The sequence below is a fragment of the Lactuca sativa genome, chromosome 5 (assembly GCF_002870075.4).
Source record: "Lactuca sativa cultivar Salinas chromosome 5, Lsat_Salinas_v11, whole genome shotgun sequence".
Classification (NCBI taxonomy): Eukaryota; Viridiplantae; Streptophyta; class Magnoliopsida; order Asterales; family Asteraceae; genus Lactuca; species Lactuca sativa.
The window spans coordinates 41,250,361-41,322,449 of record NC_056627.2 but is presented as its reverse complement, the minus strand read 5'-3'; the positions used below and the strand labels follow the sequence as shown (position 1 = coordinate 41,322,449).

The following is a 72,089-nucleotide window of genomic DNA, read 5'->3' as shown; positions in this document are numbered from 1 at the left end:
TGTCAAAGGTTTTTATCTGCAGAAATATCATACTTTTCAGAAAACTCGTAACAATCCAAATCTGAACAAACACCCAGGACTCAGTCTGAAAGATGACAAAAGACCTGTCCATGCAACCTCGGACCATGCATCATTTAAGAATACATCAATCGTCCCTGGCTCCAAACTTGTTTGGATGCCTAAACTAACCGTTTAAATCTCAGGCTTTGTGTAAGGAGGAACAAGAAGAAGAATGGTTAATTGACAGTGCCTGCTCCTTGCACACGCCCGAAATGTTAGAGTACCTTCGGTATTTCATGCCTATATGCAATGGTGGAAATGTCACGTTTGGCAACAATGCAAACGGTTTCATTCGAGGTTACGGTGTTCTCACTACGGGGAACTTTTCTATTCAGAAGGTTGCTTATGTAGAAGGTCTTAAACACAATCTTATCAGTGTTGGCCAACTATGTAAAGCAGGACATCGAATTGAATTTGACAATCAATTATGTTACATAATGACGAGTGATCACAGCACCTGCTTAATCAAGTCACGCTGCGAAGGCACGATGTACCCTCTTGATGTTTCTCTCATCATTGGCAAACTGCAGCTGTGTTTTCTATCCAAAGCTGTATCCGAAGTCTGCTGGCTATGGCACCGTAAGCTCGCTCATCTCAATTTTCGCTACATCAACAACCTCGTCACAGGAGAACTTGTCTGTGGTCTCCTCATTCTCAAATTCAGCAACGAAACTCTTTGCCCAACATGCGAATGCGGTAAGCAATCCAAAGCAAGTCACCCTCTGATAATGGATTCTTCTATCTCTGAACCACTGGAGCCACTACACATCGATCTCTGCGGTCCCTCAACCGTAGCCAGTCTTCACCACAAAAAGTATATACTGGTTATTGTTGATGACTATACACGCTTCACATGGGTCTTCTTTCTCAGACTCAAATCAGAGACATCACAAGTCTTCATTAACTTCATCAAAGAAATCGAACTTCAAATCAAGCTTCCAGTCAGACGCATCCGCAGTGATAATGGAACTGAGTTCACTAATCATCTTCTGACCAGTTTCCTAGTTTCCAAAGGCATATCTCACAATTTTTCAGCACCCTATACACTGCCACAAAATGGTGTAGTAGAGAGAAGAAATCGCACACTCGTTGAAGCAGCCAGATCCATGCTTAACTTCGCCCAACTTCCTCTCTATTTCTGGGCCGAAGCAGTAGCAACCGCATGCTTTGTTCAAAACCGAAGTATTGTGTGCAACCGTCTCAATAAAACGCCATATGAAGGGCTCAACAATCGCAAACCCAATGTTCGTTTCTTTCATATTTTTGGATGTAGATGCTTCGTGATCAACAATAGAGATCAACTCAATAAGTTTGCACCGAAGTCTAACGGAGGTATCTTCCTTGGTTATTCCACTAACAAGGTTGCATATCGAGTACTCATCAGAAGAACAAGGTTGATCGTTGAAAGCTTTGATGTGAAATTTGATGACTCTCACATCCGCAGTGCACCTCCGTCTATCGAAACAACTGCAATCATGGAAAGTGACATTCCAGCCAATTCTAGACCTCTAAATCTAGTTGAAATCAACTATGATGATATGTTTGATCCCATTGAAACGGCGAAACTATCCAAAGTGTTAGTGTCATCCGCAGCTCAACAACAACATGCCGACGTATCTGGACCGTCTTTATCTGAAGTAGTATCGCTCAATACTTCCACCTCTTCGGTTGAGGGGGAAAGCTCTACTCCGGATATTGTTGCAACCGTTGAGGTTCCAGTACCTGATGCTGCTTATATTCCTGCCCGAAGTGAAGTCTCACCATCAAACGAACCTTCGGATGACTCAGATGATGAACTCATAGAGAATATTGACACTACATCCAATCCTAGAATTGTCACTCTTTCATCTGCATTCCAGGGGGAACCTTCTCAGGTTCTATAGGAACTCCCATCTGTAATCCAAGGGGAACCTCAATCTCTGCCAACTCCTCAAGAAAACTCTGCTTCAATAGATCAAGATGATTCAGCAGGTTGTTCTCAAGTCCAGGGGGAACTGCGCTCCCCAACCGCAGATTCCTTTGATATCCAAGACATTCCTTCTACCGCAGCTGCTGATCATCTAATGCCACGTCTTCATGTATGGACAAAAGACCATCACCAGATCAAATTATCGGAAACCCATCAGCAAGTATGCAGACTCGATCTTCCAAAGATTTATCTGACCACTGCCATTATGCAGCATTTATGTCTTCGGTTGAACCTCGAACGATCAAAGAAGCCTTGCTTGAACCAGACTGGATAGCTACAATGCAAGAAGAATTTGAAGAATTTGAAAGAAACAAAGTATGGCAACTTGTTCCTCTTCTACAAGATCATACTATTGTTGGTACAAGATGGGTTTTCAAGAACAAGCTAGACGAATCCGGCTTAGTCATCCGAAACAAGGCAAGACTTGTTACCAAGGGCTATAGTCAACTAAAAGGCATTGACTACGATGAAATGTATGCTCCGGTAGCACGAATGGAAGCCATCCGGATCTTTCTAGCATACGCAGCCCAAAAAAATGTCAAGGTACACCAAATGGACGTTAAGAGTGCCTTCCTCAATGGTGAACTAAAAGAAGAAGTTTACCTCCAGCAATCTCCAGGATTTGAAAATGATGAATTTCCAGACTACTGCTATAAGCTCGAAAAAGCAGTCTATGGCCTGAAACAAGCTCCAAGAGCTTGGTATGAGACACTCTCTGAATTTCTTGTCTCATCCGGTTACAAAAGAGGAGTGATTGATCCCACATTTATTCAGAAAAGCAAATGGTGACCACCTTATGATGGTACAAATATATGTGGATGATATCGTTTTTTGGTCTACTGATCAAGATATGGTAGATGAATTTGCAAAGCTAATGACCAACAAATTCAAAATGAGCATGAATAGAGAGATCAACTTCTTTCTAGGTCTTCAATTCAAACAAATTCAGCAAGGAATTTTCATTCACCAAGAGAAATACACCACATAACTTCTGAAGAAATACTCAATGGATAACTACTCTTCTGCCAAAGTCCCTATGGCCTTCGGTTATAAGATCTCTGTTGATCCCTCTGGTGAACCTGTGGATCACAAGACTTATAGAGGCATCATTGGTTCACTAATGAACCTCACCGCAAGTAGACCTGACATTGTCTTTGCAACTGGTGTATGTGCAAGATACCAGGCTGATCTAAAAGTGTCTCACATGACCGCAGCCAAACAAATTCTTCGGTATCTTAAAGGAAGAAAATCTATGGGCTTATGGTATCCTGCAGGCAACGACTTCAGTCTCCAAGCCTTCACCGATGCGGATCATGCAAGTTGTAAGCTCGATAGAAAAAGTACTTCAGGTGGATGTCAATTTCTAGGAGGAAGACTTGTAAGCTGGTCTTCAAGAAAACAAATGTGTGTATCTCTATCTATCCCAGAAGCAGAATATGTGGCCGCAGCCAGCTGCTGTTCCCAAGTTCTCTGGATGAAGACACAATTACTAGACTACGGGTACATAATGATGCGGATACCAATTTATTGTGACTCGGAAAGTGCTATAGCTATCTCTCATAATCCTATTCAGCACTCCAAGACGAAACACATTGAATTACGGTACCATTTCAACAAAGATCATATTCTGAAAGGTAATATTGAACTCATCTTTGTTCCTACTCATGAAGAGATTGCTGATGTTTTTACAAAAGCTCTTGACTCTTCAAAACTCAATACATTCTTACAAATGTTGGGAATGATGAATCCGGACCCACAATTCTTTTTGAAGTGTTAGCTACCACAAACCGTCCTTGGTCTCCATTACGGTTCTAACTGAGAATTACATATGATAGATAGTTGTGATACCGCAACCATATGTCATACGTACCTCTCATGGGTCTTAATGTTCCTTTATTTCTAATTTTCATACAAGTGTTTGTCTCACTGATTCTCTGAAATTTTTCTTTCTCATCCGTGATGGAGTTTCTCAACGACATTGATGAATTCATCCGCAACCACCACAAATAAATTCCAACCGATTCATTAACTCTTGAATCCTTGTGTGTTATGAAGGATCCTTCATTAAATAAAATACAAACATTCCCTTTAGAAATTTTCACTTTAACTTTCTTAATAAACCCCGTATCAGACCTATTTTAGGGATGATGCCAAAAAGAATGATTCCCAAATCAATCATTTTTCAACTTGTCCTTTCCTCTCCCAAACACGTCCAATCAGTTCCAACATTCTCTCTCTTCAACCCACGATTACCTGACGTATTACCATGCGTCCACTCCACCATTAAATGCAAAACCTCCTTTTAAGATTTCTCAAATCTCTTCAAAACCCGTTTCATATTCGTGTAGTTGAGATTCAATCCCAGAATCGTTGATTCCCCCCAAAACCCCATTCAACTTCTTACCCCCATTTATCTTTTACCTAGAGTTAAAATCCTTTTACCCCCCCTTTATAAACCCACCTTCTTCTCTATAATCGTTTACACTCTCTGTTAATCGATTACTCTCTCAACTCTCCAAGAACTCACAAAAGCTCTCAAGAACTTCAATCTCACAACTCTCAATGGCGAAATCTGGTGCAACCAAGAAGCAATCCAAGGCTTCAAGCTCGATGAATCAAACCGGTTCCACATCACCAACAATCGCTTCAAGCAACTTCAGAGCAGTGTTTGACGATCATCCTTCTTACAATGCTCCAACAAAACTAATGATCAAGCATCTCAAGAACCACATCCTATTTGGTCCGTTCGACGCATTCACCGATGTTGTTCCCGTTTCTACACTTTTTAAGTGTGCTCTGTCTGCATACAGACCACTGGAAAACCCCCAAGAAGTGCATTTGAAGGGCATCAACGATTCCCCGGTCATCTTGACCAAAGAAAAATTCTTAACCTCCATTAACCTGTTAATCCATCCCTCCATCAAAATCTTCACTCCATCCTTATACGATATCACTACCGCACTCTACCAAATGGGTTACCAGAAACCAATCTGAGGTATTGGTGAGTTTAAGAAGAATCAGCTGCCTGCGGTTTGGCAGTTTGTATGCCACTTTGTCATCCACTGTCTGTCTGGCAGAACCGGAGGCATCGACAACATGGGACTCAAGCTCCTTGAACTTGTATGGAGCATCTTCACCGGCCGTGATGTCAACTACGGTCAAATTCTTTGGGATGATTTCCTCCAGTACATTCCCAAAGAACAACCAAAGGAAAACCCAACTGAGCTCACTTTTGCTCGCTTTTGGTCTCTATGTATTTCTGATCTGCATGCGGATGCTGGTCTCGACATGGGAAGTGACATCAATTTCTTTGTCACTAAGGATCTCAAACGGTATACTCCTTCCTCTGATCAAACTATTTTTGGACCTATCCGCAGGCTCCCCACACACATTCTTTCACTTCTTGGTCTTGAGACTGCGGATGTCTCAGATCATATTGAGGCCACGGAGGGTATTATCCCATACCCTTCTACCCCACCTCTTCCTTCTTCAACTATTCTTCCTGAGGGTACCGCAGCCCCCTCTACCACTACACTTTCTAACCTTTCTCAACGGAGAAAATAGTAGCTTCTAAAAAGAAAGCTACAAGACCCAAAAAGAAAGCCCCAAAACAAATTGCACCCTCCAAGAAACGCAAAACCAAAACCACCACTGTATTAACCAGTGACTATGAGGAAGATAGACTACCCATATCTATCCTCAAGAAGAGAAAGACTACCGAAACCACTAGCCATATGCGTGACCAGACTGATACTGAAGCCTCTCAACAGGTTCCGGTAGTCCTTGGGATGGCCGCACATCCATTCAATGCCACTATCGAATACCACTCAACCTCATCTTGTGAGATTGTTTCATCATCATCTTCTTCTGAATGTGGAGACATCCCCCCAGTTGTATCTCAAGAAGATAGAATTGGTAATCGCCCTAAGGTCTCCAGGGCTTCCCGGCTGCACATCTTTTCTTCTGAGGAGTTAGACTCCATCCTCTTGCAACTATCCCAAACACTACAAAAACCACTCCATCCGCAGGGCATCTCTTTCGCCCATGCTAGAACTGGGCCGAGGCCAAACTTGACCACGAGTCAAGGAGACCAAGGAAGCTCAGGAAATCCTACCCTGCTTACATTTGTATCAGGTGGTTTAGGCACGGTGAACACTAATGTGCAAGGATCCGTGAACCCAAGGGACACCTTGGTGCGACAACAAGGAATTGACGATGAAGACTCAAATGAATCTTGGAGTCAGTATCAACCAACAACTGATGCTGAAATCAAGAAGTATGCTGCCTTCAAAAGGGAATTCCAACCCCACAAGGAGCAGCAGGTCAAACAAAAACAGCAGAAGGAACAAGAAATTCTGTCAGTGGCCAGGTACTGGGAAAATGCCATCAGCAACGCTCACACTGCTGCCACAATCCTAAAGGTTCAGACCTGGATGGACCAAATGGCTGAAACTGTGTTGAAAGCTCAAGCCTCAACCGCAGCCGCAGGTACATCTAATGTTCCTCCCACTTCAACTCCTGTTCAATCTACTGCAGTCAACCCATCTCAAGACGAAGAGCCAGCTATTGAACTCAGCTCGGCCCCAACCTTCGGTTTTGACGATGAAGACATCCAAGAGGTCAACAAACTGAATCCCTCAGATGACGACCTCATGATGTTCAAGGAAAAAGAAGAATCCAACGGTTCTCAGCACTCCACTTCAAAGCCCAAAGAAAAGAAGAAGAAAAAGAAGAAAGATGCGGTCACTCGCAAAGAATTCCTCAACCTTAAAGCCAAAGTTGATCAAATTTTGGCTGCGGTTAAGCCTACCCAACCTCCACCAGAAGATATCCCAAGTCCGCAATCCCTAATTGAGTGCATCGAACCACTTAAAACGCAAGAACGTATGGCCGTTGAGCGCATCTCTCTCAAAGTCGAGATGGGGATTCGATCTCTCGACACCAACCGCAGGGCCGACCATCAAGATTTCATGGCCGCAGCGGAACGCATCATCACTGAGGTAACCACAATCAAACAAGGCTTACAAACAGCCATTGCGGATCAAGCTGCCCAGTCCCAAAAGGCAATAGAGGAAACTCATACTGCCTATGAGTCCACGATTTTTGTCCTTCATGCAACAATTGCCCGCATGCAGAAATCCCTCACATCAAACTTTCATGGCCCAGAGATACTTCAGCTCACAAAGGATATTCACAAGCTGCTCTTCAACTCTGCTGTTCCAAACAACTCCCAACTGGCCGAATCGATGAAAGCACACTTTGCTGAGGTTTGTGCCAAAGTTGATGGACTGAAACAATGGCTTGAGGAAGCACCAGGGTTGCATTCCTCAAGAGGGGGAAGTGATAAAGAAGGCGATCGATCAAATACATCCATCCGTCAGAGCCCTCCAATCACCACAAACAAAATTCCCACTCTGCAGCTTTCTCCTCCACCATCTCAAAATATTTCATCTCCCCACTCATCACCCACAAACAACCTAAACCGACCTCTGACTCCTCCTCACCTAAAGAATCTTGAGGAACATATGTCCTCAAAAAGCTCTACAGATTCTCCTGCTGCTGCCCAAAGGAAACATGACTGGAAAGCAGCCAAGTTAGCCGAAATTATATGGAGAGAATGTGGTTTTGACACTATGATTGATGAATCGCTGATCAACTCATGGGTCAATCCTCTCAGCAGGCTACTTGATGAAGACTACACTCCCCACCTCACATATGCTGAACCACCATCAGATGGTTATTGGGATATTCCAATTTCTCCCAATGCCAACTACTTTCTTGTCTTTGACTCCTTCGACCGCAGTCTTCCTTATCACAAGCGTCTGCCAATGGAATTCAAAAGGCTGACTCGCTTTATGGCTCTTCAGTTGAAAACATTTGGTCTAATGATAGACCATCTGTAGTGAAGAACTACAAGATGCAGAAGTTTATGAAAGCAGACTTTGCTCAATTCACTCTGACCAGAAGAGAGCATGATTACATCCGCACCCAGGCAGACTTCCCCTGCATGAACCCTGAAGAAATATTTCTCATTGCCAGAGTTTTTCAGAACAAGGCAGAGAAACATCCTAAGATGCAGATAGCTCTCGACAAAGCCAAATCCTTCCTCAAGGAAACTATCTGTGACTTTGCGAAGATTGATGCGGACATCCACCCCACCATCCTCAAGAAATTTGACCTTCCACCACTTGAACCAGTGTCAATGCTTACAGAAGGTTTTGAAGAAAGATCTCTAGGCACAACCAACTTCCCAGAACTTGGCATCATATTCAAACGGAAGACAGAAAATGTCAAATATTTCATTCCGATGAATGCCATGTATCGCCTGCCCAAGAAGCGACTTGACATATGCAAGACCACAGTAGAAAGATCAAAGCACACTACTGCTGAAGTCAAGTTTGAGATCTACAGAAGAATCATATGGCTGGAAAATGTTAGAAATTTTTGGTGGATTTTGATCAAGTTTCTCAAAATTGATAACTAAACCAAAGTTAAAGAGGTCACTTAGGGGGAAATTGTTGAAACATAAAAGTTACCCTCTTGAACTTAACTACCGCAACGGTTCAATACTTGCAGCCAATTCAGCACCAGAGTCAATCTCTACAACTATGACCGCAACCATTCTCCATCAGCAACCATATCAGCATCCGGAGTATTCAAGTCTTTCCTATCTGCAGTCTTAGTTATTTTTACTATGTAATTCACTCTATTGTCCAGCATGCCTTGCACGGCTGCTCATAGAGTTGTTCTTTTCTAAACTCTATAAATAGAGACTCTTTCTTATGTATTATGTACTTGTGATATATCCGAGTGTGAAAACTCTTAACTTCTCAATACATAAGCTTTCTCATTCAATCATCTTTCTTATCTTCATCAGTTATCTATCTTATTACTCTTCACACTCAAACTGCTACTGGAACATAACCTCTCTTCGGAGCAAGTCTTCTTGACTTAATCACTAAACATGATCTCGCTTACTAACTTGGAGTGATTGCATTCCTTGTTATGAATCAGTTTAAGTGTATTCTTGATATAACTTTTGTCATTTATCTTTCTTTACTTTCCGCAACCAACTATCTAACTATCTAACTATCTAACTTTATTATTGTTGAGCTTTTAGATCCTTAGAGATTAACTATTGCGCAACTTACTTGTTCTAACGTTTGTTCAAGTGTGTCTCCAAGTTTTTCTCTCAACAAATATAACTATTTTATTTACGTGAATCAAAATAAAAAAAGTTACAAAAACCATAAATAACCAAAATTATTAAAAAAAACCAAAAAAAACTCAAACACCAAAATTGTAATATATTCATACATTTTACACTTTTTGGAAAATGTCAAAAAAAAGTTATAAAGTTGATAAAAATAAAACGAAACAACGAAAAAAATAAAACGGGAAATAATTAAAAAATAAAATACGATATAATTAAAAAATAATATGAAAAAAATTAAAAAAAATAATACTAAAAAATAAAAAAATATATATATGAAAAAACCAAAAAAGGATGAAAATGTAAAATGTATTAATATATTAGAGTATATTAGAATTTGGTGTTTGAGTTTTTGTTTTTTGTTTTTGTATTTTTCATTACTTGAATCAACATAAATAAAAACAATAGAAGACTAATAAATAATTAAAATTATAACAAAAATAAAAAACAAAAGGTCAAATAATGATAATGATAAATGCAAACATAAAGTTGTTAACGATATTAACTAGGGAGCATAAAAAAAACATGAATAGTAACGACATAAAATTAAAAATAATAAAAAATAAAAAACATTAACGCTTCAATTCGCAAATAAGAAAAATTAAAGGAAAAGTAATTTTGACATGGTTTATCGAATTTAAGTTTATTTACTTGATTCAAAATAAATAAAAATATAAAAAAAACCATAAATAACTAAAACTATAAAATAAAAATAGATAACAAAATGTCAAAAAGATAAAAAAAATTATCAAATTGTTGAAATTATATATATATATATATATATATATATATATATATATATATATATATATATATATATATATATATATATATATATATATATATATATATATATATATATATATATATATATATATATATAATTTCAAATTTATATAATTACACAAATGGTCCTTGAGGTTTGTAGTGAATTACAATATTGGTACAAGGGCAAAATAGTCTTTTCCATTAAAATCTAATAGCTGAAAAGTTAGATTTAACGGCAGGAGGACCTTTCATGTAATTTTACAAACCACAGGGACTAGTCGCGTGGCTTTTTGCTAAGAAGTCCTCAAAGTGCGATATTTTGTAAACCACATGGACCAATTGTGAAATTTTGTCAAAAAAATTGAACTAGAAGTGCAAAAATCAAACAAACATGTGGAACGTTTTTGTAATTTAGTCTAATAATAATTTTTTTCCTGATCTCATCCCAAAATACAAAATTTTGACTAGTGTGTTGAATTCCTAATTTTACATCCACACGTATAAAAAACTTAAAATTTAATTAGGATTACAAAATGTTTTATGTGAATAATATAATATTTTTGACAGTCTACAAAAAGTACAAAAATAAAACTATAAAAAACCACAAGATGAATTACCAACTACATCGAAGAATTAGAACCTTGGCTAAAACAAGCCCATGCGACAGTGGGGATTGGGGATGATGCAAAAATAAAGAAAAAGAAATATATAGTTCAAATATCTAATAGGGAAATTGTAACCCACAAATACATGTATTTGAGGCATTGACATACTTGTTAATGGGCACAAAGAGGGTGTTGAGAAGGATTAATTACAATAATTGTATGTTTAAATTTAAAAAAAAAACAAATAAAATGCCAAACTAACTTGATAATGTCTAAAATAAATTGGGATAATTTCATATATACCTTATATAATAATAAAGGGATGTTTGGATAGGAAAAAAAGAGATGTTTATTACTTATTCTCACAATAAGCTACTTTGAGTGTTTGGATAAAATTCAGCTTATTAAGCTAAATAAGCTAATTTTAATAAGCATCTCTCCCCATGCTTATTGCTTATTCCCACCACAAATAAGCAATAAACTAATAAGCTAATCCAAACACCTCCTAAATATCATATTTACCCTCTCTAATATTAAAATATCATATATACCTTAAATAAACATCCAAAATATTATATTTGCCCTAAACTTTTTTTAAATCATTTTTTAATCATTATATTTATAAAATGACTATTATACCCTTATTATTAATCCAAGTTTAAAATATCATCTTTACCTTTTATAAATTTCCAAAAATCATATTTACCAAAAAATAACCATTTAAAAAAAATAGTTAATATACTTTAAACAAAACAACAAAAAGAATTACAAATTCTTATACCACCTCTTTTGCTACAATAACGAGTTCTCATATCTACTCTAATACCCTTAAAGCAACAAGTGACAATGCATAACTAGTTTTTTCTTTAAGTTTTGCCACTTTCGATGAAACTTCCTAAACTGCAATAAAATATGATTTTTCAGTTAAACAATATATCCAAATATTGTTTCATTAATTCCATCACAGAGAAATACCATGTTTGCTTTGAAAATAGATACATGTATTTTGAGAAGCCAAACATAAGATACTGAGTTCAACAAAATAAAAAACCACAAGACATATTTTTTTCATATGGACGTTTCCATCCATATGTGCCTCAAACAAGTCTATCAAGCTTTCAAAAACAAAATACGTTTAACTAACAAAAACACATTTGAAAATGAACGAGTATCGTTGACATTTGTTCCTTCTTTCTGAGGTGGATGTTTCATTTGTATTCAAATTTTGAGGTGCAGGATTCTTGCATGTCTTTTCATGGTGTCCGTATTTACCACATCGCAGACACTTGTGCTTTCTTTTAGACTTATTTGATGATTTAATTCTATTTTTTTGGGCGTCCAATCGGACGCTTGATAATAGGCGGTTATATTTTATCTCCGTCTTGTTGCTTCCATTGATCCGCTCCGGGCATTGGAGCAATTTCAAAAGCATATGCTTCTTTATATTTCTCTATTGTGTAACATGAATCAACATACTTTTCCCAATTAACATCCCTTGTAAAAGCAATAAAAGCCACTGCATGCACACATGGAAGGCCTGTAACTTGCCCCACTTGACAAATACATTTTCGTTCATCTAGGTAGACATCCCAATGTTTTCCCTTGCACTTCACTTCAGCTTGATTGTCACGACTTCTACAAACTTCATATTCACCCAAGCTCTACATGCAAAAAAAAAAAGTTGTTGACATGTTATAGATATGTAATTGAACTATAATTTAACATACTTACCTTAGAAATGTCGTTGAGGTTAAATGACACTTAAAACCAATCATATAAAACAGGTTATTAATTATAATGACTATTTGGAGGTAATATATACACATCTATATAATCACATTTTCATTTTTACCATTAAGCCTACAAATTGTGATATTCATCTATGTTGTGTCCTAGAGATGAGATTTAAAACCGAAAAACCGGACCGGAACAGGAATCACACCGAAACCGGAACCATTAAAACCAGAATATATAGAATCGGTTCCGGGTTTAAAAATTGGCTTTATCCGGGTTTGGGTCCATCGGGTCCGGGCAAATTCGGTCTAAGAACGGAACCGGTGTTAGGAACCGAAACCACTTTTAGGGGTCGGAACCGGTTTTTATGAAGCGTTTAAAACATGCATATCTCGTTCTTTTCAAGTCGAATTGACATACGGTTTTTCCAACGTGTAATTTAGAGTTTGTACATGATTTTAGACTATAATTTTGTCATTTTTAGTTTTATAATCATTGACTTATAGTCCCCCAAAGTCGAGATATCAAAGCTGGAAGTTTTTAGTTTTTCAGTTTTTTGTATTCTGTGAAAATTTTAAAACATGCATATCTAATTCGTTTGAAATCAGATTCATATGCGGGTTTTTCCAACTTGTAGTTTAGAGTTTGTACATGATTTAGACTATAATTTTATCATTTTTATTTAATATTCAATGATTTACAACCCTCCAGAGTCGGGATATCAAAGATGAAAATTTTCCACTTTTCAGCTATTTGTTTTTACTTTGAATTATGTGAAAATGTTAACACATGCATATCTCATTCGTTTAAATTCATATTGTCATTTGATTTTTTCCAGAGTGTAGTTTCGAGTTTGTACATGATTTTAGATTATAATTTTGTCAAGTTTGGTTTCATATTCAATGATTTACAGTCCCCCAAAGCCAGGATATAAATATGAAAATTTTTAAAGTTCAACCCACTAAGTAGTAAGTAATTACCAAAAAATTTCGGGTTCTTTGGGTTTTCCTGTTCTAAAAATTCCTAGTTTTGTAGACCAACTTTACGTAATATTAAAAGTTTATTTTCGGGAAAAAAAAAGTACATTATGTACTCAAGTTTCTCAACATTTCGAAATTTGGATAGTATTTTTTCCGAAATTTTTAAACATGTTAGAAATCTCTAGAACAAATCCGAAATTATGAGAACACATTTTTAGTAACAAATAAATAAATATAGCAAATGAAAAATAGATACAACATAAATGCATAAAATATGACATTTAATTGAAAATTGATGATATTAGACATTTGAATTAAGAAAATCTACGATAAAGTCTCAATATTTTAGGTCAATTTACGGTTTAATCGTAACTTTTATTTTTAGAACAAAAAAATCTTGATTATTTTATATTTTATCCAAATTAACGAAACCGTAATTAATATTTTTTTTAACAGAAAATGACAGATTATCGTATAAAATTAAATAATATGAATTTTTTGTTCAAAAAATAAATATTGAGATAAAATCATAAACTGAACCAAAATATAGGAACTTTATCAGAGGTTTTCCTTCGAGTTAACCATTTTGAAATGGAAATAGATGATTTTTGAAAAGTGTTTTGATGCAAATGAGGAAAAAAATACACATTATATATTTTGGGGGTGTTTGGGATTGCTTTTTGAACTTCAAAAAGATTTTGATAAAAATAACTTATTGAATTATGATTTTTTTTCAAAATAATTTTTTAAAAAAGTATTTGGAATGACTTTTGTGGGGAATATGTTAATAAGTCAATAAGTTCAAAAAATATTTTGTTAACTTATATATATAAAATGATTAAAAATGAGTTACTGGTTTATTATTTTTCCAAAAAGTAAGACATCTCTAACTTTTCAAAAACTTATGAAAATGTTTTTAACTTTTCAAAAACTTATTTGAAAAAGGGTTTTTCTGTTTGTCAAACACAATTTTTGACTTATTAGCTTTTTGGATAAAGTTCATCCCTTTCTTCTTCGACCCCATATGCTATATATATGTCACATCAATTTTCTATCTTCTTATTTCCAACGTACAATGCATGAAAAAAAATCATTCCTCTAAACTTATGCCTTTTGGTACAAAGTTACGATGCATATGGTACAAGTGGAGATGAGAGAAAATAGAGTCGGAGCAATGGTTCAACAAATCACTTATCTCTTAGCTCGTATGGTAAAAGGGGGATGGTGTTCCCTTAGGTACCATCGATACCTAAAGGATTCCGCATCCTATTTATCACCACACCCAGTATCCTAATAGTCATATTTGTAATACCCATAACAATTGCACAAAATATTCACAGTTTTATCCTTCGGGTTGTATCCAACAATAACGATAAATTTGGTCTTGATTTTTAGTTTTGTCATTGTATTATAAAATTTTTCTACAAACAATTAAAGTTTACAAAATGTTCATTGTTATTAGGAGTTTTGACTTAAATGACCATCGAAGTTACAAAAGCGTATCGTTTTATCCACTTAAGTTCTCACGATGTTCAATAAGCCACTTAAGTTCATTCGTGGTTAGATACGGTGTCGTTAGTTTGAAGTAAAAATGAGTGTGTTGAGTCGGTTATAATGACCACTTTTTGGGTTTTATGGTCGTTCATTTTTGTAGGAAATAAGCACCATAAGAAGTGGATCATGTACATGGTCCAAGACTTTTCATTTAATTGGTTTTTAGGTAGAAATAGAAATTTTACTATTTTTGGATGAAAAATCCAATTAACGCCTACTTTTGTACTGTTTTGCTCTACCTTCTTGCTAATGTGTGGTTTTTATTGTATTGTTGTTGTTCTAAACAAATCAACGAGAACTAAAAACACACATACACACATTAGACTTGGTTTGGTGATGAAGAAAATCTACAATCAAACTTTAGTGCGTTTATAGATGAACTTTATTTGGGTTTTTTTTACCTAACCCAAAAGAGAGAGAATGGAGAAGTGAGTAATGGTGTAGGTTGCAACGGTGGTGGTTGTAGTGGCGACAATACCTCCCTAGGTCGATTTTGGCGAGTAATGGTGAAGGTTGCAGCAGTGGTGGTCACTGGTGGTTAAGTGGTGGCGACGACACCTTCCTATACTGATTTCAGCAAGTCAGTGGAGAAAGGCATGATTGGATGGGTGAAACAAGAGAGATAGGGACGTGAAGTCTTGGACATGAATAAAAGGTCGTAAGAGCAAGAGAAAGAATTAAAGCATATTTTTTGAATTGTCATGTAGGCTCCACATACGCCTAAAAACTAGTTAACCGAGAATAAAATGACATAAGGGGAAATTCAACCAAAATTCAAGACCTTAGTGGTTGATTATGCCTCGTCAGAACTTAAATGGTTAAATCGATAAATTTTCGTGACTTCAATGATCATTTAAGCTGAGAGCTGTTCAACAACGACCGATTTTATGTCACTTTCTAAACCAGATCAAACCAGATAGTTTCTTCAAAAATGCTTTGGACTAGTTAAAAATTGCTTGAACCGGCATATTGTAATTGAATAGTTGGATTTCATTGGCCCGTTAAAAAGAATCCATTTCCAAAGCAAATTGAACAGCTCGATCAATCATGTTATTAGAAGTGTACATAACTTGAAGTCCGACGATGCACACCACTACCGAACACAACTTCGACACACCAGTCCAAACATTGATCTTCTCAACTTGGAAACCTTTTACTTATCAACTCCGATGTTCTCAAAATAGAAACTTTTTTACTTATCAACTGACATGTCTATGACTTTATAATATAGTTCATTATGATAAGGGTTTATGTTTGTGGATGTCAAAATAGTGGGTATATATATATATATATATATATATATATATATATATATATATATATATATATATATATATAGTAACGCCCAAAAATTTAAGCCAAATTTGAACTTTTCCAAAACACTTAAACCATTTAATATTACATAGTTTGTTTTCAAATTACTAATTATTAGAGTATCCAAGTATCAAATCATAAAAATCATAACAACAGGAGGAACGATACGATCATGCATTCGCCTTCCCGCGATCACCAGAGGTACCTGAAACAACAACTGAAACTGTAAGCCCAAAAGCTTAGTGAGCTACCCCAAAATTGATGGGTTTTGGTCATAAGACATCCTATGTGCTCATACAAACCCTAAAGCTCGGATCTAGGTTTCTCTATTGTATATACTTTGAATCCAAGACTTGAACCCTAATTCTAGCATATGGAAATCAGAATTCACATGTAAATAGGTTTAAGAACATACCTTGATTGTTATATAGCAATAACAATCCAATTCCTCCTTGTATTGACCTTGGAAAGCAGAGAGTCACAAGTGTCACTCCTCTAATGGCTTACAAACACCATAAGCAAGTGGAGAAGGTATAAGGAGAGAGGAGGGAGGTTAGAATTCGTATCTAGGGCTTCTTGGGAAGGGATCCACGAATTCATAACCCTAGGGGTGTTTATATAGGTGTAGAGATAGGGTTTCAGTCATTATCCTTATCTAGTTGATTATCCATTAAGCAACCAATAAGATAATCCTTGAATCCTTATCATACTCGAATTCTAAGGCTTTCCAACCTTAAATTCTTTCACCACACTCATAAGATAATTCTTACCTTATTTTGTAACTATCACATAATTACAAATCAGCCCCTCTAGTTTAATTAATTACACTTGATCACAAAATTAATTCTCAATTAATTATTGACCAATATTAATTAAATAAATATGATTTCTCCTTTAATATATTATCCTTATAACATATTAATAAATCATATTATCCTCTCTTTCTATTTATTTCTCCAATCAAGTTGCTTTGGTGAAGGCAACCCAAAAGGACCATGCACCATCGGGTCAAGTACATACCAAAATAGTTATGGACTTAGACACTAATCCAACAGTCTCCCACTTGGATAAGTCTAATAACTATTATGCGTATGACTTCGGATCCCGATCTGCAATCGTAGCTTTCCAAAGCCGCTGTCAACTCTGATCATATCAAATACGCGTGTCCTTAGATAAGGGATCATTTATTCCTCCATTCTAGATATCATATGAGATATGATTTCAAATCATTCTCTTTGTACTAAATCTCGATTTCCGATTTATGACGACTGACTAATTGAACAAATCAAATTAGCCCTAGCCCGGCCGAGCATTTACGTTTGTCATCATTAAACCATCGAGGGGCCCAAAGATATCGCTTTTATCCTACTTTGAATAAAAGGAACGGATAAACTTTGATACAATGCTCGCTTGCACTCACGCACCGAATCACACACAACAATATGTTTTATAACACCAAGTTACTGGTGCGTTTACATATTATCAATGTGCAACCGATTCGCAAGATACGACTCACACATCTCGGTTTCAAGAATATAAGATGTTATCGTCTCACCAATCACTCGTGATACAATCCATGGAGTGATCCAAGTGAGCGTGGGTCTAATCCAATGCTCAAATCACATTCATAAGCACTCATGAACGTTGCAGCAAACATTTGCTTATGTCTAATACTTTTCTAGACATTCCACACACCAATTCACGACAGTCTTCATTCATATCTACTTCCAACATATGAACGACTGTGGCCCGTTCGAATAATTCGAATAATTCGATTATTCTCAATTATTCTGGAAGTCAAAACATGCAAATGTGAAACACAAGAATAATACTAATCCCATATGGCCTCAAACCTTTGAGTATAAATAAAACTCCTTTTATTTATCACCATATCGATTACTCATTATTTGTCGTTTCGGGTAATCAACTTCTTACTTGAATTCCAACACTTGTCTCATGCTCCTAGTATGTACACAATGTTTACCTATGGTTCTTACTTTGTGAAATAGATCACATTGAACACATTTCCAATCATTCTCATTTCACAACTCCAAATCCTTTTTTCATAAGTTAAAGAATATCAAATTCTTTGTTACTTATAGAATATGCTAGATTCTAACATTCTATGCAATGATCCTTTCGTAATGTCACTACACTAAAGTCACAAAGACTATTGCCAATGATATTACAAAGTCTTCTATCGGAGATTGTTACAAGACAATTCCATAGATGTGATGTCTCTCACTCAAAGTACTTTCTTTGAACATCCTTTTGCATAGAAGTTTCTAATCTAGTCATAGATTTCTTAATATTCAATTCCCAATATGTACACACTTCCATATGTTCCATATGACAACTCATTCTTAATAGAATCTTATCTATTCATAATGATGTCGATATGGTCCATGGAAACATTTCCATATTTTCCAATACTATACTTCCAACTACTCACAAGCGACCAATCCTCGTCGAACTTGGATTGTCCTTTGATAGTTGTTTAATTATTTTAGTCAAAACCAATTCTAGTCCCTTTTCCCTCTAAATGCGCTCGACATTTGGAAAATTTTAGAATGGTCAAACATTAAAGCATTTGCAATCGATCCTATACCCGAAGCGTATGGGACACGACGCATAATGTTTTATTTTCTATGTTCTCAAAATTCGAATTGTGAAAAGGGATGCCGTAATCATAATCGAAATTTTAAGAACACACTATGTACCTTTGACTAAATTTATTAACATTTCTCAACCTAATCCTTTAGATTTGAAATGAAGCATAATATTCTCTCCCTTAATTATAGCAAAACAACTCTTCAACTATTGCGACTTTGCAAAGTATGACTCTTGTTTTCTATAATTAATATTGCTAACCTTGCAATACTTTCCTTAATGATCATATAATCATAACTTTTATGCTCCCACTATCTTGATGATTATTATAAAACATAATACTTATGCTCCCACTAGCTTCGACATGTATTCATAAACATCTTAACTTTCAGAAACAATGCTTATTGAATTTCTTAAGTTCATGTTTCTAATACTTAGTGCTTTGATAATCTTTTATCAAGGATTCTTTATACACCTTTGCCTTCGATAGTTCATATGTGTGTCTAAACAATTAAGACTAATTGCCAAACCTCACAATTCAAATTATGGAAAGGGATGCCGTAACCATAATTGAATTCGAGAATGCAATTTTACAATCACTATCTTCTTAAAATCTTTCTTAGTGAAAGCATTTTCTCACAATCATTTTCATGAAGGAGGAAATCTTATGACACTTAGATTTTAAACGGTGTAAATGTTACTATCCATGTGAATTTGTCAAAACCAACGTTTACGACAAATTCAAACTCATATGGATCGAACTTTCTTAATCTTGATTTCTTGCCTCATGGTAGCACAGCTACCCACCACGTCTTCCAAGTAGTTAAGCATCTCACCCTTTCTTATCAATGTACCTTTCATTGATTAAGGTGCTTTGCCTTTTATGCGTTCAAAATGAGAACTCATAGAACTCACATGCATAATTAACTCGATTGGATTGGCACATAATCAAGATAATGTCAACACGACAGGTTGTAAACCTCAACTCGTGTGCTAGTGATGATCGATAAGGTTTATTTGATTTGTTCTTGAAACTTTTCAAGACCATTAAGACTCCCACTGACTCCTTGACATATAAGATTCTCTTGTCAAAACATTTCTTGACAAATAAATATTCAAGAGTTAGTGTAGCTTTTATCAAAACTCTTCATAAATTGGTCCTAGTTGGTCTTTGTCTTATCTAAGACATCACAACTTACCACATTTAATGAAAGTTATAAACCTTCTTAATACCTTTCACTCAATGCCACAATCTTAACTTTAAGACTTGTTATTGGAACGAAGTATGATTGACTTATTGATTTAACCATTTCTTCAATTCTTGATTCCTCTTCTTAGACATACAATTGTACTAAGACTCACTTAGAAGATCAATTGAGATATGGTTCTTAATCATTAAGACCTATCATAAAGCATAAAAGCTACTCTCCCTTCTTCTTAGAATGGAAAAACTTTTATCTTTCTGCCTACTTGATTCTTCTTATTCGTTCTACTATTGATCTAAACCCTTTAATCAATTTAGAATTACACTTAATCTTGTAAGTATAATCATATTTACTAAGCCTTTAGTAAATCATGACGAATATCTTTGTTATTCTTATGGTGAACTTGATCAACACACTACTTTGTGTACTTGATCTCCTAGTCCTTCACTTGACACTTTGTCAACGAATTGGTCTAATTTCCAAATATGAATTTCTCATTCATCATGCAACCAAGTTGCATGATTCCAAATTTCTGTCCGATTGAAACTTTGGGCGATGAGAAACTCTCCCTATTTGGTAAATTCTTGACATTTCCATAAATAACATAAACAAGAATCATATCCATTCGTTGTAGAAATATTCAAACATCGATTTTCATAATGATTTCATTGTAAGGAAATAAACAAATGAATAAATACGTCAAACAAAATTTATTTTATTTATAAAAGCAGCGGAAAAATTTGTCCTTACAATGCAAAATCCATTGAAAACTATGTACTAAAGAAAATTTCTAACAACTCTATCATAACTTTCTAAGCTCAAAATCTAATCTTCAAGTCCATGCGATCGAGATCCATCTCTTGTGATTAGATTCATCTTGCTCTCTTATCAAGCTTCCTTTCTTTTCACCGACCCTACAAAACACTCAAATGTAATCTTATTACATCATGTATCAAGAATCAATGAGTAGGAACTTAATGGAGTTAGATAGTGGATTTTTACCAAAAGCACAGTCATACCTTTGACTCTCCCATCTCTTAGATCTCTTAGGTAATTAGGGCAACTTCGTCTCTAATGCCCCTTCTCTTGGCAATAGAAGCAAATTGACTCTTTTGGAATAACACATGGAACTACTTCAGACATCGCCTTTCTCTTATGATCAAACTTTTCGATCATTGCATGTCTTTCATTGCCATTGTCTATATCCATAGAGTTCTTGAAGGCAGATTCACCAATCAACCTTGCTTTTTCTATTGTGCCAAACCATTGCTGATTCGGCAGCAATAAGCATATAGGTGAGATCTATAAGGGTCACGTTGTGGTTCGTCATATAGTACTCTCTTACGAACTCACTATATGAGTTGGGAAGTGACTGAAGAACCCAATCAACAACCATCTCTTAACAACGGATCCCATCATTCTTAGTCTATCAATGCGCGACTTCATCCCTATGACGTGTGCACACACCGACTTTCCTTCTTTATGTTTACTTGCCAAAAGGGCTTGAGTGATATTGAACTTTTCAATTTTACAATCTTGTGGGTTAGGGAGAATAATTGGAGGAGGAGGAGGAAGTGAAGCATGATTTCTTGTTCCTCAATTGAATCGTGGAATACCATCTTCATGTGGAAAGCTTGTTCCACGGGATTTGGGAAAACCATAGTTGTCGAACTTTGACATCTACAATACGGGAGAAAACGAATTCAAGTTAGTTGATTGATTGAGTCCTTAGTAAATCACCCAAATGAGATACTAAGGCTAGGACCCAACACAATATTCCACAACTCGGGAGAGGGATGCCGTAACCCAAATTGCAGAACATTTGAAGGTAAGTGAATGACGATTCACTAATTTCCACCATGACAAACGAAAAAGAAATTTAAGTTTTAAATCTATGAAAACTCCTAGATCCTTTGAGATTCATTAAACATTTCAATGGCATGTTTAAATCTCAATATGCCCCTCTAGTTTGTGAATGGGATGCCGAGGATCACAAAGCGGGTGTGAATAACCATGCAAACTTACATGGTGCCCTCAAATGTTACAGTCACCTATTCGATGTGCCGGTAAACCACACACGCTCCACCAAACTATGACAAACATTGATTCACCATTTGATACCTTTGCTTAGAACCATTTAGTGTGCCGCTAATCCACACACGCTCCACTAACGTCTTCACAAGGGCACAAAGTGTAATTTCTTGGAATTGCATCAATTCACTTTTGCCTAAGTAACTAAGATTGGGAATTTGTAAAATATTTAGTTACTTTTATACTTCATTATACTTATGATGGAAGGTTTCGTCCTATCCTACCCGTTCGGCTAACGACCCTCCACTAGTCAAGAGTGCGGTGGGTAAGAGTGGATACCCATTCAATCGCCATTTTATAGGCAATTTCCTTAAACACCCCTTATAGACCAGCTTCGTGAATGAGGCCTACTAACGGTAAGACTGACTTTTACTCATACATATATATAATGTTAGACTTTTAATGTTATATATAGTATAGGGTGTATTTTACACTTTTAAAATATTAGGTGGTTCAATTTAACAATTATACCTTTAATTTACTTAAACTGTAAACCTAAACTTTTATGGATTTATTAAACCTCTTTAATTAAACACCTTAATTAATTAATAAAACCATAAGGGTGTGATTTGAACATTTTCAAAACTATACTTGAGTTTTAGAATTTTAACATTTCTAATTAAACTTTTAATCAACCTTTAAATTCCAAAACTTGAGGGCAAGTTTTGAAACCTTTTTCAAAACATTAGGGATTAGAATTTAAATATGCATCAAAATTAAACTATTTAATCAAAATTTAAATTCCAAAACTTGAGGGCAAGTTTTGAAATCTTTTTCAAAACATTAGGGTTTCAACTATTTAAATTTCAAAACAACAAAACTTTTGGGGTTCAAATTTAAACTATAAAACCTAAAGGGCCAAATATGAAACTTTTCACAACAACAAGGATCAAATAACAAATAATTCAAATTAACATTTAATCACATAATTATCCATATTTGATGATTTCTTGCAAAATAATTTATCAATTTACTTATAATAATTAATCAATTATCTTATAAGGAAACAATTATCCTATTAATTGATAAATATCTTCAATTAGATTAAAAATATAGTCAAATATATCATATAATCGGATTAATATTAATCTAACATGATAAGGTAATTATCCATAAGCAAAAATAGCAAGAAATCCCGAAGTACCCTCCTTCTGACGAGTTGACTCGTCGAGTCAGCCTTGGACTCGTCGAGTCACCTTGGACTCGGCGAGTTCAGCCATGGACTCGGCGAGTCCAGCCTCCAGAATGCAAAAAATCGAATTTTTTTCAGTTACAACAAGCATCAATACAATAGAAACCAATCAAGGCTCTGATACCACTGATGGGTTTTGGTCATAAGACATCCTATGTGCTCATACAAACCCTAAAGCTCGGATCTAGGTTTCTCTATTGTATATACTTTGAATCCAAGACTTGAACCCTAATTCTAGCATATGGAAATCAGAATTCACATGTAAATAGGTTTAAGAACATACCTTGATTGTTATATAGCAATAACAATCCAATTCCTCCTTGTATTGACCTTGGAAAGCAGAGAGTCACAAGTGTCACTCCTCTAATGGCTTACAAACACCATAAGCAAGTGGAGAAGGTATAAGGAGAGAGGAGGGAGGTTAGAATTCGTATCTAGGGCTTCTTGGGAAGGGATCCACGAATTCATAACCCTAGGGGTGTTTATATAGGTGTAGAGATAGGGTTTCAGTCATTATCCTTATCTAGTTGATTATCCATTAAGCAACCAATAAGATAATCCTTGAATCCTTATCATACTCGAATTCTAAGGCTTTCCAACCTTAAATTCGTTCACCACACTCATAAGATAATTCTTACCTTATTTTGTAACTATCACATAATTACAAATCAGCCCCTCTAGTTTAATAATTACACTTGATCACAAAATTAATTCTCAATTAATTATTGACCAATATTAATTAAACAAATATGATTTCTCCTTTAATATATTATCCTTATAACATATTAATAAATCATATTATCCTCTCTTTCTATTTATTTCTCCAATCAAGTTGCTTTGGTGAAGGCAACCCAAAAGGACCATGCACCATCGGGTCAAGTACATACCAAAATAGTTATGGACTTAGACACTAATCCAACAAAAATACCAACCTCATAACCATATAATGTAATTATTTAAGCAAACAACATGCATAATGAGCCTTCAGCCTGACTGGGCCGCCTCGCAGGCCTTTAGTTTATCTGGACCGTTCTCCGAGCCTTCGGCACGTCTGGACCACCTCACAGGGCCTACAGCCTATCCGTACCGCTCGCCGGGCCTTCGATCTGACTAGCATACCCTCTTGGGTTTGTAGTATATCCGGACCACCCTGGGTATGTTGGCCTTTAGCACAAAGCAGGACCGCCTCAACCCAACCCCCAATCAAACAAACATGTGCACATACATATCATATGCTATCATAATAACAATCAAACCGGTCTAGCAGATCAAATAGCATAGCAACATCATATAACCAGGGCACCGACCTATCCAGGTCACTAACATAGCATAATCCTATAAACAAGATACCGACCAACCAGGTCACTTAGCATAAGCATGACATCATCCTAACGACCGGGATGCAAAACAGTAAAGATATCATGTATTAAACCGGATACAATCCATAAAGGGCCGGACTTGGTGCCTTAGACCCTGTTGATATAGTGAGGATAACTCACCTCACAATGTCGCACTGAAAATGATAGGCTCAAACTCTCGAATCACCAACACGAACTCCACCACCTATAGTTATCATAAAACCCCTTTTTCCATAAATCTCCAAATTACCAAAGAGCCTCAGGAGTCAACTGGTCAACTCTTGGTGAAAGTCAAAGTCCACAGTGAAATTCAACAGTCCATGTTGACTCGACTCGTCGAGTGTAGCTGACCGACTCATCGAGTCCTTCCTGAACTCGAGAAGTCATGAAATCCGTGATTGGCTCGTCGAGTTCCCTTTTAACTCGCCGAGTTCATACGTGTCTAAGAATCAAGAAAAACCTTAGCCGACTCGTCGAGTCTTCAAACGACTCGTTGAGTTCAAGGCAATCTTCAACAGACTCACCGAGTTTGTTCATCAACTCGACGAGTTCATGACCATCTTCATATGACTCACCGAGTTGGCTATGCAACTCGCTGATTCCTTGCAGACCTTCATCCATGCAGACACTTTTTAAGCCATGCCAAGGTTCCATATTACAATTCCAAGCTTCTAAGTCATGTTTCTCACGTAAAGTTGCAAATTTTACACACATGCAAGGCCCTAAAGGCTCTAAATGACCAATCTAAGCTTCTAATGGAACTTTAAACCTTAGGAGTGTCTCATGCTTGCAAGAGTTGGAAACTTTAAGGACTTAGGACTCAAAAGAGGTTCAGATTCGAAGTTTTAACTTCAGATCTAGCTCCCATACCAAAATCCCTTTATGAATAACTAAAGGAAGCCCTGGTTTTCACATATGAATGATTCTAGAAGAAAATAGGTTAAGGTAACAGCTTATTACCTTCAAGATGTGCCCCAACTGAAGTAGACTCTTGATCCACACAAAATCCTTGATGATAGCCTCTTGATCTACAAGTTTCCTTCACAAAAGTCACTTCTCAAAGCTCCAAAACACTCTCCAAGCTCTCACTCACGGAAATTAGGGTTTCTGGCTCTCAAGGGGTGATAGAGGACAGTGGGAGGCGCTAATGGTCCAATATATAGGGTACAAAAACCCTGAAACTTAGGGTTTCCACTGCCAGCTCCTACTCGTCGAGTCCCCCATGCCAACTCGACGAGTCATTCAATTATTGACGTGTCCTGGCCCGCTGCTACTCGACCAGTCATAGCGTCAACTCGTCGAGTAGACCTTAAACATGAAATCTAAATGGAAAATTAATGATACTTGACGGTTGGGATGTTACACACACACACACACACACACATATATATATATATATATATATATATATATATATATATATATATATGTAACACCCTGTTTGAAAGTATTCGGTTGTGGTCTTAGAAACCAAAGAGTAGGGGCAATTAGGCTTTTATGGGTCCCGGGTTTTATCCGAGAGGTTTTAGGCTTGGAGGTGTCGAGGGGAGCGTAGGGCTTCCCGCCACCTTTTCATGGATATAAAGTTCATCGGAAACGGAGTTAGAATGAAGGATTTATGACTCTTTGAAGTTATTGGCGAAAAGGGCCCCTAATGGAAATAAATGACAAGGAAGGACCATGCATGCAAAGTGGAAGGCGTGTGGGTACGCCCAACGTATAAAAGGAAATGGTCGCGGGTGTTGTTGGTGTACACCCAACGTACGTCCAGTTTCCAGAAACCCTAATTTTAGGGCCAACCTCTATATAAAGAACTTAATGGATCAAACCCTAGCCTCCTTATTTGTTCCCCAACCTTAGAGATAACCTAGAACGCCTCATCCCATTATTCTTTTGCGGTTTTAACCTTAAGAAGCTCATTTTGGTGGTGTAAGCCTGGAAGAGGAAAAAAAAGTTGGCAAGGAAGAACTTGGGATGTAGCACCTGGTTCCTGGTACGTACTCCTTGTGTATAATATTTAAATTTTGTGCATTTTTGCCTTGGACTCGGCGAGTTGAAGGACCAACTCGCCGAGTAGGAGCGGGATAAGGCGCGGGGTTTGAACTTTGGACTCGGCGAGTCGGTCCCCGGACTCGGCGAGTAGACCCTTTTTGGACAAAAACCCTAATCCGGGTGTTTGCACCCTATTTAAACGCTCTAACTTGGCCTCCTTCATCCCTAACACTTCCAGAGAGTTGTAAAAAGAAACCCTAGCCCCCATATTGTTCTTGAGAGTGATTTTGGCTTTGTGGACAAGGTTTGGAGCTTAAAGGAAGGAAGAGGAGGTTGAAGTGTGCAAGGAGGGGAGGTAGATCCAGAATCTGCACTGTGAGAAGCTTCCATTCAGGTAGACAAGTTCTTACCTTGATCACTAGTTCATTAGATCCCCTTTTATCCCAAATTAGTGGTTTCCAAGCCCTAAAACCTCAAACTCCATGTATTTATGCTCTAAGTTCTGAAAGGACTTCGGATTGGGATCTTATGGACATCTTAGAAGTATAAAGTCTTTGTGGTTGGAGTTATTGAGGCTCCTATTGAGTGTATGACCCCTTAAAGAGCTTGGATTTGCCTTCTTGAGCTTATAGGCCATGCATGCACGTAAAGTTTGCAACTTTACGTGATAAGCATGGCCTAGGAGCATGGATCTATGGTTTTGAAGCGTTGCATGTCTCAAATTTGGTCTGTATGGGAAGTGGGTCCAAGGGACTCGGCGAGTCCCAAAGTAGAACTCGGCGAGTTCTATGAAGATGGTCTTAGACTCGGCGAGTTGGATGAACAACTCGGCGAGTCCTATGAAGATTGCCTGGAACTTGACGAGTTGTTCTTCAAACTCGGCGAGTCATATGAACTTTCACTGAGAAAGAGGGGTTTAATTGTTGAAGGTCCAACCCTTCGTATCTGCATGCGAAATTAGCAATTTAACGTGTATCAATAGTCCCACAACTCCAAATCCTCTTAAGGGATGCTATGGTGAGGATTTGGAAGCGAGTAGGAGGACTGCTCGTGGGACTCGGCGAGTTGTTCTTGGACTCGGCGAGTCAGATCACGAGTCGGTTCTATAGTCCCGACTGGTGAGTTAAGGGTGACTCAGTGAGTGGGGAGAGGGACCTGGTGAGTAGGACAAGGTTAGTAGGAGAAGGACTCGGCGAGTCCAGTCAACTGGAAGTTGACTTTGACCAAGGAGTTGACCTTGGACCTGGGTTGGGTCAGTCAATTGAATAAGGGTATTTATGAGTGGCTAATCTATGTTTATGGATTTGTAGCCGGAGGATTACCGGTGCAGCAGCCAGACGTCTAGCAGTCAGACTTTCGGTAGCTATTTTTCGAGGTGAGTTACCTTCCAGTAGCAGTGGGTCTACGGTCACAATGCCGGCCCACCAGTAGGAGTTGTATGATAAATGTTTGTCTCTATGATATTCATCTGGGGTTGCTACTACCTGTGTTTTGCTTATGTGCTAGTATGATATGTTGCTATGTGATATGTGTTATGTGGTAGCAATAGGGGGTGAAATAGTCCCCAGTATCCGGTGGTAAGGACCGAAGGGGAGGCCAGCACCCAGATATGCTAGGCAGTATCCGGTCGTAAGGACCGAAGGGGAGGCCAGCACCCAGATATACTAGGCAGTATCTGGTCATAAGGACCGAAGGGGAGACCAGCACCCAGATATGCCAGGCAGTATCCTGTCGTAAGGACCGAAGGGGTAGGTCAGGCACCCAGATATGCCCGACAGTATATGTATGTTATGTGATTATATGGTATGTGGTATAGTGGGGGAACTCACTAAGCTTCGTGCTTACAGTTTTCAGTTTTGGTTTCAGGTACCTCTTATTCGAAGGGGAAGGAACTAGCGCGTTAACGGCCCATCACACTTGCCTAGTATTCCGCACTACGAGACCCTCCTGGGAATTTGTACTCTGACATTATTATGTTTTATAAAAATGTTTTTCAAGACATGCGATAACTTTTATGAAATGATATGATTGGTGAATGTGTTAATTCCAATGTTTAAAAATGAAATTTTTGGCTCGTATTTTTGGGATGTTACAAGTTGGTATCAGAGCCCTGGTTTGAGGGATTCGGACACACCTTCGGGGGTGTCTGAACTCAAATCGAGGGATTAAAAGATTTTAAAGAAGAAAATATTTTCTAAAAAGCTAAGCAAAGAGTTTTAAGAAGGAACGAAGTGTGTGATGTGCGCGACCGGCCGAGCTCAAGTAAGTATTCCCCAAAGTACCCATACCAGCTTATGTTATGTTTATCAGGTTCAGTAGAACAGCATGCTAGAATAGGACTAAGGATCTAGGAGTGATGCCTCAGGTGCCTGCTTTATGTGCTTCATTGTATGAAAATTGCATGCTAGAATTGAGTAGACAACAGTAGGATAGCCTGTTAGGGTTATGCCTGATAGTATGAGTTTAGCATTGTATGCTAGTTCAGCTTTTCTCTATGAGGACGGATTTGCGTGAGATTGTTCCCTTTTTGTTTGAATGTTGCATGCTTTGTGCTTCGTGGGACTCTGAGTGATGGGAGTTAGACATTAGGTGAATACGTCACGTCACATATGATCAGGGTTGAATAATCTTAGAGTGCTGGATTTGGCCCTATTGCGCAGCTCTTTTCTGAGTCTAACCGTTGTAGGGCCGAGTCTGTTACTCGAAGGATTATTTGAGCCTGACCACATGTGATGGTATTCAGGTAATGACTAACTGATATTACAAGGAGGCCTTCAACAGCTGAGGACCGGGTAGGGTGGAGTTAGAGATATTCCTGGGGCAAGCCTAGGATGAGTATAGCAGTGATTAGCAGTAGTGAAAGGGACCTAGTAGAGTCAAGGCAGTCCTTGGAGAAGGTACGGATAGATGTGGAAGGTAGTATGGGCTCGTACTACTGAAAGCAGAGGATCCGTACCCGAACCGAGGAAGGCCAAGATAAGACCAGGGAACTTGTAGTAGGTGTGATCCCTCCAGAGGTATCAGTATCACTAATAATTATTATTTATGTATTTCAGAATGGTGGTACTGCGCTTGAGGCCCGCAGTTGGTAGTACAGGAGAGGGATCGGGTTCGGGATCAGGTTCTGAGCCAGTAGATGAGGGGCTACGCGAGTTCATTGCATCGGAGATCACCAGAGGAATCCTTGAGTCGACCCCCATTATCTTCGGGTCGATCAAGGAGGGGATATTGGAGTTGATGGAGGATCGCCTCAGGGCATTCAGGAATGACATGGCATCTGGCCAGTCGGGATCTCGCACACTGTCCTTCAAGGACTTCCGGGGTAGTGGTGCGCCATATTTTCACGGGGCAAAGGACCCCATAGCTGTTGGACGATGGATTGCAGACATTGAGTTTGCACAGATGATTAGCTTCTGCCTTGAGGGGTCGAAGGTGAGGTTCGCAACAGGGTGTTTACGAGATCGAGCTAGGGATTGGTGGGAGTCCGTGGGTGACTCGTTGGGAGCCTCGACTGTCGAGGCTATGACTTGGTCGAACTTCGCGACCCGGTTCAGGGCAGAGTTCGTGCCGGCTGTCGAGCTTCAGCAGCTGGCCAGGGAGTTCTTGGATATGAGACAGAAGACGAAGACTGTGGCGGAGATCACCGCCAAGTTCCGGGAGAGGGCGTTGTTGGTGCCCTAGTACGCGGGAGATGAAGATATGAGGAGGACCTGCTATCATGATATGCTACGAGCTGATATTTGGGAGCATGTCAGTTTTTTAGCTTGCCCTACCCTGGACTCTATGATAGCCAGGGCAAGGGAGATGGAGATAGACCTGGAGCACATCCGGAAGCGGAAGGCGGAAGAGGGGCATGTTATGGGGGCTTCGGGGAAGAATCCCAAGGGATCGGATGTGGGGCCGAAAGGCCAACAGGGGCGGGGCCGCTGCAAGGAATGCGGCAGGGCGCACGAGGGAGCGTGCAAGATGGGATCATCAGGCTGCTACAAGTGCGACAAGTCAGGGCACTTTAGCCGGGATTGTACCGCCCCTACACCCGTGATACAGACGTCTGAGTTTTTGTATTTCCACTACAACCAGAGGGGCCACAAGAAGGCCAATTGCCCCCAGTTGACAGCATCAGCGCCAGTAAAGGCGCCAGCTCCAGCTACCCTGTGGATTACTGATGGACGACAAGGCAAGGCAGAGGCTCCAGTGGTGAGGAGCTGGGCGCTTCAGCTGACTACAGAGGAGGCACGCGCCGCACCCGATGTGGTGACGGGTATGATTCTTTCCCTCTATTTTATTTTATATGATGTTATGCTATTGATATGTGCCCTGTGTTTATGCGTTAGGATCGTTCCATGTGAACGGTATCCCAGTTCAGGTGTTTTTTGACTTGGGTGCCACCCGGTCATTTGTTTCCCTTGCGCTTAGCAAGAGGTTTACTGAGTCTTCAGGCATGTTGGATTGCCCATTAGAGGTAGAGATTGCCGATGATCGATCGGTGCAAGCATCAACAATATTCAGGGATTGTGTTCTAAGGTTATTTGAGGAGTGTTATTTGGTGGATTTGGTTCCCATCCCGTTGCGGGGGAACAAGGTGATTATAGGCATGGATTGGTTGAGCCCTAATAGGGCAGTGATAGATTACGCACAGCATCTAGTGCGGATCAGGACCCCGAGTGGGGGAGAGTTGGTGATCCACGGCGAGAGGCCACAGCGTGGACCTGCAGTATGTTCAACAGCGAGAGCTAGGCGCTACCTTCAGCAGGGTTGCGCGGGATATGTCGCGTATATTATGGATACCCGGGAGACGGGTAAAGCGACTGTGAGCGAGGTTCTAGTGGTGCGAGACTACACTGATGTGTTCCCGGAGGAGCTTCCTGGAGTACCTCCGGAGCATCAGGTAGAGTTCAGGATCGACCTAGTTCCTGGTGTGGCTCCGATAGCCAAGGCACCCTATCGGTTGGCTCCTCCTGAGATGCAGGAGTTGTCTACGCAGCTGCAGGAGCTGCTAGACAAGGGATTTATTCGACCGAGCAATTCACCCTGGGGAGCCCCGATCCTGTTTGTGAAGAAGAAGGACGGGTCGCATCGGATGTGTAAAGATTACCGGGAGCTAAATAAGGTAACGGTGAAGAACCGTTACCCACTCCCGAGGATTGATGACCTCTATGATCAGTTGCAGGGAGCATCTTGGTTCTCCAAGATCGATTTGCGTTTAGGTTATTATCAAATGAGGGTCAGAGAGGGGGATATGCAGAAGACCGTGTTTCGGACGCGTTATGGCCATTATGAGTTCGTGGTGATGCCGTTTGGACTCACCAATGCTCCTGCCACGTTCATGGACCTCATGAACCGTGTATGTAGACCGATGTTGGATCGGTCTGTGATAGTTTTCATTGATGACATCTTGGTTTATTCCAAGACGCAGGAGGAGCACGAGGAGCATCTGAGAGTGGTTTTGGAGACCTTGAGGAGGGAGATCTTGTACGCGAAGTTCTCCAAATGTGATTTTTGGTTGCGCGAGGTGCAATTTCTTGGGCACCTTGTCAACCAGAATGGAATTTCAGTGGACCCGGCCAAGGTGGAGGCCGTGATGAGATGGGAAGTTCCGAAATCTCCATCCGAGATCTAGAGTTTCCTCGGATTAGCAGGCTACTATCGGAGATTCATTCAGGATTTCTCCAAGATAGTCGTACCCCTGACACGGTTGACTAGGAAAGTCGTGGTCTTTCGATGGGGGCCTGAACAGCAGGCAACGTTCGAGATTTTGAGGCAGATATTGTGCGAGGCGCCAATCTTAGCCCTGCCTGAGGGTGAAGAGGATTTTGTGGTATTCTGTGATGTGTCTATCTCGGGCTTAGGCACATTATTGATGCAGAGGGGACATGTCATTGCTTATGCCTCGAGGCAGCTGAAGCCTCACGAGGCGAACTACCCGACGCATGATTTAGAGTTGGGGGCGGTGGTCTTCGCCCTCAAGATTTGGCGGCATTACCTCTACGGGGTTCGTTGTACCATTTACACGGACCACAAGAGTTTGAGGTACCTCATGGATCGGCCGAATCTGAACATCAGGCATCTTCGGTGGTTGGATGTGGTGAAGGATTGTGATTGCGAGATCCTTTATTACCCGGGGAAGGCCAACGTGGTGGCCGATGCGCTTAGCCGTAAGGCGGCACCGATCAGGGATATGTGTATGAGGATAACGATGGTGACTCCACTGTTAGAGCAGATTCGGGAAGCTCATCAGGAGGCTATGAAGGAGGAGCATCGGAAGAGTGAGCGAATAGTGGGTCAAGTCACCTCCTTCGATTATGATAGTCGAGGGTTATTGACACTACACCGTAGGGTGTGGGTGCCGTATCACGGAGGCATGCGCCAGATCTTGATGGAGGAGGCACACACATCCCGATTCTCTATTCATCCAGGGGCGACGGAGATGTATCGGGATCTTCGTCTAGATTATTGGTGGCCCTGCATGAAGCGGGATGTGGCGTGGTACGTCGAGCGGTGTTTGACCTATATGAAGGTCAAGGCCATGAATCAGAGACCGCACGGCAAGATGCAGCCGTTGGATATCCCGTTGTGGAAATGGGAGGATATTACGATGAATTTTATCACAAAGCTTCCCCGGACGGCGCGTGGAGTAGATTCGATTTGGGTCATCGTGGATCGGTTGACCAAGAGCGCCCATTTTATTCCGATTCAGGAGAGTATCTCGGCCAAAAAATTGGCCGATATCTATATCAAGGAGATAGTGGCGCGGCACGAGGTGCCAGTGTCAGTGATATCAGATCGAGATGTGCGGTTCACTTCCAAGTTTTGGAAGAAGCTTCATGATGAGTTGGGCACTCGTCTGCATTTTAGCACCGCCTTTCACCCACAGACGGATGGTCAGAGCGAGCAAACCATCCAAACGTTGGAGGACATGTTGCGGGCATGCGTGCTAGACTTCGGTGGTAGTTGGGATACCTATCTTCTCTTGGCTGAGTTCTTGTACAAAAACAGCTACCACGCGAGTATCGACCGTCCCCCATTCGAGATGTTGTACGGAAGGAGGTGCAGGACCCCGATATGTTGGGGTGAAGTTGGTCAGAGGGTCATGGGGAGCACCGAGGTGGTGCTCAAGACGACCGAGAGAATCCAGCAGGTTTGAAGCAGGCTTCAGACTGCGCAGAGTCGACAGAAAAGTTATGCCGACAAGCGTCGATCAGACCTGGAGTTCCATGTCGGGGATATGGTTCTCTTGAAAGTGTCGCCTTGGAAAGGCATCATTCGATTCAGGAAGCGGGGCAAGTTGGGCCCGATATTCTTTGGCCCGTTCAGGGTTGTAGCCCGGGTGGGCAAGGTGGCATATAGGCTGGATCTGCCAGCCGAACTCAACCAGATCCACAGCACCTTCCACATATCTCAATTGCGGAAGTGTTTGGTAGACGACTCAGCAGTGGTGCCTTTGGAGGATATTTAGGTCGATGACAGCCTGAATTATATCGAGCGGCATGTGGCAATCCTTGACAGGAAGTTGAAGGATCTAAGGAACAAGAGGGTGGAACTTGTAAAGGTACAATGGCAGCACCGGAAGGGATCAGAGTGGACTTGGGAGCCGGTGGAAGAAATGATGGAGCACTACCCCGAGCTGTTTCAGGATCGAGCAGCAGACTTCGAGGACGAAGTCTAAAATAAGTGGGGGAGATTTGTAGCACCTGGTTTCTGGTACGTACTCCTTGTGTATAATATTTTAATTTTGTGCATTTTTGCCTTGGACTCGGCGAGTTGAAGGACCAACTCGCCGAGTAGGAGCGGCATAAGGCGCGGGGTTTGAACTTTGGACTCGGCGAGTCGGTCCCCGGACTCGGCGAGTAGACCCTTTTTGGACAAAAACCCTAATCCGGGTGTTTGCACCCTATTTAAACACTCTATCTTGGCCTCCTTCGTCCCTAACACTTCCAGAGAGTTGTAGAAAGAAACCCTAGCCCCCATATTGTTCTTGAGAGTGATTTTGGCTTTGTGGACAAGGTTTGGAGCTTAGAGGAAGGAAGAGGAGGTTGCAGTGTGCAAGGAGGGTAGGTAGATCCGGAATCTACACTTTGAGAAGCTTCCATTCAAGTAGAAAAGTTCTTACCTGGATCACTAGTTCATTAGATCCCCGTTTGTCCCAAATTAGTGGTTTTCAAGCCCTAAAACCTCAAACTCCATGTATTTATGCTCTAAGTTCTGAAAGGACTTCGGATTGGGATCTTATGGACATCTTAGAAGTATAAAGTCTCTGTGGTTGGAGTTATTAAGGCCCCTATTGAGTGTATGACCCCTTAAAGAGCTTGGATTTGCCTTCTTGAGCTTATAGGCCATGCATGCACGTAAAGTTTGCAACTTTACGTGATAAGCATGCCCTAGGAGCATGGATCTATGGTTTTGAAGTGTTGCATGTCTTAGATTTGGTCTATATGGGAAGTGGGTCGAAGGGACTCGGCGAGTTCTATGAAGATGGTCTTAGACTCGGCGAGTTGGATGAACAACTCGGCGAGTCCTATGAAGATTGCCTGGAACTCGACGAGTTGTTCTTCAAACTCGACGAGTCATATGAAATTTCACTGAGAAAGAGAGGTTTAAGTGTTGAAGGTCCAACCCTTCGTATCTGCACGCGAAATTAGCAATTTAACGTGTAGCAATAGTCCTAGAACTCCAAATCCTCTTAAGGGATGCTCTGGTGAGGATTTGGAAGCGAGTAGGAGGACTGCTCGTGGGACTCGGCGAGTTGTTCTTGGACTCGGCGATTCGGTTATATAGTCCCGAGTGGTGAGTTAAGGGTGACTCAGTGAGTGGGAAGAGGGACCTGGTGAGTAGGACCAAGTTAGTAGGAGAAGGACTCCGCGAGTATGTGCCACGACTCGGCAAGTCCAGTCAACTGGAAGTTGACTTTGACCAAGGAGTTGACCTTGGACCTGGGTTGGGTCAGTCAATTGACTAAGGGTATTTATGAGTGGCTAATCTATGTTTATGGATTTGTAGCCGGAGGATTACCGGTGCAGCAGCCAGACGTCTAGTAGTCAGACTTTCGGTAGCTACTTTTCGAGGTGAGTTACCTTCCAGTAGCAGTGGGTCTACGACCACAATGCTGGCCCATCAGTAGGAGTTGTATGATAGATGTTTGTCTCTGTGATATTCATCTGGGTTTGCTACTACAGGTGTTATGCTTGTGTGCTAGTATGATATGTTGCTATGTGATATGTGTTATGAGGTAGCAGTAGGGGGTGAAATAGTCCCTAGTATCCGGTCGTAAGGACCGAAAGGGAGGCTAGCACCCAGATATGCTAGGCAGTATCTGGTCGTAAGGACCGAAGGGGAGGCCAGAACCCAGATATGCTAGGCAGTATCCGGTCGTAAGGATCGAAGGGGTAGGTCGGGCACCCAAATATGCCCGGCAGTATATGTATGTTATGTGATTATATGGTATCTGGTACAGTGGGGGAACTCACTAAGCTTCGTGCTTACAGTTTTCAGTTTTTGTTTCAGGTACCTCTTCTTCGAAGGGGAAGGAGCTGGCGCGGTAGCGGCCCATCACACACATGCCTAGTATTCCGCACTACGAGACCCTCCTGGGAATTTGTACTCTGACATTATTATGTTTTATAAAAATGTTTTTCAAGACATGCGATAACTTTTATGAAATGATATGATTGGTGAACGTGTTAATTCCAATGTTTGCTAAGTATATGTTTTAAAAATGAAATTTTTGGCCCGTATTTTTGGGACGTTACATGGGAAGATGGAGCTCATAGATCTGGGATAACATCATCCTTTGGGACTCTTTGGAGTTATAAAATTCATAACTTTACCTAAGCATGCGTAGATCTAGTGTAGTTTGGTTTTGGAGTCATTTTGGTCCCAAGAATGGACCTTTATGGTGAAATCTCGTTATTGAGCTTAGGGTTGCCTCCCTCAGAGCTATAAGGGTCTCATAAGCAGTAAATTCTCGATTTTGAATATCTTAATGGGTTCATGCATGAGATCTATCCCTTTTCATGGAAGTAGAACATTATTTTTGGAGTTTGGGCTTTTTTAGGCCAAGTAAAGTCACCAAGTCAGTGACTTTATGGATTAAGACGTGGAAAAGGACCAGGATCTATGATTGTAGCTTCTGAAATGAAGTATTAAGCACTTAATGAGAAATGGACTTAACAGGAGGTTTACGCTGAGTGTACGTAAAGGTACGCCCAACGTACGCACCACATAATCAGTACGCCTAGCGTACGTGGATGTACGCCCCGCGTACTCTGTTAGTTGGGCCTTGTGCTTTTGGGCAATGGTTTGGACCATGCTTTGGGTCTTTGGGCCTTAGTAGGCCATCAGAAGTCAAATAATTTAGGCCAAGAATATGTTTGGGCTTAGGGTAAGGCCCATTACAGGGATTGGGCCCAATTGAGCAAATTGGGCCATTAGTGGACCACTAGTGGGCTTGGAAAGCCTACTTAGTGTTGGGTTTTGTTTTTAGAATTAGGCCTTAGTTTTGGATCATATTGGGCCAGGGGTAAAATGGTTATTTTACCCCATGCATGGATTAAGGATTATGGTAAGGGGCCCAATTGTTAATTGGGTATATTGATCGGTATTAATGGTTCAGGAAGTAGGCGAGGCAGCAGCTAAGGATTTCTTTAGGAAGATTTTGTATTCAAGGTGAGTTTTCTCACAATACCAATGGGTCTAAGGCAGCAAGGCCGACCCATTTTACGATAGTTGGTATACTTGCTATATAGAGGTGTGTGGATTTGTTATGCATTGATATGTGGTAGAGATAGCTTCTATAGCTAGTGGTAGAGATAGCCTTCAGGGCTAATGGTAGAGATAGCCTTTGGGGCTAGTGGTAGAGATTGCCTTTGTGGCTAAGGGTAGAGATAGTCTTTATGGCTGATGGTAGAGATAGCTTTATAGCTAATTGATATGCATTATGTGGTAGAGGTAGCTTTATAGCTATTTGAGATGTGTTATGTGGTTGAGGTAGCTTTTATAGCTAATATGTTATGTGGTTTGTGTGTGGGGTATGCTCTGGGGAACTCACTAAGCTTCGTGCTTACAGGTTTGTTTATGGTTTCAGATACTTCAGATTCCAATGGCAAGGGCAAGGCGTGATGGCGCGACGTGCACTCTCTCGCTGACACTTTATGGGACACTTTGATGTTTGGAATAAAAGTTGTATTGACTTATGTTTTGAAAATAGTTATAACTGGATTTCTTAATGTATCAGAATATTATTGCTTATTCTAAAATTTCAAATTTTACATTGAAAATTGGGTCGTTACAATATATATATATATATATATATATATATATATATATATATATATATATATATATATATATATATATATATATAGGAAAATAAAAAATACATAATAATTATGAAAAGGTTGAGTTGGTGGTCAAACTAAAAACCATTTAACAGACCGATTCAACTAAAAAAAACGATTTAAAAAAATTAATGTTAATAAAGTTCAACCAAATTAAATATTACTGTTACAATTAGTTGTCATTTCGTTGTAATTAAATGATACGTAGTTTATATGTAAAAGAAATTTAAATTTTCGACCAAATGTTAAAAACAGATAAATTCAAGGACTACATCTAAACGAATAGCTGAAATAAGTAGTTTAACAACCCCATGGTTCAAACCATTTCAAAGCTACCCTCCCTCTCTCTAAGGACCTAAAATATCTCCCGCCGCTGGCAAAAATGATCGAACCTTAATCAAGGTCGTCGGTGACTCCAGTGGAGCTTCATATAACCTGAATGTTAGTTTTCTTTCCAGATCTTTGAATCCGAACATAAAAAATCTATTAAAAGCCATTGCGATCGCATCTAGACCGTCAAATCGAGCACTTGATGGACTGTAAGGCGCTACCGGAGGCAGAGGCGGGGACGCTTTGTGATCAGGTGAGGGATATTTTAGTGGAAGAGTGGAACGTACAACCTGTCAAATGTCTGGTGACTGTGTGTGGAGACATACATGGATAGTTCCACGACTTAGTCGAGCTCTTTCGTATAGGCGACAGTGCTTCTGATACTAATTATCTGTTAAATTTATAGGAGACTATGTTGGTTAGTACTGTAATTTTGACAACTAAATGCATTAGATATTGTTGTGTGTGGAGCAGATATTGTTGATTAGGTCAACTTTGATTAGTAATTATGGCTAGTGTAATTTAACTTGCTATAGAATGATGAAGATGATTGTGGTTGAATCTGCTTCGTTGTTGAGTATGTTCTTATTTGATTCATGCAGATCGAGGTTACTACTCGGTGGAGACTGTTTCACTTCTAGTGGCATTGAAAATTCGTTATAGAGATATGATTACGATTCTTAGAGGAAACCGTGAGAGCAGTCAAATAACACAAGTGTGAGATTTCGTTTCTTTACCTTTCAACTCCGTTGCAACTAGAAAGTTAATTTTTTTACCTATTAGATTGTCAAGATAGATATTTTCTTGTGTTTTGTGGTAATTAACATCCCAACCACTTGCCTCATACAATTGATAACATGGCAAGATTTATGACATAGAAATGTAAATCCATATCAACCAAGATGAATAATAAGTGTAGCACCTGGTTCCTGGTATGTAAAATTTATCTAAGTATTTTGCATTTTTAGCCTTGGACTTGGCGAGTTGCAGGCCTGACTCGCCGAGTAGAGACGGGAGTTGGAACACGTTTAAGTTGGCGACTCGGCGAGTCCCCGCTGTCTGATGAAACCCTAATTTCAAGGGTTTGCAGCCTATTTAAACCATCATGTGTGCCCCCAAGCTCGCCCCCTTAACCTTCAGAGCCCCCTATATCGTTCTAACATCGTTCCTTGTGAGATTGAAGTGCCTTGGTGTGTTTTCTTGAAGACTTTGAGAGAGAAAGGAGAGTAGATCAAGTGGAGAAGAAGGAGGTCGGACATCTTGGTGTTATTTCAAAGATTTCCTTGAGGTATAACTCAGTTTCCCCCTGTTTTCATGCTTATAGTCCCTTAGAGCTCCATGATAGTCCTTCTTGAGCCATTTCCAAGCTTGGTTATGAATTACGGTTTGTGATAAGTTGATTAACCTTTAGATCTAGGCATGATTGAGCTCCATGAGCTCGGATCTACTGCCTTTATGGAGCCATATTGCATGAAAGCCCTAGATCTACTCTTTTAGTGCATTTTGAGCCCTAAAACCTTCATTGGTGTTTATTTACATGTAAAGTTGGAAACTTTACGTGTTAATCAAGCCCTAAGAACCCATATCTATATATGGCATGAGCTGGATTCAAGCAAAATCGAGTATATAGTACTTGCATGTGAAAGACTCGGCGAGTCGTTCATCGGACTCGGCGAGTCGAGTCGCGAGTCCCCGAGTTTTCCCCCTTTCATGTTTGCTGAGCGGAGTAGTGAGTCATGGGGTGTGACTCAGTGAGTCGGAAGCCAGACCCACCCATGAAGGAACTCGGCGAGTTAATGCCCTGACTCGGCGAGTCCAAGTCAATCTTCTTGCCTCAAGAACAGACTCGACGAGTTGTCCATACAACTCGGCGAGTCTCAGCATAGAATGTTCTTCGGATGAAGATGAACTCGACGAGTTGTTCATACAACTCGGCGAGTAGGATGAAGGACTTTTGGACTTAGGTTTAGAAGGAAAACTCGTCGAGTCAATGCCTAACTTTACGAGTAGAGACGGGATTATGGTCAATCGAATGGATAGGGACTCGACGAGTTGGCGAGCTAACTCGGTGAGTCGGGTCAACTGGAAGTTGACTTTGACTTTAACTCGTAGTTTGGTTAAGGGTAAATGGTCATTTTACCCTGAGGTCGGTTAGCAGTTTTTGACTTAGTGTTTTGTGGGAATTATAGCCAGAGGATTTCCGGGGCAGTAGCAGCAGTAGACAGTCAGTTCCCACGCAGATCAGCAGCTACTTTGAGGTGAGTTACCTTCCAGTAGCGGTGGGTCTACGGCCACAATGCCGGCCCACCAGTAGGAGTTGTATGTTGGATGATTGTCTTTGTGATATCATCTAGGTTTTCTACTACCTTATATGTTATATGCTGGCATGATATGTATATGTGATAGTAGAAGAGTTCGGTTGTTAGGACCGAAGGGTAGGTTAGACACCCCAGATATGTCTAACAGTATGTGATGATATGTTTATATGCTGGCATGAAATGTTGTATGCGATAGTGGTAGTAGGAGGGGAATAGTCCCCAAGTTCGTTCGTTAGGACTGAAGGATAGATCGGACGCCCCATATATGTCTGATAATATGTTATGTTATGATATATGTGATAGTAGCAGCAGGGGTGAAATAGTCCCTGAGGATCGGTTGTTAGGACCGATGGGTAGTCAGCACCCCAGAACGGCTTGACACGGGTAGGTCGACACCCCAGAATGGTCATACCGGGTAGGTCGGGCACCCCAGAATTGCCCGGCAGTATGTATGATATGTGATTGTATGGTATGTGGTATGATGAGGGAACTCACTAAGCTTCGTGCTTATAGTTTTTAGTTTTGGTTTCAGGTACCTCTTCTTCGAAGGGGAAGGAGCTGGCACGGTAGCGGCACATCACATACATGCTTTGTATTCCGCACTATGAGATTTTCTTGGGGATTTGTACTCTGACGTTATTATATTCTATACATTGGTTTCCAGACACACGACATCTTTTATGAAATGATATGATCGGTGTATGTTTAATTTCTAATGTTTTGCTAAGTATATGTTTTAAAAATGAAATTTTTGGCTCGTATTTTTGGGACGTTACAATAAGAATATGTCACAAGCCTTGATTCCATTTAACATGCTATGGTTAGTGTTACTGCAAATTGTGATTTGTCTTGCACAAATTCTCTTGTTGAATATGGAAGTGTATAGGAAACAAGTGTGCTTCTAAAATGATCTACAAATTTTGAACAATGCAAGGAATTCCCTAACTTTCAGGTATGGATTTTATGACGAGTGATTGAGGAAGTATGGAAATGCCAATGTGTGGAAACATTTTACTGACCTTTTCGATTATCTACCTCTCACTGCCCTTATTGAAATACAGATATGCAAAATCACCCACTTTTCTTACCATATTTAACTTGCATTTACTTAGTATGAATATGAACTATGATTGTAGGTTTTTTGTATGCGTGGTGGGTTGTCTCCTTCTTTGTATACACTTGATAACATTTGTGCTTTAGATCGCATACAAGAGGTCAGTTAGTGTATAAAGTATAAACCTTATCAGAACATAAAGAAGAGCAAAAAAAAAAGTTGAAATTAATTTTGTAATGTTACTTTTTCAGGTTCCTCATGAAGGGCTAATGTGTGATCTTTTATGGTCTGACCCTGATGACCGATGTGGTTGGGGAATCTCTCCTCGTGGTGTTGGGTACACATTTGGACAAGATATAGTTGCACAATTTAACCACACAAATGACCTCACACTTATTTCTAGAGCTCATCAGCTTGCCATGGAAGGTTACGATTGGTCTCAGGTTTGTTTGCAAACATTAAACATTTAATATAATAGCAATCTACTTTCTAAAAAAAACTAACTTTTTTTTTGTTTGATTGTTTCAGGAAAATAATGATGTAAATATATTCAGTGCACCAAACTATTGCTACAGATGTGGAAACATGGTTGTAATACTTGAAATTGGAGAAAAGATGGACCAAAACTTCTTACAATTTGACCCTTCCCCTCGCTAGGTTGAGCCCGACACTACATGCAAAACCCCGAGTTACTTCTTGTAAATGGTTTTTGTGATTTCAAGACAAATTAAAACCATTGTTTGCTCCTTGTTCCATTTCAGATTATTTGTTACTTTTTTTTCTATCAAAAACTGGAGAGATTATTAATTTATGTGTTTTGTCATGTCCTGAGCTTTCGAAGATTTTGAGCTATCTCTGTAAGAAGGTCAGCTCTTTCATCACCCTTTTGGAGTGCCATTCCAGTGTGCTTCAAATATCCACTATCTGATTCCATCACACTCATTCTTTCCTTAATCAAAGACATCTCTCTTTCCAAGCTCGCCTTCTTTTCTTCTTCTATTAATCAAAATTTCAAAATTAGCAGGATAAGTTGTTAATTTTATTTAGGCAGTGTAAAAGATTGGTTTTAGTGTTAAAATACACATACCTATATCTTTGTCATAACTAACACCTGTATCATCTGTATTCGAATGTATAAGATTTTCCAAGTTATTCAACATCCCAGAAAGATGAAATCTCTCACTTTCAAAATCATCACGATCACGAGCAAATCTCTCGATATCTTCCTTGTTAATTTCTCCAAATTTCTCTTTATAAATCTGAAGCTCCTTTTCCATCATTTTGATATCTTTCTCCTTCTGAATAAGCATATCCTTAAGTATCTGAATGGCTTCTTGATCATACTCTGCTTGTTCTTCCATCATTCTCTGATACTGCAATGCCTCCATTTCAATTGAAGCTTTCTCAGTTTGCAATCGAGTAATCATCGCCATGGAATTGTTAGCTGCAACAGCTGAAGCGCTTCGTTCTTCATTAAGTTCTTGATACAAATCTGTGAGTATTTTTCTGTCTGCACGGACTTGTTTTTTGAGATGATGAACAATGGAAATGGAATCCCCTTCTTCGGGCCCCTCATCATCGGAAAGGAAATCGAGTTTTTCTAATGGAAGTTTTTTGGGTAGTAGTTTGTTGGCAAATCTTGGACTGTTGACAATAACTTCTGCAAGTGGGACCCCAAAGAACTTGTTTCCTTTTGGGGTTTTCAAAGATTCATCATTTAGTTCATCAGAATCGGGTAATAGTGGATTTGATGCGGATTTCATCTCCTCTTTACCTATTACAAACATCATATAGATAAGATCACTAACTTAAAATATTAGACCATAAAAGGAACTCACCTTTAGACTCCTTATTCGATCCTTTGTTATCTTTAGCAGCATCTACTTCATTATCCGATGTAAAGTTAGGCGGTACATACCTTGCATGAGGCAACTCCATATTCTTGGCATCATCATTCCGCCATCCCATTGGCGTCAAAGGCGCTCTAGGGGTCAAAACAGACGTCCCGTGTAAATGCGCAGGTGTCCTAACAAAAGCTTTTGAAGGAGTCCTTGTAGTAAAAGGCTCACCACAACAACAACACTTGCTCATCATCTCCCCATCCTTACTACCACCACCATTATTCTCATTCGTCGCTTTTGTTTTCACCGGTTTCAGATTCTTCGGTGTTGACATATTGTTGTCATCGTCTTTTTGTTGATCCTTAGGGGCAACCGTGTCTTTTTGCTCAACGGGTTTCTTGATCTCATCAAAATCCGCTTCTTTATCTGTTGCGAATGAGAGGAGACACGCTTCGCACATGTTTCGGATATCAGATAATTTTCGATGGACGTGACAATAGGCTAAGGAGGAGATGTCTTTTTTGTGGGATTCACATATGGAGTTGTTGTAGAAGGTGCTAGGGTTGTTGCCCACGAGGGATTGGTCAATTCGTGTACACAAAACACACGGCGGGTCCAGTTCGAACATCATGGCGAATTTGTTGGACATAAATGCGAGAAACCGGTCGATGAAAAGGGAGGCTATTAGTAACCATTCGAGCATGGCTCCAACCACGAAATGTGGGAATTCACCTAGTTCTTCCTCCACGAACATCCGAAATGTTCTTTTTGATACTGACATTTTCACGTAAAAAAACAAATACAAATCGAATTGATGGAAAAATGGTGAAATGGTGAAATGAACAATTGTTAAGAAAGTAATGAGATCGACTCGTTTTTCTCTGGATTTTTTAGCTAGAGAGAAGGTATGTTTGTGTGATACTAAATTAACAAGGTTACTTTGAAGTGATTAGCGACTAAAAGACAATCCCAATGTTGTAGGTTAGTTGAATGTTTTTACCTAAATTAATGGTTAACCATGCAATTTTCGGAGTTTCTCTAAAACATGGGTTTATTTTCAAAAAGATTTGTAATATTTGGTTAGTTACAATTTCTTTGTAAGAATTAGTCTTCTTTGACCAAAAAAAGGAAAAAGAAAAGAATGATGCGTAAAAAATGGGTCTCACAAAAATTTATTTTATGTCCTTGTAACTTATAAAATATTTTTTTTACATAATTTCCTTATTTAGAAACACGTCGATATCTTTAATGTGATTCCAGTATTGATGGAAATTCTAATACCAGAGTTAAATATGATACATAATTTTGGTCACGTAATTTTAGTGATATTACACATAAATATAATCAGGGCGTGAAATGAAATTAAGAAAATGAGGTTGTAAAAACTAAAAAGGATTTTTTTTCATAAATCAAAACACAAAATACAACATAAAATATGTAAACAAGTGGTGACTGGTGAGAACCGTTTCCTTTTTTGTGACAAACACCCATTTTACACGGCAATTTGCAACAGATCCATTTTTGTGAAAATAACCAAATCAACAGAAAAGCAAATTCAGACCTCTGCACTACAAAATTTCAAAAACATATTCAACAGAAAAGCAAATTCCGACGTCGTTTCTTTGCATCCTTTGTTAGGTCGCAACAAATAATGTACATAACAATATCCATATAATTATAAATATCACATTTTTTTATATAATGACTTGGTATCATATTTAATAAAAATTAGAGTTTTAGCTAATTAACCAGAGAAAAAGACATAACATCTACAAAAGTAAATTAATAAAGCAAATGTTCAAACATGTTCAATGGAGATTTATTTTGTTAGCTAAAAATAAAATATAAAACGTCAGTAGCTATCACGCATTTTTCAATTAGTAGTCAATGGCACACTACTTGAAGTCTTGTGCCCCTGAACCTGAAAATGTAACCATTTTTATTTTCAAAAATCAAAATCTATTAACCAACATTGTTTATAAATAATAAACATTAGTTAATTACAATTAACTGTGTAAATAATATAGCAATTATTATTAAATTTCAAAACAGTTTAATAAACTCTTTTACGTACCTTTATCAAACAAGCAGGGATTTTGATTAAACCATGAAGTAAAATATCAACCTTCTCCAGTATGTGTTCTGGAACTGGTGTAATCAAACACATAATCTTTCTTGACATGTCTACCTCTGTCACAATTCCTGAATCCATAATGAACAATTTCAGCACTATTTATTAATTATTAATGAGAACCAAATATAAAGTATGAAGTATCATACCAAGGCCAACACAGCAGGGTGAATTTTGACAACTTAAAGAGCTATCAGCCAATGCGACAATACTACAATTTGATTTGTAGAATGCTTCCATATCCTAAAAATCCCAACTATAAGTAATTCAAGAAAAATGGAAGGATTACATGAACGAAAACTGTTTATCCAGTTTCAAGATTGTTAATTCACCTGGGAATGTAGTTGCTTGATTGTTACAGAGGACATGAGAATTTCATAAGGAGCGTGTACAGCTAATGCATGATCAAGCTCCTGGATTGTGGTTAAACTCATGTTAATTGGGAAGCATTTTCTGAAATAAGCCAGCAATCGAAGATCACGAAGAAGCCGCGCATCATCCTGTGATTGCACCCTGGGTAAACAATAAGTCAATAAACATATACAATCTCATTTTCATAAGGTCAAGTATTGATTATTAGAAATAGAAATAGAAATATGAAATATGCCTACGATTTCTTTGAGGAATCCTGGCGATTTGAATTGATATCAATTAGGGTTACTTCGTGTGAAGCCGGATCTGGTAACCAAAATGCTCCAGTTGGTAGGTTCTTACTTTCAGTAGGGACATGGACTTTGATCACTTGCGTAGGAGCAATATGTTTTAGCATGTTCATGAGTAGATTAAGTCCATAACCTTCTACCCAACCAGGAGTATTGACAACCAGGGGAACACCAATTTTGAGATGTTCACCCCTGATGGTTTGGTGATAGTAATCATACAGTTCGTGTATGTATTTCAGATACGTCTGTGGATCCTTTCTTGGGGATATATCACCAAAGAAGAAGCATCTGCAGAGGTTTAGAACATGTAAAGAGCGTCGTTAAAGTTAAAACAGGACAACGGTTTACGATAACTAGAGAAAAATGGAGACTCTCGAAAGCATTGAAGATAAATACCTCTCAGGCGTTTTCAAGCATGGAATCGCCAGATCTGGAATTAAGAAAGAGACAAGTCGTTAATGCCGATTCAATGAACAATTCAGATGTGTAGAATGTAGATTATCATGCAGTTGAAGTAATCAAATCACAAAAATATGTAAGGATTGATGAAAACCTGGAGTTATCTTGTCAGCCAGAGTAAGTGATAAGCATCCTGGAGGTGTAAATTCAGCTTGACCTACGTCTGTATCCAAGTAAGCGACTCTCCTGTATCTGTATGAACAAAAATGGAAACAGATTAAACAACCTATACTATACATACAGCTTTAAAAAAATATCTAATCTCATCGAAATGGGTATGATTGTAAGAGTATACCGATGGATAAGAACATTGAGAAGATGACGAGAGAAGGTTGTTTTGCCGCTGTTTGGAGGGCCGCAGATGACGCAAATCGGAGGCGGACAAGTGATTGAATCATAAGCAACGACGTCCGCTGCTTCCTCCCACTCTTCCGGTATGAATACTTGAGCCTCATCGGCTAATTTTTCCGGTGATGAATCGATCGCCATTAACGTTGCTTCCTCTTTCTGTGTTTTCTCTGTTTGTGTTTGTGTGTGTACGGGTTTATATATATGAGAGAGAGAGATAGATGGAGGGAGAAACGCTTTTTATGTGAGAGAATATTTGTTCAGAAGCTCAGAGCAGTAGTACGTTCTGGTATACATGCATGTTGGCAGTTTCCCTCAAACATTTTTTGACTCTCCTTATTTATATGCAACTATCAGAAACGTATGCAAAATTGGCAAAAGTTGTATAGCCTGCAAAAAATTTGTAAGTTGATTCGACTTCAAATTTGGATCATCTTTTCAGTATTATTAATTACGTTTGTCCTATTTGCAACAAGTATTTAAAAAGGATAAGGTGATATATTTTTCGATTTATATATATTGTTATTGAGTTTTTTTTTTGTCTATATCTACCCCTTCAACTTGTTAAACTATACACATTTAGTCTTTATGACCGATTACTCGAGGATAATCGGGAAAAATGATTTAATAGGATAATATATTTTTCATTTTGTACACATTCAATCATTAATATTTTTGTACATATTTAGTCCTCAACATTTTAGGGTTTAGGTCATTTTTGGTCACTTAACTTTTGGTTTTGTGCTCATTTGGTCACTTAACTCTTTTTAAGTTCTAAAAGGTCATCAAACTTTTAGCTTTGTGCTCATTTAGTCACTTAACTTTTGTTTTTAAAATTGTGTTCGTTTATTCACTAAATTTTTAAATTTTTTTTAAAGTTTAATGACTAAATGAGCACAATTTTAAAAGTTAGGTGAGTAAATGAGCACAAATCTAAAAGTTGGGTGACCAAAATATGACCAAATCAAAAGTTAAGTGACTAAATGAGCACAAAATCAAAAGTTTAATGATCTTTTAAAACTTAAAATAGTTAAGTGACCAAATGAGGAAAAAACCAAAAGTTAAGTGACAAAAAATGACATAAACCCAACATTTTATTGTTTCAAAATAAGTTTTTTTACTCATTCTGTACTTATGAATGATTACTTTAGGTTTTTCTCACGACATCTTACGTGGGACAATCATAGGTGTTTGGGGTTTGTTGATGCTTATGTTCAACGCGATCTCGACTGTTTGGTTGCATAGGTCTTGTGGTTTGGCTTAAGTCTTGTATTCTGAACGTCGTAACTTCTTCATACGATATCAGATTTTCACGATATTTATATCTACGTGTTCATTTTTTCATTAAGATTACTCCCATTAAAATGTAATATATTTTTATTTACGATTTTAAAAATAAATAAAAAACATCCATACATGCATTCATAAAAAGCGAATGGACATGTGCGGACGCATGAATACGTAGTAGGTGTTGTCGAGATTAAATAAGTGTTGCTGATACATGAAAAATAGGTATACACAAAAAAAATCGAAAATTTTACCACTGTGGACAGAAAAAATGGGTGTTGCTAGTGGAACACCAGGACCAGGCTAAATCCCTCATGCGTATGGATATAAAAATCATAAGTAAAAATATATTATTTTTTAATGGGAGTAATCTAAATAAAAATTGTAGTAGACTAAAATACGAACACACAAATATAAAGATTGTTCGCATGGATATAAAGATAGTTAAAATCCGAGATCGTATGAACAAGTTATGATGTTCAGAATACATGACCAAAATAACCAAGTAGTCGAGATCGCGATGGACATAAGCATCAAAATGCCCAAACACCTCATTAATGAATGTCCCACGTAAGATTTCGTGAGAAAAACCTAAATAAATCATTCATAAGTACTGAATGGGTACAAAAACAAAATTAACTTATTTTGCAAAAAAAAAAAATATTAAAGACTAAATGTATACAAAATGAGAAATATATTACCTGTTAAGTAATTTTTACCGGCTAACCTAAAGTAGCCGGTTATAATGACTGAATGTGTACAGTTTAACAAGTTGAAGTGGTAAATGAGGATAAAAAAAACTCAGTGACCAAATATGTATAAATCGAAAAATACATTACCCTTTTAAGTCATTATCCTATTTAAAATTTAACTGCAAATAATTAAACTAACAGGTTTGTTCATAAAGAAAAAAAAAACAAAATTAGCAATTTTAGATGATGCATTATTTTACAAAGTATATATATATATATATATATATATATATATATATATATATATATATATATATATATATATATATATATATATATATATATATATATATATATATATATATATATTCACATATAATCATCGGTTTTATAATGAAAATATTGTGAAAACATGCTGCGAAATTATCTCTATGTTTTTATGTTACTTTTTTTTTTCATTTTTATTTAATTTTGTCTTTAGAAAATATTTCTGAATGTAACGCTCTGTTTCTCGTATTATAATGTTTTTTATTCCAAAAATTGTTTTTGAAGCTCTCTAAAAAACCTTCAAAAAATATTCATACAAAATTATGATTTTGATATGAATAATTTTGGCAGCTTGAAAGAAAAGCTTGGAGTATATTTTTCTTTGTGGGGATCATACAAAAACATATTTCACAGTAAATGATTTTGATATGAATAATTGAGAAATTGTTGATCATTTTTGCCATTAGTAAAAAGCATGATTAGGACAAAATACCATATAATAAAATGATTTTTAGGTATTATCCATATAAAAAACCAAACAACTTTTTATTGTTTTTAAACTACACAAAAAAGCTATGAGCTTGCATACGTTTGCCTCCAACGTTCTAGAATATTATTTGATCAATTTTTTGCGTAATAAAATAAATAGATACTAATCAAGTTTTACATTCACTTTCATCTAAAGTTTTTTCCTATTGTTGTGAAAATAGTAGATTTGGAAGTTGTTACAAGTTGCGTTTATGAAATAGCTCAACTTGTTGATGTGGTCAAATAACGTGATATATTTATTGAAACATTTTTGTTAAATATTAACTAAAGATCGAAAGTGTAGTTTTGTTCAAATGCTATGGAAAAATATGTAAATACCAAATTGACAATGGCAATATCTAGTTATTAAAAAAAGGCTTTCTGTAGCAAATATACATGTGACGAGAATTTATCGTAGCAAAGATAGCCCCTATAACTAAAAGAGGATTTGATTCATTTATCCACATATGAGAGGCCCATTGGCCCAAGCCAGGGTAAAAAAAAAAGGGGGGGCCTAAAAGATATATGTTGTCCTATACTAAAATAAATGGAAACAAACCTTTTCTATATCACTAAACTAAAAACTATAGAATGAAAAATCATAAACGATAACTCAATTTAAATTGTGTTCCTTCCCTTTAATGCTAGATGTCATGTCATTTATAAATGACAAGCTTTCAAAAACCTATGATATAATTTAGATATAGAGAATGATAAACAATACCATATGCATACTAGGGGCGTGTATCGAGTGGTTTTAAGGCAAAACCGAACCGTAGGCTGCAATGTACGGTTTTTGTATTGTAGAAGCCATTGAGTGCGGTTTTTCAATGGTTCGGTTTTGTAGTTTTGAAATGCGGTTTCAGTTTATATAGGTTCAGTGTCAGTTTTAAATCGATTCAAGCATATGATGCGTTTTTTATGTTCACTGGTATGATTTTGTTTTTAACCGTAATGATCGTGTATGGATGTATGATTGTATGGTGCGTTTCCTCACTTTTAAAACCATGATTTTGATGTTAATTATTTCATTAACAACCCAAAGTCCCAAACTCATTTTTTTGTGTTCAATTTGCATATGCTGGCATGCAGCCCACGTACTCGCTACACAAAGTCCAAACTCACAGAGATTTAAACCATTCTTTAATTTTAAACCCAACTTTTAAATAATATGTATAATTGTATATAGTATAAATTAGTGATTTATGGTTTATACATGGGCGGTTTGGTTTTGGAGGACCAATTTCTAGATAAAATCAACACCGCACCAATAAATTTGGTTTTTGCAAAAATAAAATCCGCACCTTTGGTTCTTGCATCGATTTCGATTAAGGTTTTTTTTTGTGGTTTTATAGGTTTGGTTTTTGCTCTCTTCCAAAAAATACTATTAAGCAAATAAAATATTAACAACAATGCATAGACACCACTAATTTCACTTTCGGCACCACCATCGTTTCTATAATTCTGACTCTGATTACTCCATATGGTATGATTTAGTGAGCTAACGAGAGATTCATTTCCTATTCCACCACCAACCATGTTATATCTATGTTTGCACTAAAACTAAACATAAGGTTTAAGTTTAACACATGCCCATATCCGTAATTCTTGATTCTTGCAGGTATTATTTTTTTTATGGTGAATTTTTAATTTCAAAAATTCTACCCTACGTTGGTCGTAGGATAGTGTAATGCCCGGGATTTGCCAGATAATATTGTCGCTATTTATTCAAGTTATATTGTGCATATATTGGATTTTGAGGGTTGGGGCATACGATGGGCGTACAAGGTGTACGCACGGCATACGCAAGTGAGGCGCGGAGCTGATCAGATGTAAACCCTAAATTTTAGGGTTTGCACCCTATTTAAGCATCTTATAACCCTCCAAACCCTTACCCTCTCAGCCTCCAATGTCCCCAAAGTGTCCAACTCGAACCCTAAACCCCTTGAATGTATCTTGAGCTTACTTTGATCATTTTGGTGTTATTTTGGTGGTTTTGAAGAAGAAGGAGCTTGAAGAAGGAGCAAGCGCTTGGAAAGGGCTTGTAGATCCAGAAGTTTGACATCATTTCTGACCCATTTGAGGTATAAAACTTTAAACTTGGTCATTGCATGCTTAGATTTAGTTTTGAGGTGTTTTATGTCACTTTTTGGTCCCATGCTTGAGGTCTTTTGAGTTTTAGATGATTCTGTCCAAATGAGCTATCCTTTTTTCGCTCTTGGAGGTGTTTAGAACCATAAAAATTAGATCTTGATGGTTTATACTCAACCATGCAAGTGTTAGATGGCCACTAAGTGAACTTATGGACTGAATGTTTGTCTTAATCCCCACCCATGCATGCAAAAGCATAAAGTTCATAACTTTATGGTTTAGGACGTTGTTAGGAGCCTAGATCTACGTTCTGGACGTTAGGACTTAATGGATTAAGTCAAAAGAAAGAACTTAGGGTGGCTGGCAGGAACGTTGGGCGTACATCCTGGTACGTTGCGCGTAGCGGGTCAGTTTCCCGCCTCTGGTTAAAGTCGGAGTACGTCGGGCGTACCTGTTATATACGTCGCGCATACTCGTTCAGTGGGCTGTTATGGGCCGTGGTTGATGGGCTTAGAATTTGTGTGCCTCAAATCCATAGGTGGATTGGAACCCTTGGGCCTGGGATTGGGATTATTATATTGGGCCATAAAGCCTAATTAATTGGACTTAGACATTTTATTATGAAAGTTGGGCCTTGGGAGGAAAGGGCCCAATAGGACAAAGCTTAGAGGACCTTTGCTTTATATGGTAGAATTGGGCCTTTGGAGTTATATTTGGATCCAATAGCTAATTAGGAAGTTGTTATGCTTTAGGGAGAGGAGCACCGAGTCATCCACGTAGTACGGTTCGGCATTCATAGTTGAGGTGATTCTCCCTTCGTAGAATATGTGGGTCGAAGGCACCAAGGCCGACCCACTAGTATTGATATAGCTTAATAATTATCTTTTTGATAATTATTAAGGTGGTATGTATTATTTGATGTTCATGTGAGATATGCATGATTTTATATGGTAGTGGTAGGGGTGAGATAGACCCCGTAATCGGTTGGAATAAGACTGAAGGGTAGGTCGGGTACCCACATATGCCTGACAAGGGTAGGTCGAACACCCATATATGCCTGGCAGGGTAGGTTGAGCACCCAGATATGCTCAACAGGGTAGGTCGGGCACCCGAATATGCCTGGAAATATGTTATGTTGTATGTGGTATGGTGGGGGAAACTCACTAAGCTTTATGTTTATCGGTTCAGTTTGTGTTTCAGGTATCTCCAGCTCGAAGGGGAAAGGGCTGGCTTGATCACATCGCATCACACTATGATTTCTGTATTTAAGATCTTGGGATTTATACTATGATGATGACTTTCTATGTGCTGTCTTGATTGTATAACTAAAACTATTTCATGTCCTCATGGTTTTGAAAACATTGTTGTTCTTGTCATGTTTTGATAAACTAAAAATGAAATTTTGGGTCGTAATTTTGGGGATGTTACAGATAGCCCCCTATGTTGAGCGTAGAAGGAAGTTTAGACGTGGTGATTAAGTGACCTACGTTGAGCGTAGGTTAAGCTAGGATGAGCGTAGGTGCGCAACACCAAAACCCTAATACTTGGGGATGTGGGCCCTATTTAAAGTCTCTAACCCCTTGAGGCCCTTTCCATCATCAGCCTCCACCCTCTTAAGCAGCCATCTCAAAATCTTAGCCATCTTGTGAGAGTTTTGTGACCTTAGAGTGTTTTATGTTTGTATTTGAAGGAGAAGCTTCGTTTGAGAAAGCTCTAGGGAAGCTCCAAGCTTGTGGATATGGAATTTGTGATGGGTTTTGGCCATATGAACATCCCTATGTGCACATGCAAACCCTAATGCTTGGATCTAGGTTTCTCTAATTAAACATGCATTGAATCCAAGAATTCTAATGGCTAATTAAGTATAAGAACAATACAAAATCAGAGTTAGAAGCTTACCTTGAAACACTTGTTTGATCTTCTTGTTCTTGGAGCTCTAGAGTCACAAATGTCACTCCTCTAATGGCTTACAAACACCAACTAGCAAGAGGATGATTTGAGAGAGAGGAGAGGGATTAGAAATCGGCCAGGGTTTCTTTGCTTTAGCAGAGGAGCCGATTTCCCTTGCCCTAGGGGTCTATTTATACTTGTAAGGCTCCTAGGGTTTCACCCTTAAACCCTAGTTGGATAATCTTTCCTTAAAGCAATCCAAATCCTTTCCATGATAAGTCCTTGGACGATTTGTGGCTTATCCCAAGCCCTAGAAATCGTCCAACCCTATCCAAGAAGGATTTACTTATGGGTTTTGGTCCTAAGAACATCCTATGTGCTCATACAAACCCTAATGCTTGGATCTAGGTTTCTCTATTGTACATGCAAGTTATCCACGACTATAAACCCTAGATCTAGCATATGATAATCAATATAACATATAATTAGGGTTTAGATCATACTTTGATTGTTATGTAGCAATAACAATCCCAAATCTCCTTGTGTTGACTTTAGAAAGCTTAGAGTCACAAATGTCACTCCTCTAATGGTTCACAAACACCATAAGCAAGAGGATGAAGAGGAGAGAGGATGGAGGCTGCCCTAAAACGTGTGAAACCCTAGATTGAGTCATGTCCACGTTTTTGAGGCATAAGGGATCTATATATAGTGAGGCTATTAGGGTTATCTAATAAGGAAACCCTAATTTGGATGCTTAAGCCCTAAGCAACCCATGGACTCCTTTCCTTAAGGGATTGGACGATTTCTTATGGGTTTCCCCATAGAATTTGTCCACTCCTTAATATAAGACAATCCATGGCCCAAATTGCAATTATCTTATAATTACAATTCCAGTCCCTTAAGTTTAATTAATCTCTTTTAGTCACAAAACTAATTACTAATTATTTATTGATTAATATTAATTAAACAATATGATTTCTCCTTTAATATATTATTCTCATAATATATTAATAAATCATATTTAACCCTTAATCTCCATAATTCATCCTATCAAGTTGCTTTGGTGAAGGCAACCCAAAAGAACCATGCATGTAGCACCTGGTTCCTGGTATGTAATATTTATCTGAGTATTTTTGTATTTTGGCCTTGGACTCGGCGAGTTGGAGGCCCGACTCGCCGAGTAGAGACGAGACTTGGGACGCGGTTAAGTTGGCGACTCGGCGAGTCCATATTATGGACTCGGCGAGTCCGCACTGTCTGATGAAACCCTAATTTCCAAGGGTTTGCACCCTATTTAAACAACCATTTGCGCCCCAACTCCGCCCCATTCACCCTCAGAGCCCTAACCCTCGTTCAAAGCCTTATTCCTTGAGAGTTTGAAGCATTCCTTGTGTGTTTTGAAGTTTTGGAGAAGGGAGAAGAGTGGATCAAGAAGAAGAAGAGGAGGTCAGCCATCTTTGAGCAATCTCAGAGTTTCCCTTGAGCTAAAACTCGATTTCCCCCTCTGTTTTCATGCTTATCGTTCCTTATAACTCCATTAAAACCCTTTTTGATCCATTTCCAAGCTTATGTATGCTTGTGGACTCGTAATAAGCTGGGTAACTTCTAGATCTAGGTGAGATCGAGCTCCAGGAGCTTGGATCTACTGCCTTTATGGACCCATGTTGCATGTACACCCTAGATCTACCCTCTTTGATGCATTTTGAGCCCTAAAACCCTCATTAGTGAGTATCTACACGTAAAGTTGGAAACTTTACGTGTTATTCATGCTCTAGGAACCCAGATCTGTGGATAGCATAAGCCAGATTCAAGCAAAATCGACCATATAGAGACTGCATGGTAACGACTCGGCGAGTCTGCTCACGAGTCTCCGAGTTTGTCCCCTTTTCGTTGTGTCGAGTAGAGTAGTGAGTCATGGGGTGTGACTCAGTGAGTTGGAAGTCGAACTCATCCATGAAGGAACTCGGCGAGTCATTTCCCTGACTCGGCGAGTTCAAGGCAATCTCCTTAGATAAAGATCAGACTCGGCGAGTTGTTCATACAACTCGGCGAGTCGCAGCATAAGTGTTCATCGGATGAAGATGAACTCGGCGAGTTGTTCATACAACTCGGCGAGTAGGATGAAGGACTTGAACATCAGTTTGGAATGAGAACTCGTCGAGTCAACGCCTAACTCGACGGGTAGAGACGGGATCCAGGTCAGTCGTTTGGACAGGGACTCGGCGAGTTGGCGATCCAACTCGGCGAGTCGGGTCAACTGAAAGTTGACTATGACTTGGACTTGGGGCATGATCAGGGGTAAAATGGTCATTTTACCCAAAGGACAGTTAGCAGTGTTTGATTGAGTATGTTGTGGGAGTTACAGCCGGAGGATTTTCGGAGCAGCAACAGCAGCAGTAGGCAGTCAGTTCCCGATCAGATCAGCAGCTACTTCTGTTGGATTAGTGTCTAAGTCCATAACTATTTTGGTATGTACTTGACCCGATGGTGCATGGTCCTTTTGGGTTGCCTTCACCAGAGCAACTTGATTGGAGAAATAAATAGAAAGAGAGGATAATATGATTTATTAATATGTTATAAGAATAATATATTAAAGGAGAAATCATATTTGTTTAATTAATATTGGTCGATAATTAATTAAGAATTAGTTTTGTGATCAAATGTAATTAATTAAACTTGAGGGGCTGAATTGTAATTATGTGATAGTTACAAAATAAGGTAAGGATTATCTTATAAGTATGGTGAACGAATTTAAGGTTGGAAAGCCTTAGAATTCGAGTATGATAAGGATTCAAGGATTATCTTATTGGTTGCTTAATGGATAATCAACTAGATAAGGATAATGACTGAAACCCTATCTCTACACCTATATAAACACCCCTAGGGTTATGAATTCGTGTATCCCTTCCCAAGAAGTCCCAAATACGAATTCTAACCTCCCTCCTCTCTCCTTATACCTTCTCCACTTGCTTATGGTGTTTGTAAGCCATTAGAGGAGTGACACTTGTGACTCTTTGCTTTCCAAGGTCAATTCAAGGAGGAATTGGATTGTTATTGCTACATAACAATCAAGGTATGTTCTTAAACCTATTTACATGTGAATTCTGATTTCCATATGCTAGTATTAGGGTTCAAAGTCTTGGATTCAAAGTATGTACAATAGAGAAACCTAGATCCAAGCTTTAGGGTTTGTATGAGCACATAGGATGTCTTATGACCAAAACCCATCAGTGGTATCAGAGCCTTGATTGGTTTCTATTGTATTGATGCTTGTTGTAACTGAAAAATTCGATTTTTTGCATTCTGGAGGCTGGACTCGCCGAGTCCATGTCTGAACTCGCCGAGTCCAAGGTGACTCGACGAGTCCAAGGCTAACTCGACGAGTCAACTCGTCAGAAGGAGGGTACTTCGGGATTTCTTGCTGTTTTTGCTTATGGATAATTACCTTATCATGTTAGATTAATATTAATCCGATTATATGATATATTTGACTATATTTTTAATCTAATTGAAGATATTTATCAATTAATAGAATAATTGTTTCCTTATAAGATAATTGATTAATTATTTTAAGTAAATTGATAAATTATTTTGCAAGAAATCATCAAATATGGATAATTATGTGATTAAATGTTAATTTGAATTATTTGTTATTTGATCCTTATTGTTGTGAAAAGTTTCATATTTGGCCCTTTAGGTTTTATAGTTTAAATTTGAACCCCAAAAGTTTTGTTGTTTTGAAATTTAAATAGTTGAAACCTTAATGTTTTGAAAAAGGTTTCAAAACTTGCCCTCAAGTTTTGGAATTTAAATTTTGATTTAAATAGTTTAATTTTGATGCATATTTAAATTCTAAACCCTTATGGTTTGAAATGTTTCAAAACTTGCCCTCAAGTTTTGGAATTTAAAAGTTGATTGAAAGTTTAATTAGGAATGTTAAATTCTAAAACATCTAAGTAATTTTGAAAAGGTTCAAATCACACCCTTATGGTTTTATTAATTAATTAAGGTGTATAATTAAAAGAGATTTAATAAATCCATTAAAGTTTAGGTTAACCATTTAATAGAATTAAAAGTGTAATTGTTAAAGTTAACCACATAGTATTTTAAAAGTTATAAAATACACCCTATACTATATATAACATTAAAAGTCTAACATTATATATATGTATAACTAAAAGTCAGTCTTACCGTTAGTAGGCCTCATTCACGAAGCTGGTCTATAAGGGGTGTTTAAGGAAATTGCCTATAAAATGGCGATTGAATGGGTATCCACTCTTACCCACCGCACTCTTGACTAGTGGAGGGTCGTTAGCCGAACGGGTAGGATAGGACGAAACCTTCCATTATAAGTATAATGAATTACTAAAGTAACTAAATGTTTTCATAAAATTCCCAATCTTAGTTACTTAGGCAAAAGTGAATTGATGCAATTCCATGAAATTACACTTTGTGCCCTTGCGAAGACGTTAGTGGAGCGTGTGTGGTTAACCGGCACACTAAATGGGTCTAAGCAAAGGTAGCAAAGGGTGACTCAAGGTTTGTCATAGTTCGGTGGAGCGTGTGTGGTTTACCGGCACATCGAATAGGTGATTGTAACATGTGAGGGCACCATGTAGTTTGCATGGTTATTCACACCCGCTTTGTGATCCTCGGCATCCCAGTCACAGACAAGAGGGGCATATCGAGATATAAACATGCCATTGAAAGTTCAATGTATCTCAAAGGATCTAGGAGTTTTCATAGATTTAAAACTTAAATTTCTTTTTCGTTTTTCATGGTGGAAATTAGTGAATCGTCATTCACTTACCTTCAAATATTCTGCAACTAGATTACGGCATCCCTTTTCTAGGCTGTAGCGTATTGTGTTGGGTCCTAGCCTTGGAATTTCATTTGGGTGATCTACCAAGGACTCAATCTATCAACTAACTTGAATTCGTTTTTCTCCCGTTTTGTAGATGTCAAAGTTCGACAACTATGGTCATCTCAAATCCCGTGGAACAAGCATTCCACATGAAGATGATATTCCACGATTCGATCGAGGAACAAGAAATCATGCTTCACTTCCTCCTCCTCCTCCAATTATTCTCCCTAACCCACAAGATTGTAAAATTGAAAGGTTCATTATCACTCAAGCCCTTTTGGCAAGTAAACATAAAGAAGGTAAGTCGGTGTGTGCACACATCCTCGGGATGAAGTCGCACATTGATAGACTAAGAATGATGGGATCCGTTGTCTGTGAGGAAATAGCTGTTGATTGGGTTCTTCAGTCACTTCCCAACTCATATAGTAAGTTCGTAAGAGAGTACTATATGATGAATCACGACGTGACCCTTATAGATCTCACCTACATGCTTATTGCTGCTGAATCAGTAATGGTTTGGCACAATAGAAAAGCAAAGTTGATTGGTGAATCTGCCTTCAAGACCTCTATGGATATAGACAATGACAATGAAAGACATGCAATGATCGAAAAGTTTGATCATAAGAGAAAGGCGATGTCTAAAGTAGTTCCATGTGAGTCATTTTGCTTTTATTGCCAAGAGAAGGGGCATTGGAAATAAAGTTGCCCTAATTACCTAAGAGATCTAAGAGATGGGAGAGTCAAAAGTATGACTGCGCTTTAGGTAAATATCCACTATCTAACTCAATTAAGTTCCTATTCATTGATTCTTAATACATGATGTAATAAGATTGCATTTGAATGTTTTGCAGGGTCGGTGAAAAGAAAGGAAGCTTGATAAGAGAAAGCAAGATGAATCTAATCACAAGAGATGGATCTCGATCGCATGGACTTGAAGATTAGATTTTGAGCTTAGAAAGTTATGATAGAATTGTTAGAAATTTTCTTTTGTACATAGTTTTCAATGGATTTTGCATTGTAAGGACAAGTCTTTTCCGCTGCTTTTATAAATAAAATAAATATTGTTTGACTTATTTATTTAATTGTTTATTTCCTTACAATGAAATCATTATGAAAAATCGATGTTTGAATATTTCTACAACGAATGGATATGATTCTTGTTTATGTTATTTATGGAAACGTCAAGAATTTACCAAATAGGGAGAGTTTCTCATCGCCCAAAGTTTCAATCGGACAGAAATTTGGAATCATGCAACTTGGTTGCACGATGAATGAGAAATTTCATATTTGGAAATTAGACTAATACATTGACAAAGTGTTAAGTGAAGGACTTGGAGATCGAATACACAAAGTTGCGTGTTGATCAAGTCCACCATAAGAGTAACAATGATATTCGTCATGATTTACTAAAGGTTTAGTAAATATGATTATACTTACAAGATTAAGTGTAATTCTGAATTGATTAAAGGGTTTAGATCAATAGCAGAACGAATAAGAAGAATCAAGTAGGCAGAAAGATAAAAGTTTCTCCATTCTAAGAAGAAAGGAGAGTAGCTTTTATGCTTTATGATATGTCTTAGTGATTAAGAACCATATCTCAATTGATCCTCTAAGTGAGTCTTAGTACAATTGTATGTCTAAGAAGAGGAATCAAGAATTGAAGAAATGGTTAAATCAATAAGTCAATCATACTTCGTTCCAATAACAAGTCTTAAAGTTAAGATTGTGACAATAAGTGAAAAGTATTAAGAAGGTTTAAAACATTCATTAAATGTGGTAAGATTGTGATGTCTTGAATAAGACAAAGACCAACTTGGACCAATTTATGAAGTGTTTTGATAAAAGCTGCACTAACTCTTGAATATTTGTTTTGACAAGAGAATTGTATATGTCAAGGAGTCAGTGGGAGTCTTAATGGTCTTGAAAGGTTTCAAGAACAAATCAAATAAACCTTACCAATCATCTCTAGCACACGAGTTGAGGTTGACAACCTATCGTATTGACATTATTTTGATTATGTGCTGTTCCAATTGAGTTAATTATGCATATGAGTTCTTTGAGTTCTCATCTTGAATGCATAAAAGGCAAGGCACCTTAATCAATGAAAGGTACATTGATAAGAAAGGGTGAGATGCTTAACTACTTGGAAGACGTGGTGGGCAGCTGTGCTACCATGAGGCAAGAAATCAAGATTAAGAAAGTTCGATCCATATGAGTTTGAATTTGTCGTAAACGTTGGTTTTGACAAATTCACATGGATAGGAACGTTTATACACTATTTAAAATCTAAGTGTCATAAGATTTCCTCCTTCATGAAAATGATTGTGAGAAAATGCTTTCACTAAGAAAGATTTTAAGAAGATAGTGATTGTAAAATTGCATTCTCGAATTCAGTTATGGTTACGGCATCCCTTTCCATAATTTGAATTGTGAGGTTTGGCAACCAGTCTTAATTGTTCAGACACACATATGAACTATCAAAGGCAAAGGTGTATAAAGAATCCTTGATAAAAGATTATCAAAGCACTAAGTATTAGAAACATGAACTTAAGAAATTCAATAAGCATTGTTTTCTGAAAGTTAAGATGTTTATGAATACATGTCGAAGCTAGTGGGAGCATAAGTGTTATGTTTTATAATAATCATCAAGATAGTGGGAGCATAAAAGTTATGATTGTATGATTATTAAGGAAAGTATTGCAAGGTTAGCAATATTAATTATAGAAAACAAGAATCATACTTTGCAAAGTAGTAATAGTTGAAGAGTTGTTTTGCTATAATTAAGGGAGAGGATATTATGCTTCATTTCAAATCTAAAGGATTAGGTTGAGAAATGTTAATAAATTTAGTCAAAGGTTCATAGTGTGTTCTTAAAATTTCGATTATGATTACGGCATCCCTTTTCACAATTCGAATTTTGAGAACATAGCAAATAAAACATTATGCGTTGTGTCCCATACGCTTCGGGTAAAGGATCGATTGCAAATGCTTTAATGTTTGACCATTCTAAAATTTTCCAAATGTCGAGCGCATTTAGAGGGAAAAGGGACAAGAATTGGTTTTGACTAAAACAATTAAACAACTATCAAAGGACAATCCAAGTTCGACGAGGATTGGTCGCTTGTGAGTAGTTGGAAGTATAGTATTGGAAAATATGGAAATGTTTCCATATTGGATGGACCATATCGACATCATTATGAATAGATAAGATTCTATTAAGAATGAATTGTCATATGGAACATATGGAAGTGTGTCCATATTGGGAATTGAATATTGAGAAATCTATGACTAGAAACTTCTATGCAAAAGGATGTTCAAAGAAAGTACTTTGAGTGAGAGACATCACATCTATGGAATTGTATTGTAACAATCTCCGATAGAAGACTTTGTAATATCATTGGCAATGTCTTTGTGACTTTGGTGCAGTGACATTACGAAAGGATAGTTGCATAAGAATGTTAGAATCTAGCATATTCTATAAGTAGCAAGAATTTGATATTCTTTGACTTATGAAAAACGGATTTGGAGTTGTGAAATGAGAAGGATTGGAAATGTGTTCAATGTGATCTATTTCACAAAGTAAGAACCATAGGTAAACATTGTGTGCATGCTAGGAGCATGAGACAAGTGTTGGAATTCAAGTAAGAAGTTGATTACCCGAAATGACAAATAATGAGTAATCAATATGGTGATAAATAAAAGGCGTTTTATTTATACTCAAAGGTTTGAGGCCATGTGGGATTAGTATTATTCTTGTGTTTCACATTTGCATGTTTTGACTTCCAGAATAATTGAGTTTATTAAGAATAATCGAATTATTCAAACGGGCCACAGTCGTTCATATGTTGGAAGTAGGTATGAATGAAGACTGTCGTGAATTGGTGTGTGGATTGTCTAAAAGAGTATTAGACATAAGCAAATGTTTGCTGCAACGTTCATGAGTGCTTATGAATGTGATTTGAGCATTGGATTAGACCCACGCTCACTTGGATCACTCCATGGATTGTATCACGAGTGATTGGTGAGACGATAACATCTTATATTCTTGAAACCGAGATGTGTGAGTTGTATCTTGCAAATCGGTTACACATTGATAATATGTAAACGCACCAGTAACTTGGTGTTATAAAACATATTGTTGTGTGTGATTCGGTGCGTGAGTGCAAGCGAGCATTGTATCAAAGTTTATCCGTTCCTTTTATTCAAAGTAGGATAAAAGCGATATCTTTGGGCCCCTCGATGGTTTAGTGATGACAAACGTAAATGCTCGGCCGGGCTAGGGCTAATTTGATTTGTTCAATTAGTCAGTCGTCATAAATCGGGAATCGAGATAGAGTACAAAGAGAATGATTAGAAATCATATCTCATATGATATCTAGAATGGAGGAATATTTGATCCCTTATCTAAGGACACGCGTATTTGATATGATCAGAGTTGACAGCGGCTTTGGAAAGCTACGATTGCAGATCGGGATCCGAAGTCATACGCAGAATAGTTATTAGACTTATCCAAGTGGGAGACTGTTGGATTAGTGTCTAAGTCCATAACTATTTTGGTATGTACTTGACCCGATGGTGCATGGTCCTTTTGGGTTGCCTTCACCAGAGCAACTTGATTGGAGAAATAAATAGAAAGAGAGGATAATATGATTTATTAATATGTTATAAGAATAATATATTAAAGGAGAAATCATATTTGTTTAATTAATATTGGTCGATAATTAATTAAGAATTAGTTTTGTGATCAAATGTAATTAATTAAACTTGAGGGGCTGAATTGTAATTATGTGATAGTTACAAAATAAGGTAAGGATTATCTTATAAGTATGGTGAACGAATTTAAGGTTGGAAAGCCTTAGAATTCGAGTATGATAAGGATTCAAGGATTATCTTATTGGTTGCTTAATGGATAATCAACTAGATAAGGATAATGACTGAAACCCTATCTCTACACCTATATAAACACCCCTAGGGTTATGAATTCGTGTATCCCTTCCCAAGAAGTCCCAAATACGAATTCTAACCTCCCTCCTCTCTCCTTATACCTTCTCCACTTGCTTATGGTGTTTGTAAGCCATTAGAGGAGTGACACTTGTGACTCTTTGCTTTCCAAGGTCAATTCAAGGAGGAATTGGATTGTTATTGCTACATAACAATCAAGGTATGTTCTTAAACCTATTTACATGTGAATTCTGATTTCCATATGCTAGTATTAGGGTTCAAAGTCTTGGATTCAAAGTATGTACAATAGAGAAACCTAGATCCAAGCTTTAGGGTTTGTATGAGCACATAGGATGTCTTATGACCAAAACCCATCAACTTCGAGGTGAGTTACCTTCCAGTAGCGGTGGGTCTACGGCCACAATGCCGACCCACCAGTAGGAGTCGTATGTTAGATGATTGTCTTTGTGATATCATCTAGGTTTGCTACTACCTGATATATTATATGCTAGCATGATATGTTATATGTTATAGAAGTAGAGATCGGTTGTTAGGACCGAAGGGTAGTTCAGACACCCCAGAAATGTCTGACAGTATCTGATGATATGTTTGCATGCTGGCTTGTTATGTTACATGCGATAGAGGTAGTAGGAGGGGACCAGTCCCTGAGTTCGGTTGTTAGGACCGATGGGTAGTCAGCACCCCAGAATAGCTTGACACAGGTAGTCAACACCCCAGAATGTCTTGACACGGGTAGGACGGCACCCCAGAATGGCCGCACGGGTAGTCGGCACCCCAGAATGGCCGTACCGGGTAGTCAGGCACCCCAGAATAGCCTGGCAGAATGTATGTTATGTGTTTGTTTGGTATGTGGTACGATGGGGGAACTCACTAAGCTTTGTGCTTACAGTTTACAGTTTTGGTTTCAGGTACCTCTTCGTCAAGGGGGAAGGAGCTGGCGCGGTAGCGGCACATTATGCACACACACTGGTTTCCGCATTTACGAGATTTCTCTGGGATTTATACTCTGATGTTTCGATTGGTTGTATGATTTGGCTTTTAGACATGGTTTACGCTGTGATGTGGTTGAGCAAACAATGTTTTTAATTATTAATGTTTTCTAAAGTAATGTTTTAAAAACGAAATTTTTTGGACGTGAAAATTGGGTTGTTACAAGTTGGTATCAGATCTCTGGTTTGAGGGATTCGGACACACCTTCGGGGGTGTCTGAACTCAAATCGAGGGATTAAAAGATTTTCCAAAAAGAAAATGTTTTCTAAAATTTAGAAAAGAGGTTTGAGGAAGAACGAAGTGTGTGATGTGCGTGACCGGCCGAGCTCAAGTAAGTATTCCCCAAAGTACCCATACAAGTTTATGCTATGTTTATCAGCTTTTGTAGAACAGCATGCTAGAATAGGACTAAGGATCTAGGAGTGATGCCTTATGTGCCTGCTTTATATGTTTCAGCTGTATGAGAAATTGCATGCTAGTGTTGAGTAGACAGCAAGTAGGATAGCCTGATTAGGTTATGCCTGATAGTGTTGTATGCTAGTACAAGTTCCTATAAGCAGATAGAGTTGATTGAGATTGTTACCCTTGTCTGAATGTTGCTTGCTTCGTGCTTTTTGGGACTCTGAATAATGGGAGTTAGCCATTAGGTAAATACGTCACGTCACATGTGATCAGGGTTGAATAATCTTAGAGTGCCGGATTTGATCCTATTGCACAGCTCTTGTTTGAGTCCAACCGTTGTAGGGACGAGTCTGTTACTCGAAGGATTATCTGGGCCTCATCACATATGATGGTATTCAGGTAATGGCTAATTGGCATTACAAGGAGGCCTACAACAGCTGAGGACCGGATGGAGTAGAGTCATAGATTTCCCTAGGGCAAGCCTAGGATGAGTATAGCGGAGGACAGTAATAGTGAAATAGATCTGGCGGAGTCGAGGCAGTCCTTGAAGAAGGTACGAATAGATGTGGAAGGTAGTATGGGCCCGTACTACTGAAAGCAGAGGATCCGTAACCGAACCAAGGGAGGCCAAGATGAGACCAGGGAACTTGTAGTAGATGTGATCCCTCAAGAAGTATTAGTATCACTAATAATTGTTATTTATGTATTGCAGAATGGTGGTACTTCGATCGAGGCCGATAGATGGCGGTTCAGGAGAGGGGTCAGGTTCGGGATCAGGTTCCGAGCTGGTAGATGAGGGACTACACGAGTTCATCGCGTCAGAGATCACCAGGGGTATCCTTGAGTCGACCCCCATTATCTTCGGGTCGATCAAGGAAGGGATTATCCAGTTGATGGAGGATCGCCTCAGGGCGTTCAGGAGTGACATGGCATCTGGCCAGTCGGAATCTCGCACGCTGTCCTTTAAGGACTTCAGGGGCAGTGGTGCGCCGGATTTCCACGGGGTGAAAGACCCCATTGCTGCCAGGCGATGGATTGCGGACATCGAGTCTGCACAGTTGACAAGCTTCTGCCCCGAAGGGTCGAAGGTGAGGTATGCAACAGGGTGTTTACGAGACCGAGCTCGGGATTGGTGGGAGTCAGTGGGTGACTCGTTGGGAGCCTCAGCTATTGAGGCTATGACTTGGTCGGACTTTGTGACCAGGTTCAGGGTAGAGTTTGCGCCGGCTGTCGAGCTTCAGCAGCTGGCCAGGGAGTTTTTGGACATGAGACAGACGACGGAGACTATGGCGGAGATCACCGCCAAGTTCTGGGAGAGGGCACTGTTGGTGCCCCAGTATGCGGGCGATGAGGACATGAGGAGGACCCGCTATCATGACATGCTCCGGGCTGATATCCGGGAGCACGTTAGTTTTTTAGCTTGCCCTACCTTGGACTCCATGATTGCCAGGGCGAGGGAGAGGGAGATAGATTTGGAGCATATCCGGAAACGGAAGGCAGAGGAGGGACAGACAGGAGGGGCTTCAGGGAAGAAGCCCAAGGGATCGGATGGTAGGCCGAAAGGCCAGTCAGGACCGAGCCGCTGCAGGAAATGCGGCAGGCCTCATGAGGGGGCATGTAGATTTGGATCGTCAGGCTGGTATAAGTGCGGCAAGACGGGGCATTTTAGCAGGGATTGTACGGCCCCTGCACCTATGTTACAGACATCGGAGTTGCTGTGTTTCCACTGCAACCAGAGAGGCCACAAGAAGGCCAATTGCCCCCAGTTGACAGCTACAACGTCAGTGAAGGCGCCAACACCAGCGACCCTGCGGATTACTGATGGCCGACAGGGCAAGGCAGAGGCTCCAGTGGTGAGGAGTCGGGCATTTCAGCTGACTACCGAGGAGGCACGCGCCGCACCCAATGTGGTGACGGGTATGATTCTTTCCCTTTATTTTATTTTTATGATGTTATGATATTGATATGTGCTCAGTATATATATATATATATATATATATATATATATATATATATATATATATATATATATGTGTGTGTGTGTGTGTGTGTGTGTGTGTGTGTGTGTGTGTGTTAGGATCGTTCCATGTGAACGGTATCCCAGTTCAGGTGTTGTTCGACTCGGGTGCTACCCGATCGTTTGTTTCTCTTGTGCTTAGTAAGAAGTTCACTGGGTCATCGGGCGTGTTGGATTGCCCTTTGGAGGTAGAGATTGCTGACGAGCGATCGGTGCGAGTGTCATTAGTGTTCAGGGATTGTGTTCTGAGGTTATTCGAGGAGCACTTTTTGGTGGATTTGGTTCCCATTCCGTTGCGTGGGAACAAAGTGATTGTAGGCATGGATTGGTTTATCCCTAATGGGGTAGTGATAGATTGCACACAGCAGCTAATACGGGTCAGAACCCCAGGTGGGGGAGAGTTAGTGATACATGGCGAGAGGCCATAGCGTGGACCCACAGTCTGTTCGGCAGCGAGGGCTAGATGATACCTTCAGCAGGGATGCGCAAGGTATATTGCGTATGTGATGGATACCCAGGAGGCGGGTAAGGTGCCCGTTAGCGAGGTTCCGGTGGTGCGAGATTTCGCAGATGTATTTCCAGAAGAGCTTCCTGGGATACCTCTGGAGCGACAGGTTGAGTTCAAGATTGACCTCGTTCCTGGTGCGGCTCCGATAGCCAAGGCACCGTATCGGTTGGCTCCTCCTGAGATGCAAGAGTTGTCTACTCAGCTGCAGGAGCTGTTAGACAAGGGATTCATTCGACCGAGCAGTTCACCCTGGGGAGCCCCGATTTTGTTCGTGAAAAAGAAGGACGGGTCGCATAGGACGTGTATAGATTACCGGGAGCTGAACAAAGTAACGGTGAAGAACCATTACCCACTCCCGAGGATTGATGATCTCTTTGACTAGCTTCAGGGAGCATCTTGGTTCTCCAAGATTGACTTGCGTTCGGGTTACCATCAGATGAGGGTTAGGGAGGAGGATACGCAGAAGACCGCGTTTCGGACGCGCTATGGCCATTATGAGTTCGTGGTGATGCTGTTTGGGCTCACCAATGCTCCTGCCGCGTTTATGAACCTCATGAACCGCGTGTGCAGACCGATGCTGGATCGGTGTGTGATAGTTTTCATTGACGACATCTTGGTTTATTCCAAGACACAGGAGGAGCATGAGGAGCATCTGAGAGAGGTATTGGAGACCCTGAGGAGGGAGAGCTTGTATGCCAAGTTCTCCAAGTGTGAGTTTTGGTTGCACGAGGTGCAATTTCTCGGTCACCTTGTCAACCAGAACGGGATTCTGGTCAATCCGGCCAAGGTCGAGGCCGTGATGAGGTGGGAGGTTCCGAAGTCTCCATCTGAGATTCGGAGTTACCTAGGATTGGCAGGCTATTATCGGAGATTCATTCAGGATTTCTCCAAGATAGCCGTACCCCTGACGCGACTGACGAAGAAAGTCATGGTCTTTCGGTGGGGTCTCGAGCAGCAAGCTGCGTTTGATACATTGAGACAGAGATTGTACGAGGCGCCAATCTTAGCCCTGCCAGAGGGCGTAGAGGATTTTGTGGTTTACTGTGACGCGTCCATTTCAGGGTTGGGCGCGGTACTGATGCAGAGGGGGCATGTCATTGCCTACGCTTCGAGGCAGCTCAAGCCTCACGAGGCGAACTACGCGACACATGATTTGGAGTTGGGGGCGGTGGTTTTTGCCCTCAAGATTTGGCGGCATTACCTCTACGGGGTTCGATGTACCATCTACACGGACCACAAGAGTTTGAGGTACCTCATGGATCAGCCGAATCTGAACATGAGGCAGCGTCGGTGGTTGGACGTGGTGAAGGATTATGATTGTGAGATCCTTTACCACCCAGGGAAGGCCAATGTGGTGGCCGATGCGCTTAGCCGCAAGGCGGCGCCGATCAGGGATACTTGCATGAGGATGACCGTAGTGACTCCCCAGTTGGAGCAGATTCAGGAGGCTCAACAGGAGGCTATCAAGGGGGAGCATCAGAAGAGCGAGCGTGTGGTGGGTCAGGTTTCCTCCTTCGATTATGATAGCCGAGGACTATTGACACTACACCGTAGGGTGTGGGTGCCGTATCACGGAGGCGTGCGCCAGATCTTGATGGAGGAGGCGCATAAATCCCGATTCTCTATTCATCCAGGGGCGACGAAGATGTATAGGGATCTTCGTCTAGATTATTGGTGGCCCTGCATGAAGCGGGATGTGGCTTGGTACGTCGAGCGGTGCTTGACCTACAGGAAGGTCAAGGCCGAACATCAGAGACCGCATGGCTAGATGCAGCCGTTGGACATCCCGTTGTGGAAATGGGAAGATATCAGGATGGATTTTATCACGAAGCTTCCCAGGACCGCGCGTGGAGTAGATTCAATTTGGGTCATCGTGGATCGATTGACCAAGAGTGCTCATTTCATTCCGATTCAGGAGAGCATATCGGTCGAGAAATTGGCCGACATCTATATTAGGGAGATTGTGGCGCGGCACGGGGTGCCAGTATCGGTTATCTCGGACAGGGATGTGCGATTTACTTCCACGTTTTGGAAGAGGTTTCATGACGAGTTGGGCACTCGTTTGCATTTTAGCACCGCCTTTCACCCGCAGACAGATGGTCAGAGCGAGCGGACCATCCAGACTCTGGAGGATATGTTGCGGGCGTGCGTGCTAGACTTCGGTGGTAGCTAGGATACTTATCTTCCCTTGGCTGAGTTCTCGTACAACAACAGCTACCACGCCAGTATTGACCGTCCCCCATTCGAGATGTTGTACGGTCGGAGGTGCAGGACCCCGATATGCTGGGGTGAGGTTGGCCAGAGAGTCATGGGGAGCACCGAGGTGGTGCTCAAGACGACCGAGAGAATCCAGCAGGTTCGGAGCAGGCTTCAGACTGCTCAGAGTCGACAGAAAAGTTACGCCGACAAGCGTCGATTCGACTTGGAGTTCCAAGTCGGGGATATGGTTCTCCTGAAGGTGTCGCCTTGGAAAGGCGTCATTCGATTCAGGAAGCGGGGCAAGTTGGGCCCGAGATTTATCGGACCGTTCAGGGTTGTAGCCCGGGTGGGCAAGGTGGCGTATAGGCTGGATCTGCCAGTCGAGCTCAGCTAGATCCATAACACTTTCCATGTTTCTCAGCTGCGGAAATGCCTAGTGGACGATTCAGCAGTAGTGCCGATAGAGGATATACAGGTTGATGACAACATGAATTACATTGAGCGCCCAGTCGCAATCCTCGACAGGAAGTCGAAGGATTTGAGGAACAAGCGAGTGGAACTCGTGAAGGTGCAATGGCAGCACCGGAAGGGATCAGAGTGGACTTGGGAGCCGGTGGAGGAGATGATGGAGCATTACCCCGAGCTTTTTCAGGATCGAGCAGCAGACTTCGAGGACGAAGTCTAAAATAAGTGGGGGAGATTTGTAGCACCTGGTTCCTGGTATGTAATATTTATCCGAGTATTTTTGTATTTTGGCCTTGGACTCGGCGAGTTGGAGGCCCGACTCGCCGAGTAGAGACGAGACTTGGGACGCGGTTAAGTTGGCGACTCGGCGAGTCCATATTATGGACTCGGCGAGTCCGCACTGTCTGATGAAACCCTAATTTCCAAGGGTTTGCACCCTATTTAAACAACCATTTGCGCCCCAACTCCGCCCCATTCACCCTCAGAGCCCTAACCCTCGTTCAAAGCCTTATTCCTTGAGAGTTTGAAGCATTCCTTGTGTGTTTTGAAGTTTTGGAGAAGGGAGAAGAGTGGATCAAGAAGAAGAAGAGGAGGTCAGCCATCTTTGAGCAATCTCAGAGTTTCCCTTGAGCTAAAACTCGATTTCCCCCTCTGTTTTCATGCTTATCGTTCCTTATAACTCCATTAAAACCCTTTTTGATCCATTTCCAAGCTTATGTATGCTTGTGGACTCGTAATAAGCTGGGTAACTTCTAGATCTAGGTGAGATCGAGCTCCAGGAGCTTGGATCTACTGCCTTTATGGACCCATGTTGCATGTACACCCTAGATCTACCCTCTTTGATGCATTTTGAGCCCTAAAACCCTCATTAGTGAGTATCTACACGTAAAGTTGGAAACTTTACGTGTTATTCATGCTCTAGGAACCCAGATCTGTGGATAGCATAAGCCAGATTCAAGCAAAATCGACCATATAGAGACTGCATGGTAACGACTCGGCGAGTCTGCTCACGAGTCTCCGAGTTTGTCCCCTTTTCGTTGTGTCGAGTAGAGTAGTGAGTCATGGGGTGTGACTCAGTGAGTTGGAAGTCGAACTCATCCATGAAGGAACTCGGCGAGTCATTTCCCTGACTCGGCGAGTTCAAGGCAATCTCCTTAGATAAAGATCAGACTCGGCGAGTTGTTCATACAACTCGGCGAGTCGCAGCATAAGTGTTCATCGGATGAAGATGAACTCGGCGAGTTGTTCATACAACTCGGCGAGTAGGATGAAGGACTTGAACATCAGTTTGGAATGAGAACTCGTCGAGTCAACGCCTAACTCGACGGGTAGAGACGGGATCCAGGTCAGTCGTTTGGACAGGGACTCGGCGAGTTGGCGATCCAACTCGGCGAGTCGGGTCAACTGAAAGTTGACTATGACTTGGACTTGGGGCATGATCAGGGGTAAAATGGTCATTTTACCCAAAGGACAGTTAGCAGTGTTTGATTGAGTATGTTGTGGGAGTTACAGCCGGAGGATTTTCGGAGCAGCAGCAGCAGCAGTAGGCAGTCAGTTCCAGATCAGATCAGCAGCTACTTCGAGGTGAGTTACCTTCCAGTAGCGGTGGGTCTACGGCCACAATGCCGACCCACCAGTAGGAGTCGTATGTTAGATGATTGTCTTTGTGATATCATCTAGGTTTGGTACTACCTGATATATTATATGCTAGCATGATATGTTATATGTTATAGAAGTAGAGATCGGTTGTTAGGACCGAAGGGTAGTTCAGACACCCTAGAAATGTCTGACAGTATGTGATGATAT

At 39.5% G+C, this 72,089-nt stretch overlaps 2 protein-coding genes and 1 pseudogene across 2 annotated transcripts; 1 reads left to right on the top strand and 2 right to left on the bottom strand.

Annotated features, from left to right (window-relative positions):
• Window positions 1–38,371: 38,371 nt before the first annotated feature.
• On the top strand, window positions 38,372–42,382 carry LOC111913312 (serine/threonine-protein phosphatase PP2A catalytic subunit-like; annotated as a pseudogene).
• Window positions 42,212–44,302, bottom strand: LOC111913313 (probable myosin-binding protein 5). Its single transcript, XM_023909029.2, has 3 exons — window positions 43,519–44,302; window positions 42,768–43,454; window positions 42,212–42,676 (listed from the first exon to the last, which is right to left on the bottom strand). The coding sequence occupies exons 1-3, from the start codon at window positions 44,300–44,302 to the stop codon at window positions 42,501–42,503; spliced, it is 1,647 nt and encodes a 548-aa protein (XP_023764797.1). The 3' UTR covers window positions 42,212–42,500.
• Window positions 44,303–45,193: 891 nt separating this feature from the next.
• LOC122194413 (polynucleotide 5'-hydroxyl-kinase NOL9) lies at window positions 45,194–47,324 on the bottom strand. Its single transcript, XM_042902217.2, has 8 exons — window positions 47,069–47,324; window positions 46,868–46,965; window positions 46,711–46,744; window positions 46,264–46,602; window positions 45,985–46,165; window positions 45,802–45,895; window positions 45,596–45,723; window positions 45,194–45,442 (listed from the first exon to the last, which is right to left on the bottom strand). The coding sequence occupies exons 1-8, from the start codon at window positions 47,260–47,262 to the stop codon at window positions 45,395–45,397; spliced, it is 1,116 nt and encodes a 371-aa protein (XP_042758151.2). The 5' UTR covers window positions 47,263–47,324; the 3' UTR covers window positions 45,194–45,394.
• Between the last annotated feature and the right edge of the window lie 24,765 nt (window positions 47,325–72,089).

Coding starts and splice junctions, on each gene's coding strand:
- LOC111913313 (XM_023909029.2), bottom strand. CDS start 44,302: ATGTCAGTATCAAAAAGAACATTTCGGATGTTCGTGGAGGAAGAACTA. Junction 43,455..43,518: donor ATCGAATAAGGAGTCTAAAG/GTGAGTTCCTTT, acceptor TGTTTGTAATAG/GTAAAGAGGAGATGAAATCC. Junction 42,677..42,767: donor TAGTTATGACAAAGATATAG/GTATGTGTATTT, acceptor TTTGATTAATAG/AAGAAGAAAAGAAGGCGAGC.
- LOC122194413 (XM_042902217.2), bottom strand. CDS start 47,262: ATGGCGATCGATTCATCACCGGAAAAATTAGCCGATGAGGCTCAAGTA. Junction 46,966..47,068: donor CTCAATGTTCTTATCCATCG/GTATACTCTTAC, acceptor TTGTTCATACAG/ATACAGGAGAGTCGCTTACT. Junction 45,896..45,984: donor TCAAGCAACTACATTCCCAG/GTGAATTAACAA, acceptor TGGGATTTTTAG/GATATGGAAGCATTCTACAA.